This window comes from Neofelis nebulosa, chromosome 2, assembly GCF_028018385.1.
Source record: "Neofelis nebulosa isolate mNeoNeb1 chromosome 2, mNeoNeb1.pri, whole genome shotgun sequence".
Taxonomy (NCBI): Eukaryota; Metazoa; Chordata; class Mammalia; order Carnivora; family Felidae; genus Neofelis; species Neofelis nebulosa.
The window spans coordinates 50,262,482-50,334,570 of NC_080783.1; the positions used below are offsets into that span (position 1 = coordinate 50,262,482).

Consider the following 72,089-nt stretch of genomic DNA (forward strand, 5'->3'; position numbering starts at 1 on the left):
CACACATATAAAGGCAGACTTTGCATTCCCAAAGGGAAGAAGTTTACTTTGCATATCTCAGCAAGAGGAAGAATTTCTCTTTGCCCAGCAACAACTCAGCCAATGAGAACTCAGCAAAAGATCCCCTCCGATTTATCTTCCTTCCCCTATAAATGCAAGCTTCTCTCCCATGTTCTCTGGATATGCCTCTGGTGTGCCACAGTATGCTTATCCTGAGTTGCCATTTCTCTGCTATTTCTCACCCGAAAAAAACTCATTTTGCTGGTAAATAATTGGCTCTTTTGTTTTTTAAGGTCAGCATTATGAATATGACATACTTAGTTATAATGGTGTCAAGGCGAGGCGCAGTTTTACTATCTTAAATCAAACACATACATTTAACAATAAGCCTTAGTGGCTATTTGAGAAAGAAATACTACAGATTAGTACTTCAAATCTGTTCTATTTTGACCCAAGTATATGATTCTAGATTTAAAAGCTGTAAGTATAACCTACCCATGCAGGCAACCTCTCCTGTTTTCCTTAACCAAACTTCATCATCAGGGTACAGGTTATTAGACATATGGGCCATCAAATGCTATGATAAACTGTGGTATCACATCCATACTTTATTTTCTTTATTCTGTGAAAAGGGTGGGAAAGAATATTAAAGCTTATGATAAAAAACAATTATTTGAGGTTTGTAAAGTAAGTAAATTTTATAGGGTAAAAGAATTATAGCTCAAAAATATGTTACTTTTTGGCTTTAAGAATTTCTTTTTCCCATAAAGATATCTTTAATGACTATGCAATCAATCTTATTAGAATTTCATTTTGTCTTTTGGGCAGCATTATAATCTCAAAACTATTTTCTTAATCAACATTATGTTGAAGCCATGTAACTTCTGACATGGTAAAGGTTGTTTTATTCTTATTATAAATAATTTTTCAGCATGGAAAATTACTGTTTGATATTACAAACTTAGGTTTATTATTTAAGTCAAGAATATCTGTGATGTGATATCTTAAATGAAGATAAGATACCCTTTTAACATTCTAGAAATTTCTGCATAATATAGTCAACAAGAAGTGTTGAGTTCCTTCCAGGAAGCACTAGTAGTATCTGGTAAACAGGAGACAAATGAATAATTCTTTGTTTGAAACAACCGTTAATTAATCTTGTACCTTTTGTATCTCATCTATTATGAAAAAATTATTTTTAAAATATTGAACAAAATAAATAATTTTGATAATAAAGACTATATGTCCTTTCTATTGTTTATTTCATTAAAATTCTAGTTTTTATTTTAAAATAAATTTTAAATACTTTCCAATTATTTCTCCTGATAATTTTATAATGCTGTTTTATTAGAGCTATAATTTTCTCTTGAGTTTTTAAAAAGTTAAAAATGTGGGACAAGGTTAAGAAAAATACAAAAGTAATTACACTTTGTCCTTCACAAGCCAAAAAAAACTAACATTATTAATAAATGCTATTAATAGGGGAAATGCTTTATTTAAGCTATTTCAGCCAACTTTAGAAAACTAATTTTTGAAAGAAAATCCTGAAATCACTCTTTTGGCTATAAGAAAAAATTTGTTGAATGAACATGTGCAAACTTTTCATAGCATACTATGCAACAAGCTGCTATGAAATTTGCAACTTAAAAAAATTAAAATAAATTTAAAAAATGCTAAACATCTCCCAAATAGGACAGCCTTTCCATCATACCTGTATTACTAACTTTGTAAAATGTGAAAAAAAAAATGTCACAAACCAGACTGGACTCCTTTCCAACCAAGATGCAATATTAGCTCTATAATCATTTTCTGTCAGACACACGCTTCCAATCCTATCTTCTCTGAAAAAGACCACTTTATCTGTATTTATCTGCTCTAGGCTGAAACATGTTTTCTCACTGCAACCAGATCTTGTTGTCCAACACTTCTACTCATTCAATGCCATCAAATACCTCTATTCCGCTTCTCAGCACTATTAGCTATTCATTTCTGCAAGAGAACTTCTTGCCAGTGACAGAAACTATAGGAATGGAAGAACATTTATCCCATCAGATGTTATTAGAAATCAGTTTTGGATCGTACTCTGTCTAACCACACGATGCATAGATTTACTAGTAAACCTAATACGAATACCATAAATTCATTAGTAGATTCTTACATGGAAAAACAGGGTAGAAAAATTAGAGCAGAACTAAAAAAAAAAAAATGGTGCCTAACAAACAAGGGACATATAATAGCCCCATCATTAAAAGTAAGGTACAGGGGCTCCTTATCCTGTAAGTACATTAAAAGTAAGGTACTGGGTGGCTCAGCAGGTTGAGTGTTTGACTTCAGCTCAGGTTGTGATCTCATGGTTCATCAGTTTGAGCCCTGTGTTGGACTCTGTGCTGACAGCTCAGAGCCTGGAGCCTGCTTTGGATTCTGTGTCTCCCTCTCTGTCTGCCCCTCCCCTACTTGTGCTCTGTCTCTGTCCAAAATAAATAAACATTTTTTAAAAAAGTAAGGTACAGATTTGAAGCAGAACCAAGAAAAAAATAATAATACTGAGAAGATGGAGCTAGTGTCTATATCCTGCTGGTTTATAGGAGCAGCAACATCCACATTACTTGCAGACATTAGAGATGCTGAACTTCCAGCCCTTGCACAGACATACTAAATCCAAATCTGCATTTCGTCAAATTCCCCATGTTCTTTGGACACATAGGACAGTGATACATTTCATCAAAATCCCCATGTTCTTTGGACACATAGGACAGGAGTACTAAGCTAGAGCACAATTTTCTATGTGCTCTTACTCTGTAGGGTTATCTAGCTTTGAATAGCTTTAAAACCTCTTAAGATAAATTTGACTCGTATGTTCAACCTTATTTTTAAAAATGGATTAAAATGAATGGTTGCATAACATTTCACTTATTTTTATTATGAAATACAGTTATATTTTGTTATCTGATGTGAGACTAATAGCTTATTAGCTAATGTAGAAAAAAAATGTCAAAATGATCCGTACTCATAATTTAAATACTTTGGTATAAAATTATAAATGCATATACACTTTATCAATCTGCCATGTAGAATCAAGATCTTTTCTTTGAGTATGGGTCTGTTGATAAGAGTTGTAATCATTTATCTTACTTAAAATACATCCCGAATATATCTGTTATAACTTTTAGTTTTGTTTTTAATATAAGTAGAGAAAGAACTTAAACGTTTAAGTGGATTAATAATGTTGGTAAAAATTTTATAATTTTTTTCAGTTAAAAAAAATCTGTTAGGGATGCCTAGGTGGCTCAGTTGGTTGAGCATCCAGTTCTTGATTTCGGCTCAGGGCACTGTCTCATGGTTTCTGAGTCTAAGCCCTGTGTTGGGCTCTGCACTGTAAGTGGTTGGGATTTTCTCTCTCCCTCTCTCTCTCTCTACCCCCCTCCCCCGCTTGCATATGCCCTCTCTCTCTCTCTCTCTCTCTCTCTCTCTCATCCTCTCTTTCAAAATAAATAAACTTTAAAAGAGATAAAACTAAAAATTAAAAAAATCTTTTATAGTTATTTCATACAAACTTGATTCCATTACAAACTTGTTCGATGGAAAACACTATTCAGAAAAGATCATTTTTCACACTTGTACTTCATTTGTTTATACTTTTCAATCAAATTATATAAATACAAAAATAATGACAATAAAAAGGTTAGGGAATATACACTGAATCTTGGTAATCACACATGGTTAACTGGTAGTAATAAATGTGGGCATACTGGACAGTAGACTGGGAGCCAGAGATTTCAGTGTGTGCTGCAGACTGTATTCCCTAGGAAGCAGAATCCCATGGAGGTTGGCAAGAAAAGAAGTTATTAGAGAATGTTTTGCGATCAACACCAATAGAAGAAAAAAAAAAGGAAGGAATCAAGATTGGGTAGATGGAGAGAATCTGTGCTGTGATAGTTTCAGGAAATGCCTCAGCCAACCCCTCAGGAGTTGCAGGGGGGGGGGGAGGACTTAACTTTCCTACCCCCACATCAACTCATTATTGGATGAAAGCTGATCCAGGAAGGTGGCTTTCTTCAGTCAAGGCACTTTCTGTAGAGGACTGTGTACTGGCAGCATACATGACAGGTGTGTGTGTGTGTGCGCGCGCACGCGCGCATATGAGTGTGAATAATTCATTACTGGAGAGGGCATCTGGGTGACATATCATAGTGTCCATGCAGTATGAATGGTTAATAATCTGTTAATAAAATGCTGTCATTAATTTTCCCCTATAAACAAAGAAAATAAGGAAACTCACATAACCCAGGATATCCACTAGGTTGAGATGGTGAAGAGCTATCTTACTGTGATTATAACAAAAAAATAAAATTTAAAGATAAATCCAAGTATAGTATATTTTGGCATTTAAAGTGAACTGAAAAACCACTTACAAGGCATAGCTACTTATAATAAGATTTGCTTTTCTAAGCTGTGAAAGTCTATAGATTTTTTCAAAGAGCACTGTATTTCACTGAAACAGAGTTTTGCCACCTAAATATAACTCAAATCTTTAATTTACTCATTTTTCCAATGGTCTAAGCTGAAAGTATTATTTCATTATATCTGAAATAGCATATTTAGTATAGAGACAAGCATATATTAGAAACAGTCAGTTTAAATATTTTTAATTATTATGAACTTAAAATTTGAGCATTGAAGTGTAATTATCTAAATTTATGTTCTGAATATCAATATGTCCAAGACACCCTGAACACCTCCTTAAAAACTGTTTATGATAAAATGAAAAAAATACTTGAAAAAAATAGAAAATTTCCTGTAAAAAATGTTTACTATAATAAATAGCTCTATGTCAAGGTTTGCCCTATTTAAAATGTCGATGGAACATTCACACTGTTTTACTATGAACATTGCTTTTAACAACCCTGCAAACACGTTAGGAAAGAGTACTTTTATATCTTTATGATGTAATGATTCTCCACAGATTCCTCAGAGCTTATATAAGTAAGAGGTAAATAAACATCCCTGGTATGTGCGTGTGCGTGTGTGTGTGTGTGTGTCTTCCAGAAATAAACTCAAGTGACAGTTTTCCAAAAAATTATTGCACTTTTTTCATGGTAAATAATTTAGAGGCTTTACCACCACCAGACACAATCAATCTTTCTCCCTTTTTCTCCTAAGCTATTTAAACAAACATTTAATCAATACCAAGTAATATAAGCACTTATCACTATGTGAGGTAAAGACAATTTAGGAAGGACCTTTTCCTAGAGCTCCAAAACATTTTTAATTTGTGTGAAAAAGCATAACCGGGATAAAGTGTTCCTTCTGAAACTCAGACAGAAGATCTTTAACATCTGAGATTGCAGATGATTTGAAATTTAGCTCCCAAGAATAGTGCTCTCTGCTTTCTTCAGTCACAGGTTTTGTATTCAAATCATAAACCCTACTTACCATTCCAGGGGCAAAGAAGGGTTCTGGGGAAGCTAGGTATTTCAAATATCTGGAGAATAATTCCTATTTATCAGCAAAACATCACTACTTCTGAATATTCCATGGTCTCCAGCGGATATGGTATGGGTACATTGGGTACCTAAATTAATTTAGACGTAGTATTCCATAATCGCAACTAAATATTTTTTTAATTAGAATCACACAAACCATAAAAATATAAACATCACACACAGAGAAACTAATTCTATTAAAGCAATATGAAATCCAGGCCCTAGTAAAGACAAGCAAAGAATGGGAACTGAAATAATTAAATTGACTCAAGCCCCCTAAATGGAAACACTTATGAGTTTTGATAATAGTTCATTGGAAAAAAAAAGTCTAACTAACTAGAGAATCTTAAATTGAATCTATATATTTGAAATGATTTATAAAATTGAATTGTTTGTCTTTAAAATCGTGACTACAGGGACCAAAATGAACATTTGGCTATATTATTTACTGTTCTGTGAAGTTAGAGGGACAGTTAGGAATGTGGTTTGCTTCATCATAGTGTTTCTTTATGAGGACATATTTCTTGCAACTCCTAGTGGTAGGAAGAGTGACTTTTCCCAGGCAACTGGCTTATTTTTAACTTAATGGCTGTAACTACGGCTTTGAGAAAGATTCTTTTCTCTTTGTTGCTCATATACTTAGATCCCAGTTTGCTGCCCACCCCAAGAAAAGGAAAGGATAACATGCCACATATTCTGTGAATTAACTCTGTGTACATTTTTCACACAACTTGAACCCCTGATCCCTACCAGTGGTATCCTTCCTTTCCTTGATATGCAAGATGGGTTTTTTCCAAGTGTCTTTAATTGCCTATCCCAGCCCATCAGCCCATAACCACTGTGGACAAATTTGACTCATTGACCAAGAGAAATTTGGGACATTTGATCACATAAAGGAAAATACACAGTTTTATAAGACTGAGGGAAAGGCAGAGTTTTAGAGAATTTTTAATGAAACAGAATTTGAACAGGCAGAAAGCAAGGGTATATGCAAACATGTATGGCCTGCAAAGTGTATTCCAAATCATGTTTTCTTGAAAACCATGTAAACTGCTGTGTCCAGAAACCCTATATCTGAGGCTCTATGACTGTACTGGATATCAAGCTTCTTTTCTCTTTGTCAAAGTGACTTAGGTACTTCAAATAGGACTGGTGTGTTTAATTCTTGATGTGATTTCAAACAGGAAACCTGATTGTGATTTTAGAAAACAAAATTTCTCTGGGCACCTGGGTGGCTTAGTTAGTTAAGCATCCTACTTCAGCCTAGGTCATGATCTGGTCGTTCCCAAGTTACAGCCCCGTGTTGGGCTCGGTGATGACAGCTCAGAACCTGGAGCTTGCTTCAGATTCTGTTTCTCCCTCTCTCTCTCTACCCATCCCCCACTCATGTTCTGTCTCTCTCTCTGTCTCTCAAAAATAAATAAACATTTAAAAAGATTAGAAAACAAAATTTCTCAATGAGTGAAAAAGTAGCTAAAAAAAATCAAGGGGGTCATTATGACTTTCCAGCTGCAGTGTGTCCTTGGCAGAAATATTGTTTCCCATTAAATCTGTTAATTTTATGTGTGTCTGTTATTCCAGCCTGATGAATATTTGGTTAGACTTTTACTTTCTGAATCCAAGTTAAATTTTACTTTCTCATATGTTATATGTAACAATATATAAGAAAAGATAATTAATGAATTGTTGAATTTTATGAAAAATCAAAACACAAAGCTAAACAATTAAAATTCTAGTACAGAATTATCTGTTTTTGATTTCAGCAATTGTACCAGATATATTTAAAAAATAGCAGTTATTTTTCCAACACACTTCCAATTAACCCATACTTACTAATTTTATGTTCTTGGTGTCTCTCTCCTTCTTGCGCTATATCACGTATCACCAATTCAATATGACAGAATTTGGGGACTTTTACCATCTGTGGCATGGCATTCATTTTTACGGGCAAGAAAAATAATTCACTGGAGGTGGGCCAATACGGAAAACTCCCAGATTCCCATACCTCAGTCTAGTGTTTTTCCACTATGAAATTCAGAATGTTATGTACACACACACACACACACACACACACACACACACACACACACACATTTACCTGTCAGGACAGGAGACAGAATGGGGAGGGGCGTTTTAGACTGTACTGTAGGCCCAAGAGCAATGGACAATCTAGCTTTGTTAGTTAGGGTGAATGTAATTAAAATCTGTCTTTATGACTCATAACCAGTCTTAGTAACAGAGTGTGTATGTTCCTGGATCCTTTCAGCTCTATAATAAGTAAGAACAACATCATGTACCCCTGACCACTATGGGCGGGCCTAAAAATCTAGAGATACATTAGGTTGTTACTGCACACTGGTTATCAAAACACCACCAGGCCATTCTTCAGTGGTTTCTCAGGTGATGAAAGGTAATAAGAGCTCCAATGACTTCCAAGGGATTTTGGATGAAAACAATGGAAAAAAAAACAAACAAAAAACAGTGGCTTCCCCTCAAGTGCCAATGTTTAAGGAATCAAGCAGTGGTAGACACCTCTCTCTTTTTCTTTTCTCCCAAGTTCTGCAAGTTTCTGGTGAGTAGCTGCCTTAGAATGATGAGCCTTCATAAAGGTCAGGAGAGAGGCAGTATAGCATAGCTATTACCTTCAGATCCCAAATGGACAAGTGAGCTCAAAGTCTGACTCTATCAATAGCACATCTGGGGCTTTGGGGAAGAGTCTTCATATTTCTAATTGAAAACATTAAATACTGCAATTCTCCTACTTATGAAATAGTAATGATGATAGTATTATTGTAAGAAATTAGTGTGTGCCAAAATTTTATATAATGCCTACAATATAGAATGCACTCAGTAGTTCTGTGTGTTTTCTTTTGAAAACAAATATGAATAGTTTTTCTCCAAAAACCATGGAATGTCTGAATATGACAGCCATTTTGAAGAAAGTGAAATTTTTATAATTTCTTGAGAAATATTACAGATGTGTTAAACTCTCCAAGACACATTAAGTGAAAAAAGTACAGAAGAGTTTGCATAATATGCTCGCTTTATTTATTTATTTATTTATTTATTTATTTATTTATTTTGCATAATATGCTATATGTGTGAATAAAAGGAAGAAAATAAAACTATTTTCTAAGAAAAGAGTCATTCTCTCTGACTGCAGTGAGCTATGAATTGGTGAGGAACAGGACTAGGGATTGGAGGTTTGGGCTCTGAAACAGTTTCATCACACTGTGGCAGATTGATTCTCTTCTTTTTCTCGCATCCTCAAATGCAGATGAGCTCCTGTGTCTGTCCCTATTTGACATTCTATAGTTTCAAAATGAAGCAAGAATAGCCACTTTCCCCCAAAGCTGACACCACAGAAGAATCTTTCCCAACACATTTTTCTGGAATGTCCCAAAAGGACCTTTTGTAAACTCCTACTAAGTCTGCAGCACCTTTAGAAAAACAAGTTCCTGAAGGTGTGAGGTCACAGAGCACCTGGTTCTTTAAACTGCTAAACAGCAAATTTTTATTCCATTCTCATGAGAGTGATTTCTAAGAGACCAGAAAAGTGTGAGAGGTCAAAGCTGAGCCAGGCCAGCAAGCAGCAAAGGACTGTACTATAACTCTGTGTCCAGGTGGGAGAGAGAGCTGTGAATTAGTTCTCCTGAGCTGTACATTTGTTCTGTACCAAATGACCTTACTGAACAAAGCTGCAGGCCACTTAAGAACACAGACTTCAAGTATTAAATACCATATAAACTTCTGTTGGGTTTTTACAGTATTAAAAACACATTCTGATTTCCAATTCAAAACAGCAAAAAAAATCTTACCAACATTTTAGATGTATGCAATTATTTACCTTTAAATGTATATTTACAAACCATGGAATCCAGGGGTTCATTTCATTATAGAGTACTTTAATTAAATTCACAGAGCTAAAGATTGAAGTGTTTGTTCCAGCCAGCTGCCAAGTCATAACTGACACATATAGAGGCAAGAGTTTAAAATGAGATTGCATGGTCACAGCCAAAGCTTAATGTCTGCTACTGAGCAGGATGCAGGATGTTAATACTGCCGTCTCAGCAGACTATAGCTTAACTGCCAAAGCCTAACAGAAAGACTGATTTTCTTTAAAGACAGCTAAATGTTTTATGGGATTGCATTGGATTGAATTTGTAAAATATCTACAGCAACTTTTCATCTGAATTATAAAGCTTTGTGTAAGAACTTCATTTTAAATGCATTCCGGAAAAGAACCCGAAATATATGTATACAACACTTTAAGACTCAGTCTAAAGCACTATTGCAAGGAATTTTTGGAAGCCTCTAAGTCTGCGCTCACTATTTAAAAATACAGAATTGTTATTCACCCTGCCAGTCATGCCTAAGTCAAGTAGATGGGTGACCTTGCTTTACACATTTTAGAGCATTAAATTATAGCAGTTGAAAGGACAAAGAGTTGTCTTGGCAGTATTTCAGAAATAATTTTAGGAGTGAATTTGGATTCGAAGTTAAACTTGGCCTTTTGCTCATCAATAGTTAAAATCTGCACAAAAATACAAACAGGAACAATTATTTCAGTCCTCGGAGACAGCAGGATATTAGTTGTTAGACCTTTTATAAACAGGAAGGGAAAAGAGAGGAGTGAATATGAGAAAAAATGTCCAATATTATCTGTTCAAGTCCTGGTTTTAATATTTGTGCGACCTTAGGAAAAAAATAGTTAGCTCTTATCTGAAATAGTTGTTAAATCATACCTATGCCTCTAAACTACGATAGTTAAATTAAATGTGAAAGCAATATTCATGGTGTCTGGAACCCAGACGACAATCAACAGACAGTGGCTGAATCTTCTTGACACATTTATCTTGTAGTCATCACATACTTTTATTACAGCATTAGTGGATAACAAAGTTTCCTTTTCACAAGTGATCATAAGTAACTTCTAAAGTTTTAAATAAAATAACTGTTGACACACATCTACAAGAATAACGAAATTTCTACTAAAATAAGATGCCCAATACCATACCCGTTTGGCATTGGGGACAGCAAGAATCTCACTATATTTCCATGGAGTAACTTATCCAAGCTCTTGCCCAACCTATTTCTCACTCTTCCTTCTGACAGACTAGTCTCTCCACATTTCTCAGTTGTGCACTAACTACATTTCTCAGTCTTTAAGCATTGAGAGATGTGCTGTCTTTGTGTCCATCCTGTCTGCTGGACTAATGTGATGCAGTAATCGTAGACCCAAACTTTTACTTTAGATGGTCTGTAATAAGACTTATACTGACAAGAAGACTGTTTGCTACATACTTAAAACCTTGTATTTCCCCATCTCTAGAAGGTACCTTTGTTAGCAATAAAGCTGACATATTGATGGCCATCTGGCTGACTCTCATCTGGTTCTGAATTCAGTAGGGGAGACAGATGCGATTTAAAATCTAAAAAATGAAGGGTAAATCTCAAGCCACAAATGCAGCTGTAAAAGCCTACCGAAAAACATTTGTCCAACATGTTGGACATGGGTGTCCAACTAGTGGATGATGTCATCCACTGGTATGTGAAAAGGAATGAGGAAGAGATCTCTATAGAAGAAAAATCCCACATAGCACTGTCCCTATCTCTTATTTTCACATAAGATAGACATTATTGGTACATATTCATCTGCATCTTCCACTATGCCATAATATCTTAAAGGGCCAGAGCAGATTATTAGCAGAGTCCTTGGGTCAGAAATTTGGCAAGGGTTTAAGAATCACATACAGAAGGATTTCAGCTCAAGATGGAAAGGCTTGTAAGGCTCAGGGCTATACAATTTTTTAAATCCTTTTTAAAGTTTATTTATTTATTTTGGGAGAGACAGAGAGTGTGAGGGGCGGGGGAGAGACAGAGAGAGAGACAGAGAGACAGAGAATCCCAAGCAGGCTCTGCACTGCCAGCACAGAGCCCAATGGGGGCTCAAACTCATGAAACTGTGAGACCATAACCTGAGCCAAAACTGACAGTTGGATGCTTAACTGACTGAGCCACCCAGGTGCCCCCAAAGGCCTATAACAATTTGATAAATTATTATACAATGAATGGAGATTTCTCTGCCATGGTAGAACAGAGGCACCATTTCATAGGATCAAGATAAAGGAATAAACTACCAGATGGGTGGTTGGCTTTTAATCTTCCTTCCAAGAATAGTCTCTTATGACTATAAATTTTAACGATCACTTCTTTCTCTTTCTAGACTAATGACTATCTTATCTTAACTTCTTCATTTCTCCTTCAATTAATTTAGTCATCCAATTCTAATATTTCAGGAAAGGTAGAGATTTGCTTGTTAATTCTGACATAAAACTCAAATACCAGCAAATACAGTGTACAAAGCAGAATTGAATTTCCTTAAGAAAGCTGAGGATGAGAATAATTATTCCAACTACATTACGACTTTGCAGAGAAAATGAAACCCAGGCCTCATCAAAGTGACAAGGCTTCTTAAAACAGCACTCAAAATAATTGGTTAAATGCATTTTCCCTATAGTTCAGAGTTTCTTTATTTATTAACATATACATTTCAAAGCAAAGGCACAATCTGCAGGTTTCTGTCTCCCTGAAGGCAACTATTTAAAATTGGTAAAATCTGATCAGTTCATCTGACAGTAGTAATTACCCTACAGAAGGAGGGAGATACTGATGCATAACCTCTAGACCACCACTATATATGTAGCCTCTTTATTTTTTTAATATGAAATTTATTGTCAAATTGGTTTCCATACAACACTCAGTGATCATCCCAACAGGTGCCCTCCTCAATGCCCATCACCCATCCTCCCCCCCCCCCCCCCATCAACCTCAGTTTATTCTCAGTTTTTAAGAGTCTCTTATGGTTTGGCTCTTTCCCTTTTTTTTTCCCCTTCCCCTCCCCCATGGCCTTCTGTTAAGTTTCTCAGGATCCACGTAAGAGTGAAAACATATGGTATCTGTCTTTCTCTGTATGACTTATTTCACTTAGCATAACACTCTCCAGTTCCACCCACATTGCTACGAAATGCCATATTTCATTCTTTCTCATTGCCAGATAGTATTCCATTGTGTATACAAACCACAATTTCTTTATCCATTCATCAGTTAGTGGACATTTAGGCTCTTTCCATAATTTGGCTATTGTTGAAAGTGCTGCTATAAACATTGGGGTACAAGTGCCCCTATGAATCAGCACTCCTATATCCCTTGGGTAAATTCCTAGCAGTGCTCTTTAAAAATTCATTGAATACAGGAGCATCTGGGTGGCTCAGTCGGTTAAGTGTCTGACTTTGGTTCAGGTCATGATCTCACAGTACATGGGTTCCAGCCGCACGTAGGGTTCTGTAGTGACAACTCAGAGCCTGGAGCCTGCTTCAGATTCTCTCTCTCTCTCTCTCTCTCTCTCTCTCTCTCTCTCTCTCTCTGCCCCTCCCCCACTTGTGCTCTGTCTCTCAAAAATAAATTAAAACATTAAAAAATAATTAAAGAGTTCATTGAATACAATCATCATTTCATGTGGATGATACCTTATCAGAATCTTCCCAGGTATCTGAATCAAAGTATCTGAATCAAAGTTAGCAAGGTAGTGAAGCCCCTTTCTTTCAGACTCAAATTTGAGGGGTGCCTGGGTGGCTTAGTCAGTTAAGCATCTGACTTTGGCTCAAGTCATGATTGACATGAACGGTTCCCAAGTTCAGGCCTCGCATCAGGCTCTGTGCTGACAACTCAGAGCCTGGAGCCTGCTTCAGATTCTGTGTCTCCCTCTCTCTCTGCCCTTCCCCTGCTCCTGTTATGTCTCTTTCTCTGTCAAAAATTAAAAATAAACATTAAAAAAAAAAGACTCAAACTTGAATTCACAAATGCATATTCTTGCTGCTTTCTCTCTTCTTTTCTGTCTCTCTGGCAGGAAACTTTTCTGATTTTCCTTAATAATGTATAAAGATGTGCACAGAGAACTGAAAAATCTATTCCATGATCGTGTCAAAGACCTTTTTATAAAATCTTATATCAAATGAGGAGAGTTAAAATGTCTTCTTTTCTCTTGTTATTTGAATACAGATTCAAACGATCACCAAGAATGTTAAAACTCACTTCTATGGCTTCATTGGGCACATTCCATAGAACTAAGATTGATAAAAATGTTAAATCTTAGAAAAAAATTTAAAGTATTATCATGTTTATAATTTTTGAAAAGTTTAGATTGAACGAGTCACAAGGCTATAGACTGCTGTTATCTTAATTCACCTAAGTATGTGTCCAAAATATTAAAGATATGTTTTAAGTCTTTATCATAAAAGTGAAAACTAATTTAAAAGTTAAAATAAATGGAGGGGTTGTCCTAGCAATATGCATTTTATTTTTTCAGCTTTACTGAGGAATAATTGACAAAATTATATATATTTAAAACATACAATATGACTTAACATATACATTGTGAAATTATGACCAAGATAAAGTTAATTAACATATCCATCATCTCACATAGTTATTTCTTGAGGGGAGGGAGATGTTAAGAATTCTTAAAAACTGCTTTTAGCAAATATCAAGTATACAATATGGTATTAACTACAATCACCAAGGTATATATTAGATCCCCAGAACTTACTTATCTTAAAATTGAGTTTGTACCCTTTGTCCTATACCCCATTACCCCACCACTTGGCCTCTGGCAACCACTTTTTAAAAAAGATTCCACATAAAAGGGATACCAGATAGTATCAGTCCTTGTCTGGCTTATTTCACTTTTGATAATAGACATTCTAACAGGTGTGAGGTGGTTTCTCATCATGATTTTAACATTTCCCTGATGATTAGTTAAATACCTTTTCATGTGCCTATTGCCAATGTGAATTCAGACAGGAAAATGTCCATTCAGGTATTCCGATCTGTTGCCCATTTTATAATCAGATTTTTTTTGGCTCTTGGTTTCTTTTAATTCCTTGTATTTGGGATATTAACACTTTATTAAGTATATGTTTTGCAAATATTCTCCCCACTCAAGTTTATGGTCATAAATGCCTACATTAAGAAAAAATAAAAGATCTCAAATAGGCAATTTAACTTATACCCCAAGAAAACAGAAAAACAAGAATAAACCAAGCCCAAAGATTAGAGCAGAAATAATTGCAACAAAAACTAGAAAGACAATAGGAAAGATCACTAAAACTAAGACTTATTCAGCCATATATATGACAAATATTTAGTGAGCATATACTCTGTCCTGGAAGTATCATAGATGTTGGGGAAACAATGAAGAGTAAAATAGATGTATTTCCATTACTCTTTAAAAAACAGTTAGAGGGGCACCTGGGTGGCTCGGTCGGTTAAGCGTCTGACTTCGGCTCAGGTCATGATCTTGCGGTCCGTGAGTTCGAGCCCCGCGTCGGGCTCTGTTCTGACTGCTCAGAGCCTGGAGCCTGTTTCAGATTCTGTGTCTCCCTCTCTCTCTGACCCTCCCCTGTTCATGCTCTGTCTCTCTCTGTCTCAAAAATAAATAAACGTTAAATTTTTTTAAAAAAAACATAGACAAGAGATTAATAAATATGAAACTTGAAAAATTTTGAGAAGGGAGAGAAGAGATGCTAGAAATATGGAAAGATTAAATCCTAAGTAGTTCTGCCTAAACTATATTGTACAGAACCTGGATTGCAAATATTACAATATAATCCACTGAAGAGATATAAGCCAGGCAAATATTATCACAACTGTGCTAATAAAATCAATCTGGCTGCAAAGTGTTTGGAAAAGGAAAATACCAGATATAAGATTTCCACTTTTGCAGCTACTGCCATTGCCTCCATTAGGGAGGCAATCATCGATAGTGAGAAATACACAATGGAGGGACTACAGAGCTATTTACAAGCTGGTACTGAGGGTTAATGGAGTTAATAATTACAGTAAAGGTACTAATACCTTAATAATAGTAGGACAATAATTATGTGTTATGCCCTGTTTGATGGATCAATTGGGGCTACAATTGGGTGAGGAAAGGGAGAATCTCACCAATTTGGTTTAAAAATATTTAGAGATTAAAAAACATATAAGTTATGACCCTGATTTAACCAAGCCAGCACTAAAGGACATCTTAGTAAGTGGGGAAATGTGAATATAGACTGGGTATTCTAAGAAAATTTACTGACATGTTAAGAGTGAGGATCATTATCTGAAAAGGGCAGGCTACAGAAAAGCAGATACAAATGTGATCTTTATAACAACACATATATATTTATATAGATACAAAGTTAAAGATCTAGAAGAATATAACTTCAAGTGTTAACAGTAGTCATCTATAAATTGTGGCAATATGATTATTTTCACTTCATTTTATTATTTTTTCTGTTTTCTAACTTTCCATAATATGCAAAAATTGCTTTTATGATTTAAAACATATTAAAAAATAAATAATGAAAGCAGGACTATAGTTTTAGAAGACAGCATGAGGGCTCAGGACCAATTATATACCAATTCTATTCTATATCAATACTTCCATAGAGGTACCAAAGGGGGATACATGCCCAGGTAACTAATCAGTACAGCAATGTGTCACTTATTATAATTAGTGCTTCTGGCTTTATGTCCCCAAATTAAAACTCTAGTACACTGCTGAAGGTTGGGTTCCCTAAGAAGCAGCCTCTGAGACAGAGACATTAAAGAGATTTGTTAGGGAATCCTCTCAGGATTAAAACTAGAGAAAGCAACAAAAAAGGAAGGGAAGATAAAGGGAAGGAAAGAAGTAGGGTTGGGCAGACAAAGAAGTTGACTATGATTCACTCTCAGGTTAAGGCAACTAACCATATGGAGAAATTTAAAGATGGAGTGACCTCTCAGAGCTTCCTGAGTTGAGTGGAAGCAGTCAAATCATTATAACCCTACACCGATTATTCACTGGGAATGGGCCATCCCAAGAAGTGGGCATGTATTGAGCAAGGCTGAGGCAATTACCCAAGGGGGCTAATAGCTGAGGGCTGTCAGCCAGCAATGGAGTAATAACTCCTTGATTCCTAAAGGAGGACCCAGGCAATCCATCAGTGTTCATGCAGGAGGGCACTTGGAGCACTACCGTCACCTAAATGGCCTCCTGAACACTAATTTCAACCCTGAAAGTAAGAATATACAAATGTACAACTTAAAAGTAATATTCAGAGTGCCAAAGGACAGAAAGATGAGCAAGAAAGAGTACATTTGCCTTAATGCCCATTCCATTACACATAAGAGAACAGGAGTCCAGCTTGCCCCCTCCCAAATAAGATATAGAATCAATTTACCACTCTTGCTGCTTAGGTGGAAGACAGAGGTGAAAGACTATGCCCAGCGCATATTAAACTCTGTCCCTATAGAAAGTTCTATTTCTTAAATAAGCAAGCTCAATCTGTCTGTACTTGTCCTTGATCATAACTCATTCATGGAAGTATAAGAAAGCTCTGTTGGGAGCAGAGAGAGGAGGCATTGTGAAAAAGAGAAGAACTTCATTACCTTTGAAGTCAATGGTTAAGTTCTACAGGGCTTTGTGATTAACTGGATGAATGGGTAAGGAAAAGAGGATTCTCAAAGATAACATCAATATTTTTACCTGAAAAATACAAATCAGTGGATATAAAAAATTATTCAACCAGTGGTACTAGAATAACTATCCCAAACTTTCAGGAAAGATGGAGGAGTGGGAAGATCCTAAGCTTACCCTGTCCCATGAATACAACGAGGAAACACCCACATCAGTATAAATACTTAAAATGACAAAAAGACTGTCAGAACTGATTCTTCACAGCGAAATGTAGAGAAGAGGCAAAAACAAAAAGGGCAGAAAGGGCAGAGATGTAGTCCAGAGCTAAAACAGACCCATAGGACTGTCCATAGGAGGGAAAGAAGCTGGGGCATGGAGAGGGAAGAGAAACAGACCCTCATCCCAAGCAACCCAGGCATGGGGAATCCACATGGGGAAGATAAATCCCCATTACATTAGGCTTTGAAAACCAGAGGGGTTAAATTTCGTGAGTTCTTACAATCATCAGAGTTTAACACCTGGAAATTTAAAAATGAGCAGGCTTAGCTCTGGGAGAGGTAGGAGGGTGATAGGAAACTTCCCTTCCCTTAAAGAGATAGCAAAACAAACAGCCCCAAGGAGATACAATATAGAAGCAGCAGTTTGAAAAATGCCTGGGGTATACAGGAAGAAGACTTAGTTACAAATCTTACAGCATGTGCTGGGGGGGGGGGGGCAGGGATCTTTAGGTGGCTTCTACAGAAACAAAGGAGCTGGTGGTTGCCATTTCCCTCCCCCAGCCTAGACACACAGATACCTGTGGGAACCAGATTAGCTCCAATACACTCCATCTAACTTGCTAACAGCCTATCCCAGTCTTCCCTGGAGTTGTTTGGCAGGCAGTCCCCCCTCTAATAATGTACTTGATCTAAGCTCATCCAAAGAAGTGTCCCAAACCCAGCAGCATGCAAGCAGCCCCAATGTGCCAGCTTCACTCCAAAGTGACTCCTGCCCGGGGGAGAGGGGAAGATAACCACATACACCAGTTTGACTGTGGCCCCAGCAAGAGGCCAGTGCAGACATCAGGTTTCACTGCAGGCCCTGCCAACTGGTGAAAGCTTCTCAGGGGACAATACAGGTAAACTGTGCTGTAGCTCAGTGCTACTGCATCTCTGGCAAATGCCTGCTCTGAGCCAACTGAAGCCCAAGACAGCCCCAGACTGGCCCACTAACAACACAGGGACCAAACCCTGCCCACAACAGGCAAAGAAAGCCATTTCAGATAACTGGACTGAAGGCAAATGCAACTCAGCTAAAACAGTAGGATGAATGCAACACACATAGGAGACATCCCTGAAGCACCAGCTTCTGGTGAAGAAGGGGCATTGCACTGCAGGTCACTACAAGACTTCTTCTTTTTAAGGTCACTATTTTCAAGAGGAAACTTGGCTGGCTTCCCTAACACAGAGAAAAAGACACAGAGTTCAACAAAATGAAGGGACAGAGGACTATGTCAAACAGGACAAAATCACAGCAAGAGAGCTAAATGAAATAAAACTAAGTAATATGGCTAATTGAGATTTTAAAGTAATGGTCATAAAGATACTCACTGGACTCGAGAAAAGATTGGAACACCTCACTGAGACTCTTGCCAATGAGATAGAAAACATAAAAAAAGGACCAATAAGAGATGAAGAACTCATTAACTGAAGTGAAAAATACACTAGATGGAATAAATAGTACACTAGAGAAAGCAGAAGAACAGATCAACAATCTGGAGAACAGAGTTGAACAGATACAAGAAAAAATGTATAACACAAAATGAGAATAGACTTAGGGCATTCAGTGATAGCATCAAGCATTATAGGAATACCAGAAGGAGAAGAGAGAAAAAAGGGAGAAGAAAATTTATTTGAAGAAACAATACTGAAAGGAATTATGGGGAAGGAAACAGATATCCAGATCTAAAAGGCACAGAGAGCCCCCAACAAAAGCAACCAAGGAGATCCACACCAAGACACACAGTAATTAAAATGAAAAAAAAAAAAATTAGTGGCAATGGGAGAAGTTTAATAGCAGTAAAAGATAGTTTAAAAGATAGCAGTAGTTTAAATAGCAGTTATATATAAGTGAAATCCCCTAAGACTTCAGCTAATTTTCAGCAGAAACTTTGTAGGGAATGGCATGATATATTCAAAGTGCTGAAACAAAAGGGAAAAAAAACCTGCAGCCAAGAATATTTTATCCAGCAAGGTCATCATTCAGAATAGAAGGAAAGAATAAGAATTTCCCAAATAGAAGTTAAAGGAATTCATAACCACTAAACCCTATAACAAATATTAAAGGGGACTTTTTGAGTGGAAAGGAAAGACCATAAGCAGGAATAAAAAAAGTAGGAAGCACAAAAGCAATAAAATTAAGTATATATATAAAAATCAGTCAAGAGATTCAAAAAAATAAAAGAATTTAGACTATGACACCATATACCTAAAATGTGGTGTAGAGAGAAGTAAAAAGTGGTTCAAACTTAAGCAACCACTGACTTCATATGAACTGCTATATGCATAACATGTTATATACAAACCAAATGGTAACTACAAATCAAAAAACCAGTAGCAGATATGCAAAAAAAAAAAAATCAAAGAGAATCCAAGTAGATCACTAAAGAAAGCCAGCAAACGTGACAGAAGAGAGCAAAAGAAGAAAGGAACAGAGAATTTCAAAACAACGATACAACAAGAAACAAGATGGAAATAAGCATATAGCTACCAATAATTACTCTGAATGTAAGTGGAATAAATGCTCCAATCAAAAAACACAGAGTAATAAAATGGATAAAAAACCAAGACACCTCTGTACACTGCCTACAAGGGACTCATATATTTCAGACCTAAAGAACACGTGCAGATTGAAAATGAAGGGATGGAAAAGCATTTATCATGCAAATGAAGTGAAAAGAAACCTATGATAGCAATATTTACATTAGACAAAACAGAATTTATATATTTTTAAGTTTATTTAACTTGAGAGAGAGAGAGAGAGATAGCACACGAACAGGGGAGGGGCAAAAAGAGAAGGAGAGAGAGAGAGAATCCCAAGCAGGCTCCACATTTGCAGAGCCTGATGCAGGGCTCAAACTCATGAGTCATGAGATCATGACCTGAGCCAAAATCAAGAGACAGACACTAAACCGACTGAGCTGCCCAGATGCCCCAGACAAAATAGACTTTAAACCAAAGACTGTCAGATACCATACATTTTCACTCGTATGTGGACCCTGAGAAACTTAATAGAAACCCGTGGGAGTGGGGAAGGAAAAAAAAAAAAGAGGTTAGAGTGGGAGAGAGCCAAAGCATAAGAGACTCTTAAAAACTGAGAACTGAGGGTTGATGGGGGGTGGGAGGAAGGGGAGGGTAGGTGATGGGCATTGAAGAGGGCATCTTTTGGGATGAGCACTGGGTGTTGTATGGAAACCAATTTGAAAATAAATTTCATATATAAAAAAATAAATAAAATAAATTAAAAAAAAATAAAAAGCAGATGTACAACATAGAAAAAAAAAAAACAACAAAGACTGTCACAAGAGACAAAGAGGACATTATACAATCATACAGGGAAAAATCCAACAATAACATATAACAATTATAAATATGTATGCACCCAACATGAGAGCACCCAAATACATAAAGCAGCTAATAATAAACATAAATAAAGTAATTGACAGTAATACAATCATAGTAGGGAACTTTAACATCCTAGCTATATCAGTGGATAGATCATCCAAACAGAAAGTCAACAGTGAAATAGTGGCTTTGAATGACACATTGGACTAGATGGATCTAACTGGTATATTCAGAACATTCCATCCTAAAACAGCAGGATACACATTTATTTCAAATGCACATGGAACATTCTACAAAATAGATAACACATTAGGCCACAATATAAGCCTCAACAAATTCTAAAAAATGAAGTCATCATATGCATATTTTCTAACCACAATACAATGAAACTAGAAACCAACATCAAGAAAAAAATCTGGAAAGAATACAAATACATGCAGGTTAAATAACATGCTGCTAAATAATGAATGTGTTATCCAAGAAATCAAAGAGGAAATTAAAAAAAAAATACATGGAGACAAATGAAAATGAAAACACAATGTTCCAAAATCTTGGGAGACAGCAAAAGCTGTTCTAGAAGGGAAATTTATAGTAATAAAGGTCTAATTCAAAAAGCAAGAAAAATCTCAAGTAAATAATTTAACCTTAACATAAAAAATCTAGAAAAAGAACAAATAAAACCCTAAACCAGTAGAGGGAAGGAAACAATAAAGATTAGAGCAGAAATAAATAAAATAGAAATTTAAAAAAAGAAAAAAACAACAACAAAGCAGATCAATGAAACCAGCAGATGGTTCTTTGAAAAGATCAACAAAGTTAACAATCCTGTAGTGAGACTCATCAAAAGTAAGTAAGTAAATAAATAAATGAACAAAATCAGGAAAGGAAGAAAAGAAACAATAATCAACACCACAGAAATACAAAGGGTTAGGAGACTATTATGAAAAATTATATGCCAACAAACTAGACAACCTAGAATAAATGGATACCCTCCCAAAATTAAATCAACAAGAAATAGAAAATTTGAACAAATTAATTACCACCAATGAAATTAAACCAATAATCAAAAAACTCCCAACAAACCAAGGTCCAGGACCAGATGACTTTGCAGGTGAATTTTACCAAACATTCAAAGAAGAGTTAACACCTATTCTTCTCAAACTATTCCAAAAAAAATAGAAGAGGAAGGAACACTTCCAAATTCTGAGGCCAGCATTACCCACATATCAAAACCAGATAAAGACACTACCAAAAAAAAAAAAAAAAAAAAAAAAAGAGAGAGAGAGAACCACAGGTAAATATCTTTGATGAACATAGATACAAAAATCCTCAACAAATATTATCAAACCAAATCCAATGATACATTAAAAAAATAATTCAACATGAACAAATGGGATTTATTCCTGGGATTCAAGTGTGGTTCAATATTCACAAATCAAACAATGTGATACAAAAATCAACAAGAGAAAGGATAAAAATTATATGATCATTTCAATATATGGAGAAACAGCATTTGCAAAGTACAACATCCATTCATGATAAAAACCCTCAATACAGCTGTTTTAGAGGGAACATACCTCAACATAATAAAGGCTATATACAACAAACCCATAGACAACATCATACCCAAGAATGAAAAACTGAGAGCTTTTCCCCTAAGTTCAGGAATAAGACTACTCTTACCACTTTTATTTCATAGTCCTGGAAGTCCTCGTCACAGCTATCAGACAACAAACAGAAATGAAAGGTGGGGCTCCTGGGTGGCTTACTAGGTTAAGTGTCCAACTTTGGCTCAGGTCATGATCCCACAGTTTGTGAGTTCGAGCCCTGCCTTGGGCTCTGTGCTGACAGCTTGGGGTCTAGGGCCTGCCTCAAATTGTGTGTCTCTCTCCCTCCCTGTCCCTCCCCTGCTCATGCTCTGTCATTCTCTCAAAAATAAATAAACATTAAATTGTTTTATAAAGAAGAAGAAGAAGAAATAGAAGAAGAAGAAGAAGAAGAAGAAGAAGAAGAAGAAGAAGAAGAAGAAGAAGAAATAAAAAGCACCCAAATTATAAAGAAGTAAAACTTCTATTATTTGCAGATGACACAATACTACATATAGAAACCTCAAGACTCCACTAAACTCCTAAATGAATTCACTATGTTCACAAGGTACAAAAATCAACATACAGAAATCTGCATTTCTATGTATTAATAACGAAGCAGAAAGTGAATTTAGGAAAAAAATCCCATTTACTAGTAATGGGATTTATTATTAGATAAATAATAAAATATCTAGGAATAAACTTAACCAGGGAGGTGAAAGACTTGTACCCTGAAAACTATAAAACACTGAAGAAAGAAACTGAAGATGACATAAACCAATGGAAACATATTTCATGATCATTTATTGGAAGACTCAATATCGTTAAAATGTTCATGCAACCCAAAGCTATCTACAGATTTACCACAATCCCTATCAAAATGCCAACAGCATTTTTCACAGAACAGGGACAAATAATCTTAAAATATGTGAAACCACAAAAGACTCCAAATAGCCAGAACAATCTTGAAAAAGAAAAGCAAAGCTGGAGGCATCAGAATTCCAGACCTCAAATTACGTTACAAATCTGGAGAATCAAAACAATATGGTCTGGCACAAAAAATACACACATAGATTAATAGAATAGAATAGAAACCCCAAAAATCAACCCACAACTGTGTAGTCAATTAATATTCAACAAAGCAAGAAAGAATATCCAATGGGAAAGACTACCTCTTCAGCAAATAGTGTTGGGAGAACTGGACAGCAACATGCAAAAGAATGAAACTGGACCACTTTTTTACACCATACACAAAAGTAAATTCAAAATGGATTAAAGAACTAAATGTTAAGACCTAAAACCATGAAAATCCCTGAAGAGGGCATAGGCAGTAATTTCTGTGACACTGGTCTTAGCAGCATTTTTCCAGACAGGTCTCCTGAGACAAAGGAAATAAAAGCAAAAATAAACTACTGGGACTATATCAAAATAAAAAGCTTCGGCAGAGCAAAGAAAACAATCAACAAAACTATAAGACAAACTACCAAATAGGAAATATTTGCAAATGACATACCTGATAAGGGGTTAGTATGCAAAATATATAAATTACTTATACATCTCAACACACACACACACACACACACACACACACACACACACACACACCAAATAATCCAATTAAAAATGGGCAGAAGACATGAACAGACATTTCTCCAAAGACGACACACAGATGACCAGCACACATGAAAGTATGTTCATTAGTCCTCATCAGAGAAATGTAAATCAAAACCCCAACAAAATATCACCTCATACCTGTCAGAATGGCTAAAATCAAAAATACAAGAAACAAGTGTTGACGAGAGTGTGAAGAAAAATGAACCCTTGTGCACTGTTGGTATGATTAAAAATTGGCACAGCCACTGTGGAAAACAATATGGAGATGACTCAAAAAATTAAAACTAGAATTACCAAATGATCTAGTAATTCCACTACTGGGTACTTACCCAAAGAATATAAAAACACAAATTTGAAAAGATATATGCACCCCTATTTTTATTGTAGCATTATTTTAATAGCCAAATTATAGAAGCAGCCCTAATGCCCATCAATACATAAATGGGTAAAGAAGTGGCATATAAATACAATGGAATACTACTCAGCCACAAAAAAGATTGAAATCTTGGCATTTAAAAGAACATGGTTGGATATGAACAGTATAATGTTAAGTGAACTAGGTCAATCAGAGGAAGACACATACCGTATGATTTCACTCATACATGAGATTTAAGAAACAAACAAATGAAAGAAAAAAAACAAACCAAATTAAAGACTCATAAATGTAGAGAACAAACTAGTGGTTACCAGAGGAGAAGTGGGTAGAAGGATGGATTAAACAGGTGAAGGAGAGCAAGAGTACATTTATAGTGATGAGAACTGAGTGAATTGTTAAATCACTATATTACACACCTGAAACTAATATTAACACTATGTTAATTATACTGGAAGTTAAAAAGCTTAATTTAAAAAAAGAGTTTAAAAAAAAGAATAATTAGCTATCCCTTTGGAAACAAAATTAAACCCCTGTATCATATCATACAAATTAATTTCATGTAGAGTTAAATACCTAAACATTAAAAATGAAGATACAATTTAAAACTTTTGAGAAATCTCTCTCTCTCTCTCTCTCTCTCTCTCTCTCTCTCTCTCTCTCTCTCACACACACACACACACACACACACACACACACACACTCACACACTGCCATAAACATAATCCAAATGCCTAGAGATGACAGGGGGGAAAAAAGTAAAGCTAAAGAGATGCATAAATATGGTGAAAGTGAGAAAAATTATGTTCAGTTAAACAAAAAAAAGTGTGTATTAGAGTTGCCAGATAAAAGACAGGATGCCCAGTTAAATTTGAATTTCAGATAAACAACAAATGTCTTTTTAGTATAAGCAAGTCCCATGAAATATTTAGGACATACCTACATAAAAGAACTAGTTTTAGTATTTAATGTTTACTATATTTAACAATTTAGTGTATTTTTATTCTTTAGAGCATATTTGCTAAACCTGGCAATCAAAAAGAGGAATTAAAGTAAAGAGAAAATAAGATTGGATAAAACTTCATAGGGGTACCAAGGAAGGGAATGCATATAGGAGGTATTATCTACACCACCATGTTGTGTTCTCTAGAGATAGTATATGCCAGGGACAGAAATGTAATCCAGAAGTAACTTCCAGGGGACTGCTGAGGTACAGCAACAGGAGTGTACAGATGGTTGTCTTTTATTGCATCCCCTCTCTCCTCAGGCTTGTCAAGTAAGTTGATTGTATGTCCCAAGACAAGAGCAGGGGAGGTGGGAGGTGGGTAACAGTGGCAAGATTACACAAAACTTTTGAGTACCTTTCACTCTCATTTAAGAAATGGAGCACTGTGAGGCACCTAGGTGGCTTAGTCAGTTAAGCATCCAACTTCAGCTCAGGTCATGATCTCACGGTTCTTGGGTTCATGCCCCACATCAGGATCTGTGCTGACAGCTCAGAGCCTGGAGCCTGCTTCAGGTTCTGTGTCTCCCTCTTTCTCTGCCTGTCCCCTGCTCACACTCTCACTCACTCTCTCTCTAAAATATAAACATTAAGAAAAACTTTAAAGAAATGGAACACTATGTGCCACTAAAAGTCCACCTCATTTATCTCCACAAACATCGACAAAGATATAGGCTGAAAAATCTAATAGGAAATCTTAAATACAAATAGAGCCTCAAATCAAAAATCAGAAAATGTTTGCAGAAATTCACTATCATTGGGGGAAAATAATTCAAGAAGCAGAATGGGCACCCGTGGGGCAAAATTTTCAACACAGAAGACGGCAAAAAAGTTAGATTAGTATAATTAGAGAAATAATTATAATTAGACAAAGATGTGAAAAATGTCAAATTTAAAAATGTGAATCAACCAGAAATCCTAATATTAAGAAAATAATCATTGAAATTAAAAAATAAAAAGAATCCTCAACTGATAAAATAAGCAGCAGCAGGTCCAAAGCTGAAGAGGGAATTCTGTGAGAATGAAAAATGACAGAAGAAACAGAAGGTACAAAGGAGAGTTAAGAATTATGAAGTACATACCCGAAAGTTCCTAAAGATATCCAAGAGAAAATCCAAAGGAGAAAATAGGGAGAATGAATGCAAGGCAGAAATAAAAAATAATCATTAAGGCAATTTCCTAAAACTAAAGACAGACATAAGCGCTCAGACTGAAAGTTCATTCCAAGAGCCAACATACTAATAAACAAAAATATGCACATATGCTTTCCTCATGATATGATTCCTTCCTGATCACGGGTCTCTCAAATTCTCTCTTCTTCCCAAAGGTCCCTTCACTCCCTTGAGGCAAAGAGCCTTTAACTCCCTGACTCCATGTAGGTTTCCCTTTCAAGTATTAAGAACTATTGGGTAAAGCAGAAGAAAACAGACATTCCTCCACTGTCTTCCCACATCCAGGAGGTAACATACAATTCTGAGAACATTCAGATTTACTGACAACCATCTCCATGGAACCTTGTCCTTGTCCTACACAGGAATGCTCTCCTTTGAAAATTTTCTCCATAATGCAATAAAATCAACATTACCCCTTAGCATAGTTCCCATGACAACTAAGTCTGGAACCAATGGCATATGAGCAAAGGTTATGTTGTCACTTGCATTTCCTTATTTCCACAGTGTTTGCTCATGATTAATAATAATAGCTACTTAGAGGTATTCTTTGGTCTGAGCAAGATAAATATTTTTGGTAAATGTGGCCTGAAACTAATACATTGGAAATTGATCAGGAAATTCTGCCTACTTGGCTTATTAACAACTTTAAAATTCTCATAGAGTCTACTATGCTTTCAGTCTCAGTTTTTTCAAGGACTTCTTTTGGTGAATGTACAGCATAATCCAGGTTATATCTATATATTTTCTTTAAAGGTATGCAGGAAGATAGGCCCGGGCCCACGGTAAAGAACTTCACTTTTTTCTTAGGACACTGTTGTTAATTCTAAGAATATTACCTCACCTCTGTTCTCCAGTATTTTCTTTTTTTTTTTTTTTAAGTTTATTTATTTTGAGACAGAGAAAACATGAGTGGGGGAGCGGTAGAGAGAAAGGAAGAAAGAGAATTCCAAGCAGGCTCCATGCAGTCAATGCACAGAGCCTAAGTGAGGGGCCCAACCCACGAAACAGTAATATCATGACCTGAGCCAAAATCAAGAGTCAGATGTTCAACTGACTGAGCCACCCAGGCGCCCTTCCAGTATTTTATTTCTATCTTGTTTATAAGTGCATGTAAATGGTTAATAACACTCTATATTTCTCTTCTGGTGGCATTATTGTGCTTATTTAAGGTGTCTGCTCACAATGGTTAATTTTTACAGCATCTTTGGTATTACTTCCTAGAATGTAGTCACTGAATTTTAAAATTCACACAATTTTCTCAAGTCTCAAGTAAAACATCAGGATAAATGTTTTACTAAAATATTTTAGACAACCCATAAAAAAGCAAAATGCCGAACTCTAAAAACAACATTTATTTATCACATAGTTATACCCAGTCTGGCAATGCTTCTTTAGGCTGTGCTACCTTACGGATGAATCTAAGTTTTCTACATGAACATGTTCTGTGTTTTGAGAATATTGTTGAGAAAAATAAAATATTTAACATTTTAAGTGTTTCCTCTTTCTATAACTTTATGAAACTATAGGTATTCACAGTCATAGTTCAAGTCAGAAAACATGAACAGGTAATAATTACAATAAAATCATAAAATTTGCAGAGACAAAAGGAAACACTGAAGTAATTTTTTCTTACTCTTTTAGAGGAGGAAACTAAAAATCAGAAAGTTTATTGACTTGTTTCATTATACATCTCTAGTTTGTGGGAAATTTGAGCATCTAGCCTCCTGAGTCTCATATAAGGTTCTGTCCATTATCCTCATGAATGGTTTATGTTTCCTAATTGTTTTTGCCCCATCATCCCCATCAGATAATGAGTTTTTAAAGAGAGAACAAAATCTCTTCTTAGTTTTATTACAATTCCCTATCCAGCAGTAATCTGAACACTGAAAATTCAATCCATGTCAATTTACTAAATATCTGTGATCCTGCAGAAAACAAAATGCTTTTTTAAGAGGTAGGGTGCATAAAGACAAGAGAAGTGGTAGTAAGATGGTTCAGAGTTGACTGCAATCGATTCAATATAAAACGTTTTACAGAAGTATTTCTTAGATATTAAAAGCAATCACTTAAAAGAAAAACTTTCCCATAAATCATTAAGTATGGAGATAGAAAAAGATAGGGTAACTAACATAAGTCAAAAATGGTACCCATAATGTGAATCCTGATGAGCATTAGGGATTTCTTATTTTCCAAATCCATCGTTTTTATGTAAAATAGACATCTAGAGAGGTTAGTTTGTCCCATAAATTCCAGATAGATTCATTTGCATTCCCATTTCATACTTGTTTATATGAAATGTCCTGCCTAAGGTATATGTAAATCTCCCAAGCTTACATTATCAATGAATTAAACACAGGCAGAAGTAAGATCCACCTGGTAGCATGTGTACTGAAGCAAGGCTTTGAAAAACGTATTTGGTTGTATGAAGATCTTTCCCTTAGCTACATCACACTACATAGAGTAGAGATTTGCCAAAGCATTTTTTTTTTCATCAAATCTGCATCCAATTTCAAATATCAGATCTAAGAACTGGGAATTGGTAAACTCTATCTAACTTGGCCAGCAGGAGGTAGTGAACCATAACTATATAATTGTGAGATATAGCTCATTTATAGTATAGAAATTTAATTATAAATATGGAGAGTAGTTTTACTTTTTTTCTTTTGGTTCACATTATTTACAAAAAAAAAATTCTCATCTTTCTTGAAAATCAGAGGTACTGGGGTTCTAATAAATGTCACTAAAAGTCTAAACAGAATCTCTGGCCAAGAGAAATCTAGTACGGTAAGAAGCCTCCTGATCCCCACCACAAAGTCAAATGCATCACTTCAAATAAACATCAGTAATGAAGTCCAAAGGTCTCTTCCTATTGACTTCTGAACAATCCAAATTTCTAACTAAAATCACTGAAGGGCTTTATGTTGCATTTTTGGCACAGCGACTTCTCCCCCAAAATAGTAACCAATTATAAATAAACAGATTGGCCAATTTGATTATGGGCTTCCTGAAGAAAACACAACTGCTGCTTCATGCTTTAAAAATAATAGATTTCAGAGATGCTAATTAGGTAGACTCAGAAAAATAAATATTTTAAAAACAAAGTTTTACCCTCACATGAATTGTTTTAACTTACCTAGGTTTTAATCACACAAGAGTAAAATGAAAATTTCATATTTAATGATTGATGTGATCATATTAAAGAACTATATGGAACCACCATATTTAGTTAACGATATTTATCTGTCTCAACCCTCTTGTGATGACATAATAGAAAAAGAGTTTGGGCACCATCTTGAAACACCAGCATCAGAATTACTGAAGTTACTAAATACTGTCTTTACCTAATTAAGTTATTTCAGGTAAAATCTAGACTGTGCCAAAATAGAAATAGTGACTTGACACTTGGAGCACAAGTGGGCTTCTGCATCCAAAGGTAAGGCAGATCTTGGGACTGATTTTCAATTCTAACCCAGTTTTTTGGGCCTAATAAATCTACTTCTCATGAATTTAACATTCCTCACCAAACAGTATGGATTCTTCCTCACTGACTTAGTATAACAACTAGAAATAGGTTTGTTAACAAATATTATAGCTTAGACTGCATTTATCTCTCATTAAGTGAGTAATGGAATTATTTCTTTTACTTCGTTACTTTCAACATAGAAAATCATAGGTTTTATTTGAGGTAAAAAGGTATATTCTAGTTCTATATCATTCTAGCTATAAAATCTAAAGACAATCATAAATTTATTAGTAATCTCAGTAAATCTGGTTGTTGTGAATACTTTTAAAGATGATCAATTCAAAGTGACAGCTATCATTAATTTTCTTGATTGCAGAATTAATACATGTTCATTGCAGAAACCTCAAAAACTGTATAAAACATACAGAAAAAAACCACAAAAATGTAGATAAACAGTAACAAAAACAGTCCAAATCCCCAAATCCTGCAAATGAGAGGCTGCAAACATTGTCAGCCCACTTTTTTTTAACTTCTTCTAACCGCTTAGATTTTCAATGAGACAAACTCATAGGCCAACTATCATATGTCATCACTTCTGCTGACATTTCTGCTTTTTACCTATGTGAAGTTTATAAGGAACACTATATTTCTTTCATGGTATACTGTATTAATTTACACTCCAGAAGAAACTTTGAAATTTTTATCTAAATCTTTCAAAGAGATTATTATTAGGTTGTGTGGATGTGTGTATAATTTAATTCACAGTTACTCAAGCTTCTAATGCAGTTCTTACAAAGATAGCACTAAAGAAGGAAGTTTCCTCTAGATTGTTTTATGCACCACTTCATTCATCTGCTTCCTAAAAAGGGCTAGTGATGGATAAGGGACACAAAATGGCCAATCAGCTCATATCCACAATCAAGTCCTACTTCTGAGAGCTTCTGCACAATACTAGGACCCCCAGAGGAAAGCACCCAGGAATTTCCATCTTTATAACCAACTACACAACAGAGGTTTAGCAATTTTTGTGTTTTATGAAATCAATTGGATACAAAATAGCATCCAGCTCACTCAGTGGTACAAATCAAACTACATGCACTACAGCTAAGGAATCAGAATGCTATTTGACTTATTGCCAATAAAAATATAACTTCTCCAAAAAATAGCATAATAATTTTATATACAGTGTTTAATAGCTTTGTATCAGTACAAACAGGCTGCCCTGTTTTGGCTTAACATAGAATCACTCTTACTAGATTTACCTGTGTCTTGTCATCAGTCTATCTAAAAGAACACTGTCTTAAAAAAAAAGTCGTATTAAATGCATTATTATATTAATTATAAGGCTTCAATTGAGTATATTGTCTATTACAAAGCATCTTTTTTGTTATACCTTGTCCAGAAGGTTCCATAAAAGAAATTTATTTCAAGGCTCAGTTCCAGAAATACCTGTCTTCTCATTAACAGCAGGTTTAAATTTATCTTGCTAACGACATGATCTGTAATTTTATCTGGCTTTAAGTAAAATAGAGCTAAATGCGTGGTCCACCTCTGATAACTATGTAAGACCTATGGTGTGTATTTCTACCTGTGCTCTAGGAATCCCTGCTTTTGTTGTCTTCCTAATCTTACTTTTCCTTTAACTAATTTCTCAACTGTTTATCTTAATCATTTTCATGGTACCTATTATTTTAAGCATATTCAACTCCTTTGTCAAACAAATAAGTATACATTAGTAATGTTTACACTATCAGACTTAATGTTTTTAAAGGAAACTTTGTTCCTGTTTTATCTATTTTTATCTAAATCCTTTAAGGATATGTGTGTATATACACGTGTGAATTTTAATACTCATTGAATTTTTACAGGAATAAAGTCACACTTAAAACTATTTTAATAGCATTTTCCTTATCGGCAATTTCTACTGAATTAGGCAACAAGAAAAATGTTAAAAGTCCTTTTCTTTTTCTTTTAGCTCAAAGACTCATAAGGATTTTTCAAGTAAATGTAAGAAATAAGATAAATAAAAAGATTTCTAAAGGGGATACAAATTAATAAACCATAAGAACTTTCACTAATCCAGTACAGAAAATTAGTTCTTAAGAAATCTCTTGGTAATCCACTTTCAAACCTCTCCAGTTTGTTCAATAATAATTTAAGTTTGCGTTGGTCCCAGAGTTAGTCACCTCTCTGTACCACGATTTCAGTGTTTAACTCATAATTAAGCACTTACAATGTTCGAGAATATACTTATCAAGGCATCAACACATTGCATAAGTTTTTTCTCTCTCAGATAAATATTATAAATGTGTCAGCATGAGCCACAGAGTTACACAATGCATTATGCATAGTGAGTTGGTCACCATGATCTTCACTCTGTTCTGCTTAGGAGACAAAGTCAAGATTATGTAAATTAAACCATTTTGTCATGTTTTGGTTCCCTTACTCAGTTCTATATGCCTAAGAATGTAGTTACATCAGCAAAAGTAAAATCAAGGACAGATTTTGCTCTATGGATAGTATAACCATTCCTAAAAATATAAAGGTAATATTATTCCATGTATTTAGGAGAGCATGATATTTAAAGAGAAACTAATGGGGCGCCTGGGTGGCTCAGTCGGTTGGGCGTCCGACTTCAGCTCAAGTCATGATCTCACGGTCTGTGAGTTGGAGCCTCGCGTCGGGCTCTGGGCTGATGGCTCAGAGCCTGAAGCCTGCTTCCGATTCTGTGTCTCCCTCTCTCTCTGCCCCTCCCCCGTTCATGCTCTGTCTCTCTCTGTCTCAAAAATAAATAAACTCAATAAACTCTGTCTCAATAAATAAATAAATAAATAAATAAATAAATAAATAAATAAATAATTTTAACAAAAAATAAAGACTAACTAATGTAAGTAATATGCTAGAGCTTACAGCATTGTAAAAAGAGAAGCACCTTTAGATGTGATTTAATTTGACCCCCTTATTTTGTAGATGATGTTGTTAGCCAAATGCTAGGTAGTTTTCTCTAAGTCACAAAGCATTAGAATTAGGCTAGACTCAGGTCCTCTGATGGCCCAAATCTACAGGTAAATTATCAATCCCTCTTTGAGAAAAATGCTTTTATAATGTTCTATACTGACTTTTAATCACAGAAAATATTATACAATCACATTTATGTTTTTTCAAAACAAATATTACTATAAATATTCAACATTCTTTAGCCATAAAGAAAATAAACTTACAACTTCTTGGAACAGTGGTTTGTATTTGAATCATTTTTCTCACCTAATTGGTGGCCCTTATGAACTTTCCATCATAAGAACTTCAACAGGTCAAATTATACTGGGAGGTAAGAGAAGGGTGGGAATTAATTACCAAAAACCAAAAAACCAAAAAAAAACACTCAAAGAAATATTCACTATGGCTCAGATGGGCAGGAAATGCTTCTGGAAGCAACATCACAATGGCTGCCCAAGGAGAACTCTAAGTCCAGTTCAAACTTGTATTGGTTGGTGATGGTAGTACTGGAAAAACTACATTTATGAAATATCATCTGACTGATGAATTGGAGAAGTATGTAGCTAACTTGGGTGTTGAGGCCAATCTCCTTGTGTTCCATTCCAAATGAGGACCTACTGAGTTCAATGTATGGGATACGGCTGGTCAGGAGAAATTTGGTGTGCTGAGAGATGGCTATTACACCTAAGCCCAGTGTGCCATTATAATATATGATGTAACAGCACGGGTCACTTACAAGAATGTGCATAACTGACATAGAGATCTGGTACAAGTATGTGTAAATATCCCCACTGTGCTGTGTGACAAAGTGAACAGTCAGGACAGTAAAGTTAAGGCCAAATCCATTGCCTTCCGCCAAAAGAACCTTCAGTACTATGACATTTCTGCCAAAAGTAACTACAACTTTGAAAAGCCCTTCCTGTGTCTTGCCAGAAAACTATTTGGAGACCCTAACTTGGAGGTTGTCTGGACCCAGCTTTGGCAGCACAGTATGAGCATGACCTAGTGTTGTTCAGACAGCTACTCTCCCAGATGAGGATGATGACCTGTGTGAAAGTGCAGCTGGAGCCCATCATCAGAAATCTAGCTTTACAGGCACTGTCCTGTGATGTCAGCGGTACAGCATGCTAGCCACTTTATTACCAAGCTGAACAGAACAGGTGCTTAATCTTTGGGATGCTGATGGAGATGAATGGGTTTCAGACTGAATGTGGCAGTTTGAAAAGTATCTTCATTTTGGGGGCCTGCATATTTAGCCATTTTGAAATGCAGCCATTTCCTTACTAAGTTTCATATATTAGTCTGCTATAGTCACGTCACAATATCCACTGGTGAAATCTTGTTTGTTACTGTCATTCCCACTACTTTACTTTTAAAATCAGGATAAATTTGTATTTTAAATTAAAATGAAAAAGAAAGAATCACCTTTGTAGGGAATTCCTTTCCTTTTCAATGGTGTGCACCTTCATTTTTTTTTATTAGAGGCATATCCTTTATAAAGTTTTGCTAGATACTAGTATGAACTACATAAAACAAAGATACTAGTATTAACTGAACAGGAAGACATTTGGTAGCAAAATGACAGGAAAAAACAACCAAAATTAATTGAACAAAACTAGGAATTTTTTGATTCATGTAACTTGAAAGTCTAGGGGTATTTTCAGGCATGTCTGGATACAGAGAATAAAATGATGACACAGGACTCTCTGGCTTTCGCCCTTATGTGTTCTACACTGCTGTGCCTTAAATTCTCAACTCCTCTCCACACAATGGAAAGATGACTGCCTATATATCTCAACTTATGTATCATCCTAACACCGACCCCAGCAGGACAGGTGGAGAGTGCTTTCTTTCCAATGGTTCCAACGAAAGTCCTAGAATTTAGTCTCCAGGGCTCTGACTGAATCACCTTCTCACACCTGAATTAATCACTGGGATATGATGTTTTGATTGTTCAAGCCTGGGTCACACAGCCACAGGATTTGAATCTATCTCACTCAAAACACAGAGAATACATCTGGGGAAATAATGATTTGCCAGAAGAGGTGAAAATGAATGCTGGGCATGCCAAAAAATGACAGATGTCCTTCAGTGCACTTGTGAAGCAGAGAGAGAAGTTTAGGGCCTCTTTCCGTTATCTTCCAGTTTATCCCTAGAAGTAGCTGTTATGAACTATTTTCTAGTACACTGACAGGAGCACAATCAAATAATGGGTAGAATCACTATGTGGCACTAAGCTTTATATAGACAAGGTCATCTCTCCAAATCCCTGATTCTTTCTGCCCATGGGACAGAAATAGTAAGTGGCAGATCTGCTTTCAAAGTTGAGGAAGACCCAAATTTCTCAGGATTTGTCATAATATTTCTCTATTCCGTTTCTCTTGTACTACCTTAAATCATAGTGGTGAGAGCTAAGCAAAGGTTTTGACGTTATAGCGGAGGGGGAATTTGGAAAAACAGAGAGTAATCTTTTTTATAAACTTACGACCTAAGTTTTTTACACCTAACTAGTTTAAGAAAAAAGAGTGCTCCATGTGATCCAGCCCCATCTTGGATATACTGCTACAAACTCTCCAACCTCTCCCTTTAATAGGATTTTATTTTCATACCCTTTTCCATTTGACTCTGCCCTGCCTTCCTCTTGGGGTGTAGTATGCTCCCCTGTCATTCCAACTTGGGGTTTTACTTGGGGTTTAACTATATGATGTGCTCTGACTAGTGCTATGTAAGTTGAATATAATGTGTGCCTCAACTGATTAGAGGCTTTAAACCAGTTTGCGTGGTTTGGCTTGTGCTTTTGTCGTTCTGCCATCTGTCATCAAAAGATCTTGCCTGGGTCTCAGAATGAAAGATCTGTGGGGCAGATATGAAGCTGACTTGATGAATGAAGAACAGCCACCCCAGCCACCTCCCAGACCTGTGATGTCTCTCATCATAAATCAGTGGGATAACTGGGCTCTTAGGCAGATTTTCAGGCAAAAATCACTAAAACAACATATTACACAACTGCATAAAACACAATGCCTTGTGAGACACACTCTCTTTCTTAGAGACAACTCTAAGAAAACTGTTATTTTAAAACATTAGAGTCATGACTTACATGGCCTACATGGTCAGGGTACTGGTATGGTATTAAAGGAAAAACATTAAGTCTATAAGCCAAAGTAGGATCACATTAACTATGGATCTTTATTTGCATATGCCAACAGTTTGAGGGTGATATATTAATCAATGAAAGGATTTTAATAACGTCCTCTCTCTTTTCATCTTCTTTCATTGCATCATACAGCTGACCTCACACATCTCATACCAAATAGTCTTCCCTGCAAACCTGCAAACCCATATACCTCATCCTAATCTAATTCATTTAATCCTATACAAAACTTTTTTTTCAAACAGGATTTCCCTGGAGAACAAGGTGGAAGATTTTAGATCAAAACAGAATTCTGTCATTGGCAGTGAGAGAAAACTGCCAGATTTTCCCAAATGCTTTCCTTGGGAAGGGCATGGAAAGAAGTGCCTGATCACAGCCAGTATTTGGGCATATTTGCTCTCCCAATCCTGTTCATGTCAGTTAGGAAATGTCATCTTAATTTTAAAAATTTCAAGTTAGGGCTCCTGGGTGGCTCAGTCAGTAAAGCATCTGACTTTGGCTCAAGTCATGATCTCACAGCTCGGGAGTTCGATTCCCTCATCAGGCTCTTTGCTGTCAGCACAGAGCCTTCTTCAGATCCTCTGTCCCCTCTCTCCCTGCACTCCCCCACCTACACTATCTTTCTCTCTCAAAAATAAATAAACGTTCAAAAAATACAATACAAAACAATTTTAAGTTATTATTTTTGTTTGTATGTTCCTGTTTTTTTTTTTAATTTTTAATTACAGAAAGAAATATTTTATATTTTAACAAAGTGAACACCGCAAAGTTGTAAAAAGTAAATGTTAACAATCTTAATTTCCCTCCTCCAATCTATTTCTGAATATTTTTCCATCAGTGTCCAATGGTGACTGTTCTTTGAAAGGCTTATCTACATAAACATACCATAATTTGCTACTTTTTTATACAATGAACTCTATTATACACATTCATCTAAGATATGCCCTCTTTCCACATATCATACATGAATGACATCTCTTCATGTAAATAAGCTTAATCTAATGTTCATTAAATCTAATTAAATCTAGTTTACATGAAAACTAACTGCATAATGTGCCATGTTATATTTATCAAAAATTCTTCAACCAATCTTTCTTAATTCATATTTAGTTTATCTCTAGGTTTTTTGTTTTGTTTTGTTTTACCATCACATGGCAAAGCTAAGTCAATGAGTAAGGATGTATAATCTTGCAGGGAAGAGAGACCAATGATTTAATTCAATTATACCATGGTCTTTTATAATATGTGCATATGTGTGTTCTGTTTTGATCTTTGATCTTCTTTTGTTCTTTGCCTTTATTGTTTCTGAACTTCCTGAATGTCCCAACAAACTTCTGGGAACAAATGAATCCATGCTGTCCATCGGCGAGGAATATTGTGCAGAATAGGCAACCACTTTGTGGTACAAATTTAAAGAATGTAGAGAGACTCGATTATCACTTCAGATTCCTCTTAAATTGCTTGCTGATACCTGACATTTGTCTTAAAGTAATTGCAGATATCACAGAGAGCTAACACACTAAAGTCTCATTAGACTTTTACATATTATTTTTAATACTTTTGTCAAATCCTGCAAGAGAGTTAAGTTTTTTTATGTGGCAAAATCAAACAAATTAAGTAGCAATCTTAAAAATACATATATATTCATCTGGGGCGTCTGGGTGGCTCAGTCGATTAAGTGACCAACTCTTGAGTTCAGCTCAGGTCATGATCTCATGGGTAGTGAGATGGAGTGCTGCACTGGGCTCCAGGCTGACAGTGCAGAGCCTGTTAGGGATATTCTTTCTCCCTCTCTCTCTGCCCATCCTCTACTTATTCTCCCTCCCTCTCTCTCTCTCTCTCTCAAAATAAAAAAATAATCTTACAAATATTAATCTAATGAGAATTAAAAAATGTATAGAAAAGAAGATTGAGTACACTGAAGACAAACTTCATCTAAACTACAACTTGATGGAAGGAAAGACCTAACCAGATGACTTTGTGTTGAAGATACTTTGGAAATCAGATACAGTTTGACATGTTGTATCAACCAAGGGCCTAAGGTAATTGTGAAATTCGAATCATGTTTTATCCTTCAGCATGATATTAGATGGCAGAATTTCTAAAGCAAAGTAGAGTGTAATTTAATCTTTAAGATGCATTCAAATTTCATGGTTGACCGAGTCAACTTCTGTGGGATTTTTTCCCAGATGCAGGACACAGGGGATTACCACTTTCTTTTCCAAGAGTAATAAGAAAGTAGTGAAATGTAGCAAAAAACAGAATGTCTGAGTTCTGCTAGACCCTAGGTAAATTTCAAAACCACCATTCTCTATCTAGTTGCCCTAAAACAAATCCTAGTAACAAATGTAAAATCGTTCTTTGCATCATAAGGTGCTTAACAAATGTAAGAGGTTACCATTAACTATACTAAGAACATTCCTATTTTTAAAACAAAGTAAAAAACCTTTAAATGTGAAGAATCCCTAATTTTCTGCAAAAGACTAGCTTGGAGAACTCTTTACCTTCTTTTTAAATTTTTTTAATGTTTATTTATTTTGAAAGAGAGAGAGAGAGAGAGAGAGAGAAGAAGAAGAAGAAGAAGAAGAAGAAGAAGGAGGAGGAGGAGGAGGAGGAGGAGGAGGAGGAGGAGGAGGAGGAGGAGGAGGGGCAGAGAGAGAGACACACACACACACAGAATCTGAAGCAGTCTCCAGGCTCTGAGCTGTCGGAACAGAGCTTGATGCAGGGCTCAGGGCTCAAACTCACTAACTGTGAGATCGTGACCTGAGCCAAAGTCAGATGCTTAACCAGCTGAGCCACCCAGGCACCCCACTCCTTAGCTGTCCTAAACAAAAATATTAGCTTTCTGAATTTTTATATTCTTTATGACTAGGTTTTCCTAGAGCCTGGAAGTGCCATTGCAGAAAGATCTAAGTGAAACTGGCTAAGCAACACTTTCCTTCCACATCCAGTCAGAAAGCCTTATAATTGCTTTTATAATTGTACACTTATCTTTCTGAATCGAGCTTTATTTTTTTCAGAGACATTTCCTTAATCTTAAAAAATGATCTCTTAAAGGCACTGGGCACTACTGTGGCAGCTGATACTGTGAAATACACCTGTTTGAAGTAAAGTCGAACGTGTGACATGCTCCAGGATTTTATGCCAAATTACTCACCAAAAGTTACAGTAACAGTAAGGAATAAAATGGAACATGATAAAAGAAAGAAAATTAAGAAGATATTTCCTAATGATTCCCATAGGATTATCAAACATCAAGCAAAATTAATACGACTCTATAATTTTACAAGGTATTAACTAAAAGAGGATACTGTAGGGCAACCCAATGGGGTGGAGGCCAGTGATGGTGACGTGGGCAGTGAAAGAATTTACCGAAGATAGAACAAAGGAGATAGAAGTTTATTGAGTCCACTTGAAGGGAGCAATGGGTAGCAGGACAGCACAGGGGAGGCTATCTGCCAGGAGACAGTGAGTGGGGGGCTATAGTTAAGGGAGAAGGTGAGGAGGTATGGGAACATATGGAATTTTCTTTTTTTGGTAAGTTAGGGATTATGGATCTTTTGAGCTGGGTCACCTAATGGGCCTGTTTGTATTCAGCTAGGGGGCAGGGGGTCACTGTGGGCCCCTCTCATCACTCAGGTTTCCACTGTTCAAGTTGTTGGCCTAAAAGCAGCCTCTACAGATACATTTGTTATTAAAAGGGCCAATGAATTATTAACTTACAAAGACCAATTAGAAAGTCATCATTAAATAGAATAGGGTAAATTTTAGAATATATATATATTTTTTTTAATTTTTTTTAATGTTTACTTATTTTTGAGACAGAGAGAGACAGAGCATGAATGGGGGAGGGGCAGAGAGAGAGGGAGACACAGAATCGGAAGCAGGCTCCAGGCTCTGAGCTATCAGCCCAGAGCCCGATGCGGGGCTCGAACTCACGGACCGCGAGATCGTGACCTGAACCGAAGTCGGACGCTCAACCGACTGAGCCACCCAGGTGCCCTAGAATATTTTTTTAACTGGCATAACTATATTATTGAATGCATTGGAATCAACAGCATTCAAGGACAACAACTTGACCCTTTTATATCACTGCTCATTAAACTACCTCCACCAAATTATTTTTTCTGGTAGTAAAAATCCAGTCTGGTCTAATACCAAGGTTTTCATTTTTCGTTTACTTATAAGCTTTCTTATTCTCTCTGCTTGGGCCTGTGTTAGGTTGGGAAATCTTCAGTATAGGAAGGGCCATGATTGAAATGGATTTCCATTGTTTCCCCACTTTGTTCTTCTCACCCTTCTTCCTGATTCATTTTGCTGACTTTTGGGTTAGAGTGAGGGAAAAAAGAGCAACATGAAAGTCAATTAGTGTCTCTGGTCCTTTTATTTTGTCATATGTAAAACAAATTAAAAAAGTTACATTTCACCCCCTGAATAATTATAACTTTTAACTCTTTAAAGTCTATTTATTTTGAGAGAGAGAGCACTCCAGCAGAGGAAGGGCAGAGAGAGAGAGTGAGAGAGAATTCCAAGCAGGCCCCTCACTGCCAGCATGGAGCCCAATGTGGGGGATCGAACTCACTAACTGTGAGATTATGACCGGAGATGAAATCAAGAGTCAGACACTTAACCCACTGAGCCACCCAGGCACCCCAACTCTTCCTTCCCTCTTTTATTCAAACAAAAATAAAGATTCCAGAGAAGGAGGAGAAAAGCCAAACACAAATTTCATTTATCTGGCATTTTTTTGTAGGTCCTGGCATGACAGCAGTCTTCAGACTACTGAATGTATGTGTGTCATATATTCTGGCCTTACAGTCTCCTATCTAGCAAATTGGTTTTAATAAATATTCAGAGATTAGGACTTCACAGATCAGCTGAAATAAATGTGAAATAAGTCACACATAGCTACAACTCCTGCTTCTCGCCCAATGGTTATCACCAAAAATAGCTTACTATATGTATCTGCCAGGTACTATTCTATCTAGTTCACTGTTGTGTGAACAAGAGAGAACAAGATTCCTGACCTCACCAAACTTAAGTTCTAGAGTGGTAACAGACAATAAATAATAAATGTAATAGAGAAAAACAAACAACACAAATCAGGCCAAAGAGGATTCAGCCTATGCAGTGGGTGGGGGTAGGGGTTAGTTAACATGTTGCAATTTTAAATAGGGTGGTCAAAGTCTGCCTCTCTGAGAAAGCAGGACCTGAACAAAGACCAGAAGCAGGCGAGGGAGCCAGCAGAAGAAAGAGGGAACATTCTATGCACAACTCCTGCAGTAGGAACTTATTTCAGGAGGAACAAGAGGGCCTGAATGCTTGCCCTTGCCCCACAGATATTGCAAGGGAAGTGGTCCATGCTGTGTTCCTAAAGCTAAAGTGGAAGTGTGGTGGCACATCAGGCGGGGTTTCTGCACTTATCGTAAACGTCTGTCTTTTCACTCATGTGGAATGGAGAAGCAGTTCAGACTTTAAATGAGGTAAATTGGGCAACATGATTTACAATTTTAAAAACTCACTCTGGCTACTGTGTTGAGAAAAGACTGGGTGCGGGGAAGGAACATGAATCAGAGTTGACTAAATTATACTGTGGTAGCAGGCAACGCTAAGATTTCAGAGGCCTGAAAAGCAAAGAAAAAATAAGGTGTTTGTTTTGTTTTTTTTCTCTCACTAACATCGCATAGCCATTGTGGGTCATCTGTGCCTCTGTTCCATGTTGTCTTTTCTATGATCGAACAGTTGCTATCTGGGACAATGCCAGTCTCACGCCAAAGGAAAAAAGAGACCGGCTGGACCAGGACTTGGTTCTTAAAGTTTCTGTGCAAAAGTGTCTTGGGTTATTCTGTTGACATTTCAATATGTCACAGCAAGTCATGGGGTCAGGTCTGACATCAAAAGACCAGATCTATAATCCTCCCACAGGTAGGGCCAAGTCCTCAAGAAAGGCATGCAAATATTTGGAATAATAATACAATTCTCCAAAATAGGGGAGAGAAAAGAAGGGAGGTTTTTTAAAAGGTTATTGCAGAACTCTATGCAAGAGATGATAATGACTAGTTCCATATTAATTGCGTCTCCATCAGTGGAATCTTGAGATTGCCAAAGGTATTAAACTGAAAGGAGCTAGGGAGGTGGCCAAGAAGAGAGGCTCATATAAGAAAAAAAGTAGCAAAGAGGTATATAATAGGATAAAAGCAAAGATCAAGAAGTAAGTGGAGTGAATTCAGTGAGAGAAAAACTAGTAAAAACACAACACAAATCATAGAGATAGTACAGATATTATTACATCTAAGCATTTAAAAAATATAATTTAGTTTCATGACTACTTCAGGCTGAAATACCTCGGGGTGGGGGGGGGGGAAGATCCCAAATAAACTTAAATTCTGGAGAAGAGACTTTGATGACCCAAGTATTACTTTTTGTAAATCTATCTGGCCTTTTATTTCTGATGGAATAGTTTGTTAATAGCATGCCAATTTTCCCTCCTTTATTTAATTTGCTCTGTTAACTTGACAGCAGGACCTCTCTGTTAAATCAAGTATTTCACTATCGTTTAGTCAACTAGATGTTGTTGAGTATGAGTAAAAAGGTGATAAAATTCAACCGCTAATTCTATTCCTACTGTTCCTTCCTTTGTAGACTCTTTGGACAATAGTGAAACCCAAAGCTTAATGTAATTAGGTCTCTCCTTTCATCAGCCCGAATTGCCTTATTCATTTATGTTTATTCCTTATATCTACAAAGAAATATGCTAAATGCTAGGAATGCTAATATAAAAAGAACTACCTCTGTGAGATTCTTACAGTGCACAGGTAAAGATGAATGAGATTTAAGGTAAACGTTATTTTGGAGGAATATGCGATATACAAAGATAACAGACAAAGGAGAATCAAACTCCACATGAAGATGCTTCAGAACGAACAGATGCTTTTGATGAATCTGGGGTTTTTCATTCAAAAACAGGTGACAGTGAATGAAAGTTCACGCACAAGAAAAATCATACAAAAAAATGTGATAAAGTGAGAAATATTTGCGTAACAAATAAATGGAATGAAAAATAACATATAAAGTGAAATTTTTATATATGCAATCATGTCACATGCAATGACAGTTTTGTTTTGTTTTTTCATTTTCTTCAAATTATAAACTTTTTTATTCCTTTGTCATGCCTCATTTTACTGATTGGGAACTCTAGGACAAACTAGATGGAATACATGATAATAGGTATCATTGTTTCAAGATTTTCTTAAATATATTTTTATTCACAGTTTTAATTTTTGTTTTTGGTTTGTTGGAATCATAATCAGATACTATGGCCTATAAGAGCTCTTCTGTAACAGTGAGCAAGTAAAGTGAATGATGGACAATAGAGTGCAGAAAGGAAAAACATGACACCTAAAAAGGAGTCTGCTATTTACAAAGGGAGTCCCTGGAACTGGTAACTCAGTCTTAAGGATCTTAGGGCACTGGCGGTTACAGTTACAGCAGAAAGGTCATACTGGAGTACATCCCATCCCCTGAAAACACATCAAAACATAACAGCTATGTGTGTGACTTGAAAGAGATGTCCTAATAAACTGTAAAATTGCAGGGACAAATAAATCTCTGCCTAGGATCTCCATTTTCAATTTTAGACCCAACCCTTTTCTCACACTACCAACAAGCAGATCATTACTACTGACATCTCAATACCTATTTTCAGCTGGAATGAATCAGCAGGAATAAGGAAAATAGCAAATGCAGCCAAGTGCATACATTCTTATATACTGATAAATCTGTGGATGCAATTCCTCAAATTTGAGTAAAAGATTATGAAATTTAAACTATAATATGTATTACCAGGTTGTCTTCCAAAAAAGGTGATAGCAATTCACATTCTGACCTGAAATAAAGAGACTGTTTTTTCTTATGTCTGTCTGTCACTAACTTTGCAGATAAAATGTTATCTCATTTTTATTTTAATTTGAATTTCCCTGAGTACTGTGACGCTGATATTTTTATATACTTATTGCTTACATGCTTTTTCTACTCTATGAATTATTTATTTACATCTCTTTCCTATGTTTATATTGAAACCTATGTCTCTTTAACAACAATTGTATAACACATCTTTGTTTATTAAAGATATTAACCTGCCTTGTGACTTTCCTTGGTTGACTTTATCAAGCCTTTGCTATTTTTCTTTTAATAAGTAGTCAAATAAATATATCTCACGTATGTCTTCTGAGTGTGCAGATATTCTTAAGATTTGATGATGTGAGAGACTGTAGGGTTTATGTAGATCAAATATATGTATGACACATCCACACTTTATTTGGATATTAAATGCCATGTTCCACTGAGGAGATGTTTGAGAAATGTTTGAGGATGTGAGAAAGGTTGACAAAGGTCGGGAGTATCATCGGTGGTAGCCTCTTATTTCTTAATCATTTCAGAAGTATAATCATAAAGTTGCCAAAAAAATGAGAGCTCTCCTGAGCTCTAGTTTAATGATCACAAGGAAATGTTTGCCAGTTAAAATAACAGGGAAAAAAAAGGAATATATACACCTTTACTAAAAGTTGAAACCTGTTTTTAAAAATCGCTGCAGGGAAATATAAAGTAAATAAAAAGCTAATGTAAAATAAGCTCACTGAGGCATACAACTATGCTTAGTCTATTCAATTAATGAGGGATTTATGAGGGCTAAAGGAGCAAAAAGACAAAAAGATTAATTGGTTACTATACCTACTGGCAGTCAAATATAACATAGATATATTCATTCAATTAATGGTTTTAGCACTTACGGGGGGGGGGGGGGGAAATACCCTGTTTCTTAATATATATGTTTGCAACAGAAAACCTCAGTATCTGGTTAGTTAATCAATCATTAGATGCAAAGGATAAAAACAAACCAAAATTGCATTAGTTTTCCTTTGCTGCGTAACACATTACCACAAACTTGGTTTTAACTTGAGTTAAAACAACATACACTTCTTATCAGTTTCTGTGGGTCAAGAGTCATGATTTAAACAGGTCTTCTGCTTAAGATTTACAAAGCTGCAATTAGATACTTTCCAGGGCTGGGTTCTCATCAGAGGCTGGACAGAGGAAGTTGCTTCCAGACTCCCTTGGAGTATTGGCAAAATTCATTTCCTTGCAGATATACAGAAAGTTGTTTTTTCAAAGCCAGCAACAGAAATAACCCCAGCAATACAGGTACAACTTCATGTAACCATCTACATGTTATCAGCGCATGCGACTGGTTAGAATCACAGGTTCTGTGCACACTGAAGGGGAGTTGATGAACAAAAGCACGAATACCAGAAGGCAGGGTTTATAGGTGCTACCTTGAAGTCTGAGCCCCAAAAACCAAAGTTCACAGTGGTTGGAATTCTCTTGAGTATGATATGCAAGGCTTACTTAAGTCTGTATTTTTCCAAAATCAAAAATGGGGTGCCTGGGTGGCTCAGTCGGTTAAGCCTCAGACTTTGGCTCAGGACATGATCTCACAGATCATGGCTTTGAACCCTGCATTGGGCTCTCTGCTGTCAGTGCAGAGCCTGCTTCAGATCCTCTGTCCCCTCTCTCTCTGCTCCTCCCCCCACTCACACTCTATCTCTCACTCTCAAAAACAAATAAACATTAAAAACTAAATCAAAAATAAATTGATTTAATGATTTTAAAATACTTCATTCCATCACTAAAAAAGGCTTAAGGTAAACTCATAATTTACATTACAAAGTAGTCAAATACACCTAAGTACACAAATTATGGAGAAAAGAGTGGAATAGGAGCCAAAAATTAACTTTGGCTCAGTCACTTACTAGATATATTTACTTAGGGTATGTTCATGAACTTCTAGGGACTTCAATTTCTTTATAAAACGGAGTGATGTTAAACTTACAAGTTTCTTCGGTCAATTAGATAAAATGGTTGTTAAGTACACTGAATAACTCTGATGCATAAGAGTCATTCAACAAAGCACAAGTCACTAGTATAATCACAGTATTTAAACTCCATAGTATACATAATACCTTTGTGACATGAGATTTTTTAAGGAGTTTAATAACCCCTTTTTCTGAGGAAAATATAATTTTCATATATTTAATATATTTTCTGAGGAAAATATAAAGTCTCATTTCCTCCAATAGATAGACACCAAGCGTTTCTGAATGAGTTTAAGAGTGGTCTCAACCTATATAGTACGTGCAGTGGCATTAAATATGCAAATTCCTAGACAGTATCTCCAAAGATGGAACAGACTCGACATTTTAAATAAGGCCTCCTTACTTGGAAAACTGAATTTTTATATGGAAAAAATTTTTAGGAACCACTAATTTACTGTTAAACAATAGGAATAAAAGTACATACTCGTCTTCAAGATCTAGGGAGTTAGGACATAAATATTATTGATTCTGACTCTGATCCCTCTTCGAATAACCAACCAACTATTCTGATCACCAATTCCAGTGTGTGTGTCCAGGGGGAGAGAGGGTTTTCCCACACCATTAAGCAATTTTTGAATACCAGCAGGGTATCTACAATTCAACCCAATTCCAACACTATCTGCCTGGAGACGGCATCAGGTCTCATGGGTTAAGGGCTCAGTCTCACAAGAACGGCCCCGTATGCCCCACTTCAGATGCCAATTGCAAGTCCACGTTGTCACCTGCACTTGTGACCACCTGCCTATAGAGCAGAGGTTCCAAAGACCCCCTCCTTGGGTTTGATTAATTTGCTAAAGTGGAACAAAGAACTCAGAAAAATATTTTACTTTCAAGATAGTCTGTTATAAAAGGATATAACTCAGGAACAGCCAGATGGAAGAGATACATAGAACAAGATACAGAGAAAGGGAATGCAGTTCCTATGCCATTTCCAAGGGCACCACTCTCCCAGAATCTTCACATATTCACCAACCTGGAAGCTCTCCAAACCAATGCTTTTACCATGATTGATTAAACCATGGCCATTGGTGACTGAATTCAATCTCCAGCCCCTCTCCTCTCCCAGCAGGTCTGGGGATGGGACTGGAAGTTGTGCTCTAACCATATATTACCCTCTAACCATATATTGGCTCTACTGGCAACCAGCCCTCATGCTTAGATGGGATCCAAAAGTCACCTCATTAGCATAACAAAAACCTTTATTACTTCTCATCACTGGAAATTCCAATGGTTTTAGGACTCTGTGCCTCTGTTAGGAATTTATCCAAGGGATACAGGAGTACTGATGCATAGGGGCACTTGTACCCCAATGTTTATAGCAGCCCTGTCAACAATAGCCAAATTATGGAAAGAGCCTAAATGTCCATCAACTGATGAATGGATAAAGAAATTGTGGTTTATATACACAATGGAATACTACGTGGCAATGAGAAAAAATGAAATATGGCCTTTTGTAGCAACGTGGATGGAACTGGAGAGTGTGATGCTAAGTGAAATAAGCCATACAGAGAAAGACAGATACCATATGGTTTCACTCTTATGTGGATCCTGAGAAACGTAACAGAAACCCATGGGGGAGGGGAAGGGAAAAAAAAAAAAAAAGAGGTTAGAGAGGGAGAGAGCCAAAGCATAAGAGACTGTTAAAAACTGAGAACAAACTGAGGGTTGATGGGGGTTGGGAGGGAGGGTAGGGTGGGTGATGGGTATGGAGGAGGGCACCTTTTGGGATGAGCACTGGGTGTTGTATGGAAACCAATTTGACAGTAAATTTCATATATTAAAAAATTTAAAAAAATAAAAATAAAAAAAAATAAAAAAAATCAATCTAACTCCAAAAAAAAAAAAAAAAAAAAAAAAGGACTCTGTGCCAGAAACAGGGACAAAGACTAAATATATATTTCTTAGTATAAATCACAATATCACAAATATAGAAGTCCCTTTTCATTGACTCATTTCCCTCCTTCTAATCTCAGGGACATTAAAATCAAATATCAACTAATATGCAGATGTGTATGAGTAAATGCTAGGAAATACAATTTAAGTAGCATTAAGAGACTTAGAGATGGGAGAGAACTTAGTATCATTTAGGAAGATAGCTGGTTTCATTATACTTCAAAGGGGGAAAATTGTGGACACTACTTAAAGAATAAAACACTGAGTTAAAGATCAGCTGTGAGGAAAGATGGGGTTGTAGACTAAGGTTGAACTGACTACAATGAAGCTGTAATTAGAAAAATAATGAGTAATGACCTACAGGTGGCAGAATACATTCCACTGGTACACAATGCTTTTGATCAGGGAAGAAGTTTATTTTGCAAATAGTTTATCCTAATGAATTGAAAGACTGCTTAGGCCTAGCCAAGTATTCATATGCAACACAATCCTAATGAAATTAACTGTTTAAGGAAACAATACATCTATGAACCCTGAGGTTAAAGACAAACCTGAAAGGAATCAGAGTTTTTATTAGACAGAACCACTTCAGGAATCACCTTATGGTTGTGAAGAGAGGGAACAAAGTTGCAGAGAAAATCATTATAGAAATCAGGGATGACAATATATAATGCAGATAATAGGATGACCAAAAACAAAGATGTGTAATGTCATTGGTATATTTGTGGTAACAGCACAACCCAGTATAAAACTTTTAGCTGCTGAGACCAGAGAAAATGGCTAGATCAAGGTGATAGAGTGAAGGCAAGAGGTACATCAATTCAGTTATTTGTAAAGGTCAGAAAAATCCTACATTTTAGATTGTGAAGTCTGAAAATGAAAATAAAGAGAATGATATAATACGGCGTTTGGAAATGTTAAGGTTCACTCACAGGGGGATCAGCAAAGAATTAACATGTTTAGGGACTGAAAGCATTAATGTATTCAACTTTTAAAAAATCCTTTATTTTTATATTATTCATGCAAAAAGTTAGGAAGGAAAATTAGAAACTATAATCAAGCCAGCATAGCATTGATCACCTGGCTTAAGTGAAACAGAAGTTTGAAAAGTTATTCTCACATTAATCCATTTATATTTTCAAACCTTCTTGTAATACCTTTTATTCCCCCACTTTTGAAAGAAAATGTAATTCTGGCCAAAGTGGAGTCTGGAATTGAGCTCTAGAGACTGTCTTAGTCTTCTAATAGCACTTTTCTGCCAAAGTCATATTTTTTGGAAAATCAAGAAGGAAATGAGTATTTCTACTATGCTATGTATCAGAGAATATTCTAGGTAACAAAGTATAACCTGATAGCTTTACTGTGATCCTTTCTCAGTGCACATAGTCTTTTTATTACACTAAATCAACTATTTATAGTCTTGAGTCAATGAAATAATAACAATGTACCATAATCCACTGCTAAGATTACTATGACCTAGAATTAGCTGACCCACTAGCATTACACAGAAATGATCAAGGTGGTAATTAGTAAAAGCAGTTTGATTCCTGATTAGTTACTTGATAATACTTCATTATGAAACAAAGAAAAATGAATTTGAATAAAATTCACACACTTTTTGGCAACTGCTAATTAATTTATTGTGTTTCCTATATGTATTTGGATCCTGTTTTTTGACTACTCCCTATAAACTTCAGAAGTAATATGTTCTTATTTTTCGCTCAACTTTCTTCATGGCAAGAAACCACCTTGTGTGGCAATTATTTCTTATTATACTTGATTTTAAAGGTATGTAATTGCAGGCTGCATGCTGATTCCCATAAAATTGCATGGGGTAAAGTGGCAGAACAACCATGTAATTCCAAATGTTGCCCTCCCTAAGAAATTCTTTTATTTTTTGTCCTCTTTACTACCTTTATTATTATGATATATACATGGTAAAAACTTGTAAATAACTTAGAAAGTTTAGTAAATAGATACTATAGTATTCTAGTCTCATAATATCCACACACATATTCAAACAAATGCTGAGTAATGTTCAAATTAGAACTACTATTCAGCAAATACATCCAACTTGTTTTAGCCCCAATCATGTACATTTTTCATAAAATCTTTAAATAATTTAGTATACTCAAAATAACCTGAATTACTATATTGATCCTAAAAGTATTTAAACCTTCAAAATTAACAAATCAAAACCACACTCAGATACCACCTCACGCCAGTCAGAGTGGCCAAAATGAAGAAATCAGGAGACTATAGATGCTGGAGAGGATGTGGAGAGACGGGAACCCTCTTGCACTGTTGGTGGGAATGCAAATTGGTGCAGCCGCTCTGGAAAGCAGTGTGGAGGTTCCTCAAAAAATTAAAAATAGACCTACCCTATGACCCAGCAATAGCACTGCTAGGAATTTATCCAAGGGATACAGGAGTACTGATGCATAGGGGCACTTGTACCCCAATGTTTATAGCAGCACTCTCAACAATCGCCAAATTATGGAAAGAGCCTAAATGTCCATCAACTGATGAATGGATAAAGAAATTGTGGTTTATATACACAATGGAATACTACGTGGCAATGAGAAAGAATGAAATATGGCCTTTTGTAGCAACGTGGATGGAACTGGAGAGTGTGATGCTAAGTGAAATAAGCCATACAGAGAAAGACAGATACCATATGGTTTCACTCTTATGTGGATCCTGAGAAACGTAACAGAAACACATGGGGGAGGGGAAGGGAAAAAAAAAAAAAAGAGGTTAGAGTGGGAGAGAGCCAAAGCATAAGAGACTGTTAAAAACTGAGAACAAACTGAGGGTTGATGGGGGGTGGGAGGGAGGGCAGGGTGGGTGATGGGTATTGAGGAGGGCACCTTTTGGGATGAGCACTGGGTGTTGTATGGAAACCAATTTGACAGTAAATTTCATATATTAAAAAATAAATAAATTAAAAAAAAAAATAAAAAAAATAAAAAATAATAAAAAATAAAAACTATGTGGGCAAAAAAAAAAAAAAAAAAAAACCTTCAAAATTATTTTCTCTATCAATGAGATGGGTATCACAAATATACCACTTACATAAAAAATAATTATTATTAAACAGTAGTGTTTGTTTGTTTTTTGGGGTTCCTCCCTGCCAAGTCCCTGAGTTTGTGTGAGACCTTGAGAGAAGACAGTATGGCTACCATGTTCTACAGCTAGGTAGGCTGCTGAGTAACAACTGAAAATATAAATTATTTTAATCAAGCAAGTAAAGTTCATCTAAAATAAACTTCCCAGAGAAGGTCACAATAGGCTCACTTGTGCAGACACTCCTGACAACACCCTGCTGAGAGCAGAATCAGCCTCCAAAGAGTGTCAACCTAAATAAGATCATTCTGGGAAAATCACTGGGTTTTTCAGAGATGGAGAAGAGTCAGATAAACACCACAGTAGGGATCTGTACAACCATAAGAGATTTTAAAGGGAGTCATTGCTGAGAAACATGCTCTAATACTGTCTACTTGATTAAACCATTCAGCACTTTTCATTGTGCCTTGAGGCTTAAATATAATTGTATGCCATCACTGAAGCATCACAGTGGTATTTGATATTTGAATGTTGTTCAAAAAGAATGCAACTGATAAGAATCATTTTAAGGCTTTTGCATTCTCTTAAGAAATGCTTTCTCTCAGAGAGTCATTTTATAGCGAGATTTCATAAATGTAAATGAAACCATTCTAATGGGGGACTGTAGAAAATTATAAATGTATATATATCCACCTATCTGTAACAGCTGTTCACTTTGGCTTTACCTTTGTTATTTTCTATTTTTTTTCTTCATTATTGTCATACAATCTTTGTCCTTTCTGAGCTCACACTGTTCCTTTCAACTTCACTGACAGTTATTTTTTTCCCTTGAGAGCAATCAATGTTTACCATACCTGGCTACACCTTGTGTCTTCCACTGATAAACAATGACTTAAACGCCAATGTCAAGCAATGTCATTCAACACATCTGTTTCATTAATGCAAATTGTGATGGCAATCTGAACCCCCCCCTTCTGATTTCTTATTACGTAACTACAGAAGCAAATTAAAAGGAACATACCATGAGCATATAAATGATGTGCCCCTACCACAACATCAGTGAACAAAGAACATTTTTTAGAAGTGTCCCCACTAATTTACCTCTACTGATGACTATAGTTAATAATACTATATTGCAGATTTGAAAGTCACTAAAAAGTATTCACAATTTGCTTTAAAATTTAAATATTATACTTTTAATACTCTGTAGATAATATGACTAATAAAAGAATGTAACTTTATGTGTAAAATAACTTTTAATCTCAAATATTTACTGTATTTGATTTTGGTAAAGTCTTATGGTCTAATCTGTTTTTGGTGGTTGGAATTTGAAAAAGCAGTGCCTAAAACTCAACTAGGCATCAGTGTAAATGGGAATCCGAGGGATTTGGGGGTTGTTTTCTGTACACATGGATAAGCCACTTTACAGTCCAAGAGTGGAGAACGAGATGAAATTGAAAACATAGAACAATGTTTCATAGCTTTCTTCAGCTTTCACCATTATTCTTCACCTCTTTCAAATTTAATTCCCTGTATGAGGAAACATAGTCAATAGAGTTTTGTGGCACAAGGTACCTAAAATCATTCATCCCTCTGTACCTGAATGATTCTCTGTGGTAGAGGATGTCTTGTTCGGGTATTTACATGCCCTAACTCAAAAAGTGGAGATGTCTGGGGTATGTATATATCAAAAAAGAGTCATTTTAAAATTTAGGCCCAAAGTTCAAGCTAAAGAATAGAATAATCTCCCAACTGAAAAAGAGGCTCAGCTCTTTTATTGTCACTGTTGTTATAACAGATCTATTACCATATAATTGTTCATTTTTTTCTAATCTTCTTAAAAATTCTCAAGAATTTTTTCTGACTACTAGCCAATAATGTCAGTTATGAAATAATGAATCCACTCAGAACATAGAATTTAAATCTAATGAGAGCATGGTATCAGTATATTGGTATGGGTGGGCAGTACAAAGTTCTGCTTAATCACAAGGAAAACAATTTTGGATATTTAATGTTTCCAATAGTTTTTCAGTACAGTAGATGCTATTACCATTGAGCACTAATGATACATTAATGTGTAAAGGCATGGCCCTCATAGTTCCCATTTAAGTAAAAGCCAGGCTGCCAGATCATTTCTAGTGCCCACAAAAGGAATACAGCATGCCCTCAAACACCATCTCAGTCAGACTTCTGGCAATAAGGTGATTACAAGAATAGCAGCTTCCCAACCCGTTTCTTTGTATCACTTCTGAGAGAGGAATTCTTATCTTGATAATCATCCTACATCTTTTGATGTAGGTTAAAAAGGAAATGGAATATTTTATTCCTCAAATGTGACCTCGAATATTTCTTCAAGTTTCAGATTTTCACAGTGAGCCCAAACTGATAGCAGTATTGTCCTGAAGTTGGTAGTTGCTAGGAAATACCATGTATTTCACAGATAGATATACAGATGTATATATTGCAAGAAATTGCCCATGGGGTTCTCCAGCTCGAATGCACTGGCTTTTATACAAGCTTATATTACTTTTACATAAAAGTATTACTATTCATGCATTCACTTTAGAAACAGCGAAAACAAATCGAGTGAAATCAAAGTCTTGTTCTGTACCTTCTTAGTTTTGAATCATGTGGTACACAACATTCCTAGATTCCTCTGTGCTTAACCCATATTTAGGGAACTCAGCTACCTTCTGAAAATCAGAAAAAAAATTGATTTATGTTGCAATTTCCTCCAGGAGCTTGAAACAGATTTTCTTGTATGTTACTTTATCAATTTATAAAGTGAATAAATCTAACACTAAAAGTAGATTTTGATCAGGTGTCAGTTGTAAAGATTATGAGACAACCAAGACTTACAGAAAGTTTAGACACAGTTTCATCTAAAAACGGGAGTAGATGATCCTTTCTGTTCCCTATGGTCTTCTAGTCTCAATTCAATGTATGTGTGTGTGTGTGTGTGTGTGTGTGTGTGTGTGTGTGTGTGCGCATGCACGTGTCTCAAGGCAGCTTTTCAGAGAGTAATAATAAACATATTTTTAAAGTCCCTTCCTTATATCTCAACCATAAAGTCAATGAGGCTCTAGACACATGTAACATCTATGCTATTTATTGGGTGGAAGAAAAACTGATTATTTTCTGTGGAGTCAAATGGTTATCATGAGAATTGAATATAGTAAGTACAAGGGAAAGGCTAACTATAATACAGTCTAATTGTCTAGTCCCATGTATTTTAGTTAAATAGGTAATAAATAGATGAGATATAGATAAATAGACCAAATATTATATTTTTAGAAAATTGTAATAACTAGATTATGTCTATATAAGAATCATCAATAAGTCTATATTAGAATCAACTACAAATTTGACTTAGAATATTCACTAAGTACAGACACTAACAAACCTTGATTATATCAACTAAAGGCAAAAGATCTTTGAGATAAGTAGATAAAAAAAAATTGTGTGATCTATGGGGGCTGTTTTTGAAATGAGAACAATATCTCCAGTTAAAACTCAGTAACTAATTACAATAAATTTTAGCATACACAAATTTATAAAATGATCAATGTAGTAAAATGTTAAAGATTGATGATTGAAGATCTCTTGGAAATAGGAGGATGTGACAGGGTTAAATCTACAGCAGTATCTGCTCTTAGGAACTAAGCTTATATTCTCCTAGGCTGGACATTATATAATGATTTTTCATTCCTTCTTTTCAGTTTATGCAAAACACGCAAATAACTTAATAAATTATCCTCTTTTGTTAATTCACTTGCAAAATGGTTAAAGTTCATCTTTACATTATTCTTTTTGGAGAAGTAAAAGTGACTACACATTTTCTAGAATGCCTTATAGAATGCATGATCACCTACACAGTTATCTTTATTTTTTTTTAACCAATTGGTATATCAAAACCCAAGGGAGAAGAAGATAAGAAAGAAGTTATCTCTGCCAAATAATTATGTCAATTTTATGAAAGTTTTATAAAATTGATGTCACCAGGGTCCTTAAAGTGTGTGTGACAGTTGACAGAGCACAAAAAAGACTCCCCATGGCATGATTACTGGAGTACCATGGTTATTTGTCCTCTGCTACATCTGGAGTAACCAGTCTGATAAAGCCAGGGACTGTGTTATGATGGACTTTAAGAAAAGAGGGACATACAACAACAGGAGACATATTGCTTTGCTTTTTATCTACAATCTACACTTCCCTTAAGACTAAAGAAGAGTATCTTGGGGTGAGCAAATAGAGTGTAATCATAAACCAACTTAGCTAGAAGGTCTGCCTATTCTGCAGCTAATCGAATAGGAACTTGAGTTGAGGCAGAAGTGTATGGCCCTTGCCACACTGCCCAATAAACTCTATCTCAAATCAAGGTAATAAAAAGGAATCCAAGTTTCTTTTCGATGGACATAAAGACAAGAATATAACTGAAATTCCATTCTTAGTACACCTCTTAAAATTGTTAAAGAGATATCTTAGAGATGATTCTCCCATATTATTGTTTTATCACTTTTAGTGATACAAAGACTTGCAATGCCTAACTTCTATACAACTGAACACTTCAGGAAACTGAGATATTCATTCTTTAATCTCCTAATGTCTTACTTAATAACTTGCTGCCCAAGTAACTGATGTAATTTAGCTTTCCAACATTTAGACAATTATGAGTCAAATGTCTAAGCTAGCATAATTCAGGAGACATTAATTGAATTAATGGTCATGTTCTATAAAGTTTTCTAGAAACTAGGTCCTCTAACTTTCTTCTAATAATCTTGGCAGGGGGGCCTCAATTTTAAGAATATGGATTTAGGAAGACATACACGCACTGGCTTCAATCAATGTCAACTCTCCATATGTTTGCAATTAACTTTCAGTAGATAGTCATTTTGAAAGACTCACTTATCAACAAAAATGACAGAATTCTTTCTATCCCCAGGTGAGAAGCATACTGAAAGGCAGACTACCATGTTTTTCCAGTTACATTTGCCAATTGTCTGTAGCTGCCTTAGATATGAGATGCACAGGATTTCCTTGGAACATAGGTTTTCAAAGAACAAAATAATTTTACACAGAACTCAAGCTGTGAAGCTACTGAATCAATGCAAATGGCTGGTGACTGTAAATATGGTGAAGTAAGTGTGTTGACGTTTTGAAGAGTTTTGCTTCTGATTTTATTTATTTTTTTTAATTTTTTTTAACGTTTTTATTTATTTTTGAGACAGAGAGAGACAGAGCATGAACGGGGGAGGGGCAGAGAGAGAGGGAGACACAGAATCGGAAGCAGGCTCCAGGCTCTGAGCCATCAACCCAGAGCCTGACGCGGGGCTCGAACTCACAGACTGTGAGATCGTGACCTGAGCCGAAGTCGGACGCTTAACCGACTGAGCCACCCAGGCGCCCCTAGCTTCTGATTTTAAATGATGCACAAGCAACTGCCCTTGACACAGAACAGGAATCTAGCACACACTTGGGAGTAGCCCATCAGAACTTGGTGAATTCATGTGGACACCCACTGAAAGTAGATGGAGTGGGATCTCTGAGCAACATCCCTTTGCAATGACCAGTGTAAAATGTGCCAGCAATAAGGGCTATTTATCCTGCCATGTAGTACAGCAGCATGCTGCCCCCATGTGCATCCAAGAAAAGAAATAATTTATTTCAGGACTATTTCGCTTTAATATGCTGCCTTTAGGAAAATGACCAGGTATTTCTTTTCTAAAAAAAAAAAATTTAAGGTTTATTTTTGAGAGAGAGAGAGAGAGAGAGAGAGAGAGAGAGAGAGAGAGAGAAGCAAAGATAGAGCATGACTGGGGGACGGGAAGAGAGAGAGGGAGATACAGAACCTGAAGCAGGCTCCAGGCTCTGAGCTGTCAGCACACAGCCCGATGCAGGGCCTGAACTCACACACTATGAGCTCATGACATGAGCCCAAGTTGGTTACTCAACTGACTGAGCCTCCCAGGTGCCCAACCAGGTATTTCTGGTTCTATTCTATGATTGGTTCTATTCATTTAGTCTTAATTCGTTCAAAAATATTTATTGAATAGATACCATGGTTCACACGCTTTTCCCAGTGCTTGATACACAACAGTATGATTCCCGAAATCATGATCACATTGTCCCAGATTCTACGAGTATTCCTAGCAGAGTGGATGTCCAAAATTACTCACTAAATAAATAATATGAATTCAAATTCAAATTTGACAAAGTTTAATAAAAATATCTCCTGAAGACAACAGAAGACAAACTAATTCCTTTACCTTCAATTTTGAAAGTGAACTACCCTTTAATTTAGAAATTATGGCAAAATCCTTTGATTTAAAAAAAAGCATTATCATTTTTATCTAAATATTATCATCATCCCTATTTTATTTTTCTCAAAATTTCTTTCTGGAAATCCATGTATATTTTTTTCTAGCTTTTACTATACCATCTCTTACAGAAAATTATATTAATGAAAGTCTTAAGAAGTCACCATTTCTACTTCCTGCAAACCTCCTACTTATTGAATACATTTTAATTCAGTGAACTTCTAAAGACCCCTAAGACATATCATTATCCACCATTTCACCTCTGACTCACTTCTGCCCACACCCAAAAGCTTAATTTTCTTTTCTTTTTAATAAGCCTCTATGGCTAAAAATGATAGCTAAGTAGCAGACAAGAATTCCTATTTGGAGAAATTTGACTTTTGCCTATGCTACCACAAAATAGAAATGATATGCTGTACAACTATTAATCCTCTTGAACTATGAGAAAACAGTAAGAGGGAGAGGTATGCCCCATTTTATAACCTGATAAATATATGAAACTCTAGATCAGGGACTCTCTACGTGTAGTTCCCCAAACCAGCAGTAAAAGCATCCCCTGACAACTTGCTCGAATTGATTTTCAAGGAACCAGCAATCTGTATTTTAACAAATTCTCCTAGTGATTCTGATTCACTGAAATTTTGATAATCACTGTTCATTTTAGTGCATTATCTCCCTCCTTGATGCTGTAGCATCATATGCTCTTTTAGTTTAAAGAATTACTACATATAAATGTTAAAAAAAGAGCTACTACCCTTTATTAATAACCTGTATTTAAAGGCATTTTTCAGGGTGGCTGGGTGGCTCAGTCGGTTAAGCATCCAACTTCAGCTCAGGTCATGATCTCACTGGTTGTGAGTTTGAGCCCTGCATTGGGCTCTGTGCTGAGAGCTCAGAGCTGGAGCCTGCTTTAGATTCTGTCTCCTTCTCTCTGCCCCTCTCCTGCTTGTGTTCGTTCTGGTTCTCTCCCACCCTCCCTCCCTCCCTTTCTCTCTCTCTCTCCCTCCCCCAATATAAATAAATATTTTAAAGAATTTTTAAAACTTTGGCATCTTTCAATCACTCAGTAAAAGTCTGCATACAAGGTCATTGGGAAGGTAAGGTTTGGTCTGTGTAGAAGTCCTGAGAAAGAACTCACTGGAGAGTCTGGAGGGGCATTATGCAGTTTCTGCAGCAAAGAGGACCATCAGTGGATATCACTGAATCCAACAATATAAAGTAATATATCATCAGTCAGGAGATTTCAAGCACAAAGTGAATCAGTATGTGAGATATCTTCAGATTTACATTTTTCTTATAATAATACAAGGCCCTAATGTGAACTCAGAATACTCCAATGGAATACGGGACAAACAACCATTTCATTTCAGAAAGTCAGAACTACGTAATTGGTGGAAGTGCCCTACTATGGTTAATTAAGGAATAAAGAAGTCACAAATTCAGTCTTTTTCTGTGGAACATTAACTTCCAGTGTTTTACAATAGTTTTGAGAGATTTAAACCCTACTTTTCCAATCAATTCAAAGAGCTAATAACAAGTGTCTAAACAGTAATACCAGCGTTCTATCTGTTTTCCAAAAACTTGTATCAGCCTAGTATGATATAGTAGTAATATACCATAGGGGTAAAGACCAAAGAGTCTATAGCCAAACTGACAGGATTTGGATACCTGGGTCTACTACTTACAATCATTTCACCTCTATATCCCTCTATTTCCTCACACAGTAATTAACATTTACTGCCTCTTAAGGTTATTATTTTGATTAAAAGAATTAATATTTGTATTTTAACAAAAACCTAAAAACATTTGTAAAGACTAGTACCTGGAACGTGATACAACTGATGAAAATGTTTATTAACAAATATATGTCCCACTAATAATCTAATTAGTTTCAAAGCAATAAGTATGTGAACATTTATAGTTAAAAATAAAACTATACATAAAATTAAGAAATGTGCAAGATATAAAAATCTTACAGATAGCATTGCTTTTATTGACCAATCTTTCTGACAATTTTTTCCAGGTAGCTTATGTTGAGACAACGCAATTTGCTGAAGACATCATCTCCTTTGCAAAACATTACACATGACTATGAAAAAGGCCAAGAATGAAGGTGTATTTATATCAATTAACACTTCATAGACAACAGGTCCAGTGCTTACTGTTTCACAGACATGAAAATGAATTTATTAGTAGCTGGCCTTGGATTGTTACTATATAGCACTGTGATGCCAATAGATAATAAATTCTTACTAAATAAATATGTAATCAAATGAAGTATGTTGCTTGTATAAATTATGGGGGTATATTTCTGTTTACAATAACCTGTTTTCGTGATAACGGAGAATCAATATATGACAAAACAGTCATGCAAGAAAGTGTATTTTTAAAGGAACCATCTAAAATAGTTATATTTGACTAAAATTTCTTGTCAGTGCCCATTTTAAATACAATCCAAGGGAAATATAATAAATATCATGATGTTATTAAAGAAGTGGCATAAGAACAGACATAATACGTGAAACCCAACCTATGTCCACACAAAGAAACGCAATCAGCTTATTAATATTAAACGACATGACCATTCAACTTTCAATTTAACCTCCATTTCCCACTTGGTCTCTATTTATTGCTTCCTTCCTTCCTTCCTTCCTTCCTTCCTTCCTTCCTTCCTTCCTTCCTTCTTTCCTTCCTTCCTTCATTTAAGAGAGAAGGAGAGAATACCACAAGGGGCAGAGAGAGAGAGAGAAGCAGGACTCACCTGAAGTGGAGCTCGTATTTTACTCCAAGCAGGGCTCATGTTCACCTGATGCGGGGCTCGTGCTCACCCTCCATTTCCCAGTCTTACAAAATGTTTAGTTTTATAATTTTCACATGTTCACTGTACTTACCTTATATGGAAACAGCCAAAACTCTTAACCTTTTTGTTTATACATGTGAATCAACAACTTATAACAACATATCCTATCAAGTTAAGTTTGCTGATCTAGCTACAGCGGCTAGAGAAAAGTCACACCTTTTGTCTTTCTCACTGATAATTTGGGTTCCTGCTTGAAAGACTATCATCAATCATGTCTAGAGTAAGGCTCTAGTCTTTCCTGTGCTACAGTTAAAGCATCATCCTTATAAAATAGCCCTCTTTTCCCGAGGGAGTCTAAAGCAGTATCATTGCCAGAACAATCCAGGATTAAAAAAAAAATCCACTGTCCCATTAAAACAATATTGACACTTACAGATGACAAAGAAAGAAAATACTGCTTACTAGTCACTGCGAGCTCCTCCTCTTGCTTCTGCAATGTCCTTCTCCTATTTTGCTTCTGAAAAACAAAAATATTAAAACTTTAAGAAAAACATAGTTGAGGTATTTTACATGATCTGCACATTCAGACTATTACTATTTTCTTATAAATATGGAATGGTTAAACAGTAAAACATTGTGGTGTTGAAACACAAGGGGTATAAAGATACCCATGATTCTCCAACATGAGAGACTTCACTTTAAGAACCGGCACAGTTACTCTTTTCATCCAAAAGAAAGTCTACAGGGAACCACTCCAGAGGGGACATAGCACTGAGAAAAGTGGCATAGAGGAAACACAAAAAAAGATCAGAAGAAAGAGACAAAAAGCTAATGGGGTAGACCTTAATTTGGGATGAATTCATTGATAAATAATAAGTAATTGGCCTTAGGCATTTTGAGAAAACATTAGAGGAACCCTTATTATTAAAAGAATTAAGACACCGTTATATAAAATCTGAACTTCCAGCATATACTCATGCAGGGATTAACAATGTTGTGTCATTGGGGAAAACAATTAAGATGGTGATGCTAATACTAATGACAAAACCTTTATGACATGCCAGACACTATGGTAGGCAGTTTACAGACATTATTTCATTTTGTCTTCAAAAACTTAATCCCTTTCTGTTATCCTATCCTGCAGACACCAAGGTTTACGGTTTACTTGCCCACGATCACCAAACCATTAAGGACAGAGTCTATACTAAGAATACATCTAACACCAAAGCCAGTGCTCTTAAATCATTAAACAACAAAGGTATGGTTTACTGCAGAATACCATGGGAAAAAAAAAAAAAAAAAAAAAAGCATTACCAAAACCCTGACAATGAGCAATGGAGTTTGACAGGATGAGAATAGATGGCACATTTTTACCTATATCTGCTGCATAGGTATCTCTGCAGGTATAGAGTAAGAAGCTAGAAATAAATATAAGAGTACCATGTATATGGTTTATGATTTGTCGGATAAATTATCCTGTTACATAAACGCCATACTATTCTCACTCTTTACAGTTGATGTATCCATTCCTTTAATCTTTTTGTTAATTTGAAAAGTCTTGAATTAAAGGTAAGATTTCATATAGCTCTCTGGACCTAAAGAACTCCAATTTACTCTTGCTTCCAAAATTCTGGTACACAGAGTACACACATAAATCCTACTGGTTTTAGAATGCTGTCTTATCACGTTCATAAAAGATGTTATCATTCATTACCATTACAGAGCATGTTATTTTATATTTTCTAATCTTACTGAACTTTAACTCCTTGAGGGCAATCTAAGGAGGATCCTTTGATCCTTTGTTAGATGCTGTCTAGAGATAATAAGCTCATTTCTCTAGTTTCCATGTGCATGGTGCAAGCAATGCAACTGTCCCCTCTACTTCTCTTGTCACTTTCAATCTTGACCAAAGAAAATAAGTCCTGTACAGTGCTTATAGTCACAACCACATTCACAAGGCAGTGAAATAATCAAACAAGTTTTGCCTGGTTTATTTATTATCTTTAACTTGTACAATTTAAATCCTGGATTGAAATTTAAACATTTTAAATTTCAGTTTATACTATGAGTTTTGTCAGTGAGAAAAAGTATAATAAAATAACCATCTCTCTCAAACTTGCATGCTCCAAATATTGGGATGAATGGCCAGCTATTCCTAATAATAATATTGAGAAACATTTGTTGGTGGCTTACCATTTATCAGGCGTTATGCTTTATTTTACTAATTCTTAAACATTTTAAGAGGTGCCAGCCATTATTATTCCAGTTTTACAGCCGAAGTGCATGTGACTCAGAGAAAGAAAATCATCTGCCATGATGTCTTACCCAAGATTGTACTCTTAGTGAACTGTAATTGGAGCCAAGTCTTAAATCTAGGCAGTTTGTCAATAGGATTCATGTTCTTATCCACTCTGCTCTCTTGCCTCTCATTTGAAACTCTTTTCCATTAATTTCTAGAACATGGATTGCTCATGAGTCTCATCATATCTTTACAAAGCAAACTCATTACCATTGTTTCCACTGTCCGTACTTGTCTATTAAAAGCTATAGTAACATTTTTATGATTACTTCTCTGGTCTACTACATATATTAATTGATCACACATACTTCCAGTCCTAATGATCTATATTTCAATGACCTCCAAATCTAGATATCCACTCTCATATCCATCCTCTGTTTCTATATTAAATTGCTCTCTTTCCACATATCTGTTTTACTACCTCACATAGACCTCTCAGATTAAAAGTGTCCAAATTCAAACTCATTCTACCCCTCCAACTGTCTCTTGGCTTTCCTATGTCACTTATGGGATACTAACATCTGCCATTCTATGGCGTAAGTACACCTAGCCTGGAAACCTAGGAATTATCTTGGAATTTACCTTCTAGAGTTTACAAACTAGGTCTCCATTTTTCCCACCCAATTTATAACCAAACTCTCTTCATACTATCTCCTAATATCTCTTTATCCCACCTCTTTCAGTGAGTTAAGATTGATTTGGTACAAGTCCTTGTTGTATCTCACTTGGATAATTAAAACTGTGCCCTATGGTTTCCTCTTGTTTCCATTCTTTGTCTTCTCTAATTCAGATTGAGGAATAATCTCAAACTCAAATCTTAGTCATTTAATTGCTGTAAAACACTCAACAACCTTAACAGCTATAAGACGTTGAGTTCCTAAGTTTGGCAGAGTATTTGTGGACCTTGCCTCTCTTATTTATTCAGTATAATTTTTGCTTGCCAGTTCTGCCCTTGAATCTGATACTTCATTCATATTGGACTGCTTGAAATCATCCATATTCAATGTCTTTGCACAGGCTATTGCATATATCTAAATTCTTTTTGTCCCTTTCTTTACCTAGGAATGCATTCGTTACAAGTGGCAATAATCACATACACTCAACCCTGTTATTTATTTTGTGACCATTACATGTACTAATGTTATGTCATTGTTCAAAATGAATTGTAATGATGTTTTTATTTATGTTACTAGATACAAAGTTACTTCAGATCATGGACCTTTATTCATCTATTTTTTCTGGCAGTGCCTACAAATGCCGTAATAGGCACAAAATAAATATTTATTGAATAAATAAATAAATGGATATTCTGCACTTCAATATATAGACAGGAAGAAATTGATTCTGTATCAGTTCCACTGTTATAAATAAATATAAATGTATTTTGCTTATCACTCTTTAAAGTAAAATAATACTTTCCTTTAATAACAAGAGTTTTATTTCAATTTTATTGTACATTACTTAAATTATTTTTGGTGAAAAAATATTGGGTATGTGTCTATTCAATTACTATAATTAGAATATTTAAAGTATTATTAAATCAAATAATCTATGTAACAACACAAATTCAGGTACATAGTAAGCTCTCAAAAAATGTAGCTGAATGATATCAATTACCTAAAAAGATACGTTAAAAATTTTCATTTCTTAAAATATTAATTGAATTTAGACATATTTGTTTTCAAGAAAAATGTGATCATAGGGTTTGCTTTAAAATTCTTTAACAAATGCAGAGGAGATGTAAAAGAAAGCACTTACCTTCAAATAGCCACTCCCTAAATTACCCAAATACAATATCTTCAATATAGCACATGAAATAATTCTAATAACCCAATGTCTAGTCCTCTAACTAGTGAAGTAAACTAAGTATAAAGATTCTAGGTCATTAAGCGGACACATAGTCTGTCACCATATGTCACTTTCAAACATAATTTGATGCGCTATTCCAAAAGAAACATAAGCCATATGCATAAAATATTCCAGAAAGATAGTCTCTTTCAACTGTTGTTAAAAATAATAAAACAGAGGTGCCTGGGGGGCTCAGTCAGTTAAGCATCCGACTTCGGTCATGACCTCATAGTTTGTGAGTTCAAGCCCCTCGCAGACTCTGTGCTCACAGCTCAGAGCCTGGAGCCTGCTTTGGATTGTCTCTCTCTCTCTGCCCCTTCCCTGCTCATGCTCTGTTTCTGTCTCCTAAAAATAAATATTAATTTTTTTAAATAATAATAAAACAGTAGGCTCAAGTGTTTGTTGCCTAATGGATACTGCATAAAATATTGTTAAACTATTCTGCAATAAAGCAAGATCTATTTAGATGAAACACAAAAGTATATATGGTAAATGACTATTCGGTATCTTTACAAAAAATGATTGGATTTTCAATTGCATTTAAAATGACTATTCAAATCAATAGCCTATTATTTTAGAGGACATAGTCTATTTCATAAATATGGTGCATAATAATTAAAAGCGCTGCTGTCAATAGGCTGAAGGTTAATTGCAAAAGCAGCTGGAAGGCCAGTGTTGGCTGGGTAATATTCAAAATTAACAGTCAAGTGTAATGAACATTTGTGCATCTGCAATAAAGGTTTCAAAATCAATCTTGCATTGAGTTGAGGGTTATTGTAAATGTTTTCCACAAATACTATGGACAAATATTAAAATATCTGTGACGCTACAAGCAGCTAATCATTCAAAAGCTCAAAAATCAATAAATACCACTGTTTAAGTATGGCTATGTAAATTTTCAGTATTTCCCAATGAACTCCACTATTAGATAATATGATCTTCTGCAGATTTACTATAATTCTTAACAATTCCTATTATTCACATAAACTTTTAAATAAAATTGATATTTTGGTTTTACCTGGGATTAACTCAGAAACAGAGTTGTAAAAGCCAGAAAAAGGGAAGTATGAAAATAAAGAGATGTAATCTAATTATAAGATTGCTTTTATTTATTGAAGTTTTATGATTATAATGGGGTTCACAGGTTTATATTTGCTTTATTGACATTTGAACTACAAAATAATGCATTTAGATCAGATAATGCAGTGGCACAAAGGAAAAAAACAGATTTTCTTTCCACTCTTTCAAATTCCATATCTTCTCAAAGGTAACCATCATCATAATTTGGTATCCATTGTACGTATTTCTCTCTGTACATGTAAACATTTGAAAATGTATGCATATGTTTTTATTTTCCTGCAGTGAAAAAAATACATACATAGCTCTGCCACTTGCTGGTTTATCATATGAAATGCACATCACTCCTAAGTTAATAAATATAGATATAATCAGCCTATATAATCAGTAAATATAAATATAACTTCTAATTTTAATGACTGCATAATACTTTGCACTATGGCCATATCACAGATTTTTAAAAATTATTTCCCTATTTATGGACATTCAGATTATTCTCCAGTGAATCTTTTTTGCATTAAAAATAATGAAGCAATAAACACATCTAAGTGCTTAGAGCACTTGTTTACATCTCTAAGATTTTCAAAGGTGAAACCCCTAGGCCAAAGGATATATGTGTTTAAAAAATTATTAGTAAATACTGTCAAATATTTTCTAAATGTAAAATACAAATTGTTACCACTAATATTTATCATGTCTAATTATTATTCAAGTATTATCCAACATATTAGGTAGATTTTAGATATTATAATAAGGCAACCAAATAGTAAAAATATATGAAAACAGTAAATTATTTTAAATGATTAAATATTTAATATTTAATGCTATTATTGCATCATTTCGTATATTTAGTAACCCAAAAGATTCTATTAAAAACATTAGGATTAATAACTGAATTGGCAAGGTGTTTGCATTAAAATGAATATGCAAAACGAAACTGTTTTTCATTTCACTACCAAAAGCCACTTGACAATGGTATTGAAAAAATAACTCATTCACAAGAGATCAAAAATATGAAAATACCTAAGATTAAATTTAATAATTAAGATATGACTTATATGAAGAAAATAATAATATAATTACACTGAAGATTTAAAAGCTAAACAAAAGAAGATATGCTTAATGTGAAACATAAAAACATCAATCTTCATATTATATTATTCATTAAGGGGTGCCTGGGTGGCTCAGTCAGTTAGGCATCCAACTTCGGCTAAGGTCATGATCTCACGGTTCACGGGTTCGAGCCCCACGTCGGGGTCTGTGCTGGTAGCTAAGAGCTTGGAGTCTGCTTCAGATTCTGTGTCTCCCTCTCTCTATGCCCCTCCCCAACTCGTGCTCTGTCTCTCTCTCTCAAAAATAAAAAAACATTAAAAGAATTATATTATTAAGACACTTTTTAACTGAATCTAATGTGTTATGTTTAAACTGATTAAATGACTAAAATGATTAAAATGTTGTATGAAATAATAAATATAAGAAAAATGTAAAAATTTTCAGACATAAGATAGATGCTACACCTACAAGCTATTACAAGTTATTACAAAGCACTGGGGAATTCAATTTGTTAACAGCTTTTCACCCAGGATTAGATTATAGTCCATGCCAAGCAAGATATTTTAGAACCAGAGGATTAAAATCATACAGAATATTTTCTCTGACCAACTAGACTAATTAGAATTTGGACGTTCAATTTTTAACTGTTTGTAACCAAATTAAAATGAAAATACAAAATATCAAAATTTGTGGGATTTATAGCTGCAAATTCCCCTTTAGGAAGGAAGATCATTATAAGACCACTGTCTTTACCACACTACACATATATACACCGTTTATTAGCATAAGAATAAGCAAATTAGTGGAACAGACTAACGACCAGAAATACAATGATTAATATGGAAATATACCCACGAATATAAGAAAATTAAGGATAGAATTTTCAAATAAAGTTTGATTTTATTAGGAAAGGACAGTGCGTGCATGTGTGTGTATATATATATGTATATATGCATATATATGTATATGTGTATATATATATATGTGTGCATATATATATAGCCTACATTAGCTATAAATTAGGGAAAATGTTTTATTATTATCATATAAGATTAACTATATTTAATAATTACTTTAAAAGAATATTTGTATTATATTTTATTTATTCTTTAAAAAAATAGAAAAACCAGAACTCATAAAGGAAAATATTGATAGACTCTATACAAATTTTAAATTACTCAATGACAAAATATATCTTAAGGATTTTTTTTTCAATATATGAAGTTTATTGTCAAATTGATTTCCATACAACACCCCGTGCTCATCCCAAAAGAGGCCCTCTTCAATGCCCATCACCCACCCTCCCCTCCCTCCCACCCTGCATCAACCCTCAGTTTGTTCTCAGTTTTTAAGAGTCTCTTATGCTTTGGCTCTCTTCCACTCTAACCTCTTTTTTGTTTTTCCTTCCCCTCCCCCATGGGTTTCTGTTAAGTTTCTCAGGATCCACCTAAGAGTGAAACCATATGGTATCTGTCTTTCTCTGTATGGCTTATTTCACTTAGCATAACACTCTCCAGTTCCATCCACGTTGCTACAAAGGGCCATATTTCACTCTTTCTCATTGCCACATAGTACTCCATTGTGTATATACACCACAATTTTTTATCCATTCATCAGTTGATGGACATTTAGGCTCTTTCCACAATTTGGCTATTGTTGAGAGGGCTGCTATAAACATTGGGGTACAAGTGCCCCTATGCAGCAGTACCCCCGTATCCCTTGGGTAATTTCCTAGCAGTGCCACTGCTAGGTCATAGGGTAGGTCTATTTTTAATTTTTTGAGGAACCTCCACACTGTTTTTCAGAGTGGCCGCACCAATTTGCATTCCCACCAACAGTGCAAGAGGGTTCCCGTTTCTCCACATCTTCTCCAGCATCTATAGTCTCCTGATTTGTTCATTTTGGCCACTCTGACTGGCATGAGGTGATATCTGAGTGTGGTTTTGGTTTGTATTTCCCTGATGAGGAGCGATGTTGAGCATCTTCTCATGTGCCTGTTGGCCATCGACTGACAGGATCATATAGTTCTTATCTTTTCTTTTATTAATGTGATGTATCACATTGATTGATTTGCGAATGTTGAACCAGCCTTGCCGCCCAGGAATGAATCCCACTTGATCATGGTGAATAATTCTTTTTATAAGCTGTTGAATTTGATTTGCTAGTATCTTATTGAGAATTTCTGCATCTATATTCATCAGGGATATTGGCCTGTAGTTCTCTTTTTTTACTGGGTCTCTGTCTGGTTTAGGAATCAAAGTAATGCTGGCTTCATAGAATGAGTCTGGAAGTTTTCCTTCCCTTTCTATTTCTTGGAATAGCTTGAGAAGGATAGGTATTATCTCTGCTTTAAACAACTGGCAGAACTCCCCTGGGAAGCCATCTGGTCCTGGACTCTTATTTGTTGGGAGATTTTTGATAACTGATTCAATTTCTTTGCTGGTTATGGCTCTGTTCAAGCTTTCTATTTCCTCCAGTTTGAGTTTTGGAAGAGTGTGGGTGTTTAGGAATTTGTCCATTTCTTCCAGGTTGTCCAGTTTGTTGGCATATAATTTTTTACAGTATTCCCTGATAATTGCTTGTATTTCTGAGAGATTTGTTGTAATAATTCCATTTTCATTCATGATTTCATCTATTTGGGTCATGTCCCTTTTCTTTTTGAGAAGCCTGGCTAGAGGTTTATCAATTTTGTTTATTTTTTTCAAAAAACCAACTCTTGGTTTCACTGATCTGCTCTACAGTCTTTTTTTAGATTCTATATTGTTTATTTCTGCTCTGATCTTTATTATTTCTCTTCTTCTGCTGGGTTTGGGGTGTCTTTGCTGCTCTGCTTCTATTTCCTTTAGGTGTGCTGTTAGATTTTGTATTTGGGATTTTTCTTGTTTCTTGAGACAGGCCTGGATTGCAATGTATTTTCCTCTCAGGACTGCCTTCGCTGCATCCCAAAGCATTGGGATTGTTGTATTTGTTTCCATATATTTTTTTAATTTCTTCTCTAATTGCCTGGTTGACCCATTCATTTTTTAGTAGGGTGTTTTTTTTTTTTTTTAATTTTTTTTTCAATGTTTTTTATTTATTTTTGGGACAGAGAGAGACAGAGCATGAACGGGGGAGGGGCAGAGAGAGAGGGAGACACAGAATCGGAAACAGGCTCCAGGCTCCGAGCCATCAGCCCAGAGCCTGACGCGGGGCTCGAACTCACGGACCGCGAGATCGTGACCTGGCTGAAGTCGGACGCTTAACCGACTGCGCCACCCAGGCGCCCCAGTAGGGTGTTTTTTAACCTCCATGCTTTTGGACGTTTTCCAGACTTTTTCCTGTGGTTGATTTCAAGCTTCATAGCATTGTGGTCTGAAAGTATGCATGGTATGATTTCAATTCTTGTATACTTATGAAGGGCTGTTTTGTGACCCAGTATGTGATCTATCTTGGAGAATGTTCCATGTGCACTCGAGAAGAAAGTATATTCTGTTGCTTTGGGATGCAGAGTTCTAAATATATCTGTCAAGTCCATCTGATCCAATGTATCCTTCAGGGCCCTTGTTTCTTTATTGACTGTGTGTCTAGATGATCTATCCATTTCTGTAAGTGGAGTGTTAAAGTCCCCTGCAATGACCACATTCTTATCAATAAGGTTGCTTATGTTTATGAGTAATTGTTTTATATATCTGGGGGCTCCGGTATTGGCGCATAGACATTTATAATTGTTAGCTCTTCCTGATGGATAGACCCTATGATTATTATATAATGCCCTTCTTCATCTCTTGTTACAGCCTTTAATTTAAAGTCTAGTTTGTCTGATATAAGTATGGCTACTCCAGCTTTCTTCTGACTTCCAGTGGCATGATAAATAATTCTCCATCCCCTCACTCTCAATCTGAAGGTGTCCTCAGGTCTAAAATGAGTCTCTTGTAGACAGCAAATAGATGGGTCTTGTTTTCTTATCCATTCTGATACCCTATGTCTTTTGATTGGTGCATTTAGTCCATTTACATTAGTGTTATTATAGATAGATACGGGTTTAGAGTCATTGTGATGTCTGTATGTTTTATGCTTGTAGTGATGTCTCTGGTACTTTGTCTCACAGGATCCCCCTTAGGATCTCTTGTAGGGCTGGTTTAGTGGTGACGGATTCCTTCAGTTTTTGTTTGTTTGGGAAGACCTTTATCTCTCCTTCTATTCTAAATGACAGATTTGCTGGATAAAGGATTCTCGGCTGCATATTTTTTTCTGTTCATCACGTTGAAGATCTCCTGCCATTCCTTTCTGGCCTGCCAAGTTTCAGTAGAGAGATCAGTCACGAGTCTTATAGGTCTCCCTTTATATGTTAGAGCACATTTATCTCTAGCTGCTTTCAGAATTTTCTCTTTATCCTTGTATTTTCCGGTTTCACTATGATATGTCGTGCAGAAGATCGATTCAAGTTACGTCTGAAGGGAGTTCTCTGTGCCTCTTGGATTTCAATGCCATTTTCCTTCCCCAGATCAGGGAAGTTCTCAGCTATGATTTCTTCAAGTACACCTTCAGCACCTTTCCCTCTCTCTTCCTCCTCTGGAATACCAATTATGCGTAGATTATTTCTCTTTAGTGCATCACTTAGTTCTCTAGTTTTCCCCTCATATTCCTGGATTTTTTTACCTCTCTTTTTCTCAGCTTCTTCTTTTTCCATGATTTTATCTTCTAGTTCACCTATTCTCTCCTCTGCCTCTTCAATCCGAGCCGTAGTTGTCTCCATTTTATTTTGCAGTTCATTGATAGCATTTTTTAGCTCCTCCTGGCTGTTCCTTAGTCCCTTGTTCTCTGTAGCAAGAGATTCTCTTCTGTCCTTTATACTGTTTTCAAGCCCAGCGATTAATTCTATGACTATTATTCTAAATTCACTTTGTTATATTGTTTAAATCATTTTTTTTTTAATTTTTTTTTTAACGTTTTTTATTTATTTTTGGGACAGAGAGAGACAGAGCATGAACGGGGGAGGGGCAGAGAGAGAGGGAGACACAGAATCGGAAACAGGCTCCAGGCTCCGAGCCATCAGCCCAGAGCCTGACGCGGGGCTCGAACTCACGGACCGCGAGATCGTGACCTGGCTGAAGTCGGACGCTTAACCGACTGCGCCACCCAGGCGCCCCGTTTAAATCATTTTTGATCAGTTCGTTAGCTGTTGTTATTTCCTGGACGTTTTTCTGAGGGGAATTCTTCCGTTTCGTCATTTTAGATAGTCCCTATAGTGGTGCCGACTGCGGGGCACTTCCCCTGTGCTGTCTTGAATAACTTGCGTTGGTGGGCGGGGCTGCAGTCAGACCTGATGTCTGCCCCCAGCCCACCGCTGGGGCCACAGTCAGACTGGTGTGTGCCTTCTCTCCCCCTCTCCTAGGGGCGGGATTCACTGTGGGTTGGCATTGCCCGTCTGGGCTACTTGCACACTGCCAGGCTTGTGGTGCTGGTGATCTGGCATATTTGCTGGGGTGGATCAGCAAGGTGCACAGGGGCGGGAGGGGCAGGCTCAGCTCCCTTTTCCTTCAGAGATCCGCTTTGGGAGGGGCCCTGCGGCACTGGGAGGGAGTCAGACCCGCCAGAGGGATGGATCCACAGAAGCACAGCGTTGGGTGTTTGCACGGTGCAAGCAAGTTCCCTGGCAGGAACTGGTTCCCTTTGGGATATTGGCTGGGAGATGGGCGAGGGAGATGGCGCTGGCGAGCGCCTTTGTTCCCCACCAAGCTGAGCTCTGTTGTCCGGGCCTCAACAACTCTCCCTCCCATTGTCCTCCAGCCCTCCCGTTCTCTGAGCAGGGCTATTAGCTTATAACCTTCCAGATGTCAAGTCCCGCTTGCTGTCGGAACACACTCCGTCC

General features: G+C 35.9%; 1 long non-coding RNA gene and 1 pseudogene across 1 annotated transcript; both read left to right on the forward strand.

Moving 5' to 3' along the window:
- Window positions 1–33,241: 33,241 nt before the first annotated feature.
- LOC131490389 (GTP-binding nuclear protein Ran-like) lies at window positions 33,242–33,905 on the forward strand (annotated as a pseudogene).
- Window positions 33,906–55,780: 21,875 nt separating this feature from the next.
- Window positions 55,781–59,438, forward strand: LOC131492936 (uncharacterized). Its single transcript, XR_009252356.1, has 2 exons — window positions 55,781–55,982; window positions 59,185–59,438. It is a non-coding gene; the product is annotated as an uncharacterized LOC131492936 (long non-coding RNA).
- The last annotated feature ends 12,651 nt before the right edge of the window (window positions 59,439–72,089 follow it).